The 53,474-nt window shown below is 40.5% G+C and overlaps 1 protein-coding gene across 1 annotated transcript; it reads right to left on the reverse strand.

Moving 5' to 3' along the window:
• Positions 1-5,557: 5,557 nt before the first annotated feature.
• LOC106594407 (tuberin) lies at positions 5,558-52,767 on the reverse strand (the record flags this gene model as incomplete). The annotated part of the gene is given in 35 exon segments (XM_045711412.1): positions 5,558-6,009; positions 6,449-6,653; positions 14,781-15,035; positions 16,487-16,599; positions 16,695-16,851; positions 16,854-16,876; positions 17,069-17,230; positions 21,787-21,954; positions 24,513-24,610; positions 24,779-24,881; positions 26,631-26,724; positions 27,055-27,244; positions 30,931-31,065; positions 32,632-32,754; positions 33,374-33,539; positions 35,731-35,780; positions 35,782-35,838; positions 36,189-36,311; positions 36,490-36,609; positions 42,231-42,386; positions 42,486-42,567; positions 42,777-42,880; positions 43,380-43,517; positions 43,734-43,877; positions 43,975-44,037; positions 44,039-44,102; positions 44,486-44,559; positions 45,012-45,137; positions 45,585-45,633; positions 46,016-46,133; positions 46,575-46,722; positions 46,842-46,952; positions 47,349-47,435; positions 49,784-49,984; positions 52,604-52,767. Coding segments are annotated over 34 exon segments (4,393 nt in total), but the record flags the coding sequence as incomplete, so codon positions are not given.
• Between the last annotated feature and the right edge of the window lie 707 nt (positions 52,768-53,474).

The raw sequence follows: 53,474 nt of genomic DNA on the forward strand, positions 1-53,474 counted from the left end.
TAAATATTGTATATATAATATATATATATATATATATTATATATATAAAAATTCTAACATATATTAATAATGCTATTCTACATAGTTATTATTCTAATATATTGGTTTCTGCACATATGTTAATAGATATGTCACATATGTGTATATATATGTTAAACACATATTCAAAAACATAACATAAAATTCACGCTATTCCGTTATATATATTCCACGTTAATAGTTATTCGTTATTATTACATATTCGTTGCTGCTCCACATAATCTAATATTATTGTATTATTGGTCATGGTTTACTACATGGTTATTGATATAATATATTCGTACATATTACGTATTGCATAGTTAATATTAGTATATTAAATATTACATATATACTCCGCTATTACTAACATGTATTCACATATTGGTCTACATATACATGCTTTCATATTTCCACATATATCAAACATATTCAAGTTTCATATTAAGTATATACATGTACGCATATATTCGATTATTACTGTATTCCGCACATATTCCCAGTTCACATATTATTCCGTTCGTTATTAATTATTATATATACTGTACATATTAATTCCGTTATTAATTATATAAACTATTACAATATTATATAAAGTTAAAACATATTACATATTCCGATTATCAAAGATATATAAAAAGGTCGATAATAGAAATATATATAATTATATATATATAAAATATAATACGATATTAGTTATTATTTTTTTACATATAGTTATAATATTTCTACATATATTATTTCGTTAATTAATATTAAACATATATATATTTAATATAATATATATATAAGTATATATATGCTAAACTATATATATATACATATATATACTAAGCTGTTTATATATATATTAAACATATATATTTTGTGTATATTCTTAAGTATAATGCTTATTCTACATATATAATAATCTGCTCGTATTGTTTTGCTCAAGTTATATATATTGTTGTTATGTTTCAAGAAAAACATATATATATTTCGTTATATATATAAGTTAGTATAATATATACCCAAGTTATAAACTGCTGGGTATATAATTATGTTATATATATTTTTGTTGGTTAATATATGTGCACAAATAAAAATATATATATTTAAAATAATAATGTTCATGTTTACATATATATATCTGCCATATATATATTTTAAAAAAATTACAAATTTATAATTTAAGATTAATCATAATATTCTACATATATATATATATTCCGCATATATACTACATAAAATTTCAGCATATATAATCTATACATATATGGTTTCATATATAATCATATATATATATAATCCTACATATATATATCCCATATATGTTTCACATATAAGGTTTACATAAGGTTTCACATATACATTTACATATATAGTTTCACAGGGTATATATGAATTGGTATATATATATATATATTGGGGAATGTTTCGTTATTATTCCACATATTAATTCATATATATGGGTCTAATATTCTGCTATATATATATTATATATACATATTATTCACATACATAAAATGGTTTTATTATTAATATAAGATATATTATATTTATTATTATAATATTGTTGGCTCCGTTATTATCTCACATACATAATACATATTCAGCATATTGCTTACATATATTCGACAAGATCCGTTATATTCCGTTATATATATATATATTATTCAAAAACATATTAACTTATTATTCGGCTATTATTATATTATATATTCGATTATTATTCATTATTATTCGCTATTCACATATTCGCGCAATATTCACATATCTAAGGTCTGCATTCAAGTTATATATTGGTTGTTATTACATAGTTCGTTGGTTATATATTCAAAACATTATTTTTGCTCGTTATTGGCTCGCCAGTTCATATTCGTATAAATTCCGTTACATGGTTATATATTATTCTGCTGTCTTCCGCTGTCATTAGTTCCGTTGTCATTGGCCCTGCGTTATTATTCAAGCCATATATTAAGTTCCGCTATTATTATTCTGTTATGTTCTTACATAATATTCACATATATATACATATAGTCTACATATTGGCTCTGCTAATCTACATATATTATATTCATATATTATTCACAATATTCCAAGTATACATATATACATATTCCACACATATACAAAAACATGTATTCACATATTCTAGCATATTAATTATTATTATTGTATTGTATTCATATTCAATATTCGTTAAACATATCTTTGTTCAAATATTGTCTACATATTATTATTATTCACAATATTCAAGGTTATTACTCCGGACATATTCGTCGTCTTTACGGTTAAGTCATATTGGGTTCCGCCGTCATATTCCGCTCACATATTGTTGTTCGGTTGGTTTCGTCTAGACATATTATTCGTTCATACACATGGTCTGCTCCGGTTATTATATTGGTTATTCACATATTGGTTATTGTTCACATATTATTCTGTCTTATTATTACATATTGTTGGCGACATAGATATATCTTGTCTAATATTGTTACCTACATAATAATATATTATTGGTTACATATTATTCAAGTTATTAAGGCTCCGTCACATACATTATCTAGGCTTCACATATATATTCTGAAAAATATTATTCAACGTTACATATTCACATATATATTAATTACATAAGGTTAATAGGTTAATATTATCTACATATTATTATCTACATATATATATATGCTCATATATATATATATTTATAATATAATATATATAATATGTATATATATATTAAAAAAAAAATAATAATATAAATAATATAAATATTACATATATTCAATAAATATTGAAAATCAAATATATTCAATATGGGTACATATAACAAAATATAAAACAATATATTAATATATATATTGAAAAAAAAAAAAAATAAAAAAAATGTAAATTATTAAAAAAAAATAAAATGAAAAAAAATTATATATATATTAATATATATGATTTATATAAGTTAGTTTCAAAAAATCAATATAATAAATTAATATATAATATATATAAGTGTAATATATCACATATATGTTATTTGAATATACATATTTCTGCTATAGATATAATCTACATAATTACCTGCTACATATTCTCATATTTTACAAATAAAAAATATAAATGACGAAAAATAATAAATATTTTAAATAATTATTAAAAAAATAATTAAATATAAAAAAAATATATAAAAATATTAAAAATAAAAAAAAAAAATAATAAATAAATATAAAATATTATATATATATAATATATATATATATATATTATATATTATTTATATATATATAAATATATATATTTATATAATTAAATATATAAATATATAATAAAAAATAAAATAAATATAATAAGAAAAAAAAAAAAAAAAAAAATAAAATATATATGTAAATCTAATATACATTTATAATAAAATATAATTTATATAATATTTACATATAGAAATAATATTCGTTAATATATTCGCTAGTTTAATAATAAATTACATATTATATTAATATAATATTTCAATAATAATATATTTTTATTAAGAATATATATTTAAAAATATAAAAAATCCGAGAGAGAGAGCCGAGAGAGAGCAGAGAGAGAGCAGAGAGAGAGAGAGAGTGAGAGAGAGAGGAGAGAGCGAGAGAGAGCCGGAGCGAAGAGGAGAGAGAGAGAGAGAGCGCGAGAAAGAGAGGAGAAGAGAGAGAGAGAGCAAGAAAGAGATTTGTATATGAGGTTCGAGAAAGCGAGAATTGAAAGAGAAATAAAAAACATATTAGTTATTAGTCAATAAATTAAAAATTGTAATATATTAATATCAATATAACATATTAAATTGCAATAATTAAATAATTAAATATTTACAGATAGTCATATTCATATATTATTATATATATATAAAAAAAAAAATTATGTAAGAATGCAAAATTTTGCTATGCTTCGATATTCGGAAATATCGCATTCGGATATTGTGATTATTCCGATATTACATATAATAATGTGTTGTATTATAGATGCGCTGTGTGGGTATAGTGTTATTGGCTGTATACTGATCAAAAATAATTTATGCCGTTTTAAATAATCAATATATTATATATTATAATAAAAAATGATATTATTATTTATAAATATTATATTATACGATGTTATTGCATTACAATTATTATACAAACGAATATACATACCAGTACATCTTATGCACATAATATTTTCTCAAGAAATATATAATGGAAATTAATAAACGCAAACGTCAAGTTAACTTTAATATATATATATTCGTCAATTAATTAAATATATTGGTAGTGGGATATGACCATATAAATTATTTATATGTACTCCATTATTAGTCCTGTATGTTCTTGTACATATATATATACATCTAAGAACATATATACAATTTTTACATATATTAATAATTGAATATTTAAATGTAATAATTCCATATTACATATTAAAAAGGCATAAGCCATAAATATAATAGGTATATACAATTAATATTAGTACATATAAATATATTCCATATAATATATATAATATATAAATATATTCCACATATATTATTATATATTTAAACCATAATATAAAACATATATATTACACAATAAAAAAATACAATAAATCAACATTATGGTACATATTATATTAGATAATATTAATAAATAAACATATAGTAAATATTTATAAATATATATAAAAGATATATAGTCCAAACATATAAATAATTAATATCAAAGTATATAATAAAACATATAATACTAAAAAAAAGATAAAAACATAAACGCTATTATATATATATACATATATATATTCTAATATATACTACACAATATCATATAAACATAAAAAAAAATAAATCACGCAATAAAAAATAAATATAATATATAAACAGTCAATTATACATTAAAATAAAAAATAAATCAAAAGTTAATGTTTACATATATTCAATTCAATATAGTCATTCAACTCAAATTTCCAAATAAATAAAAACATAAAAAAAATACATCAATTAAAAAAAATAATTAAAAAATACATATATAATATGAATAAAAAATGAATATAAAAGAAGAATAATAATATGAACAAAAGCAATAATATATAATAATGCCATATATATATTATATATAGATTATATATATATACATAAAATAATAAAATAATAAAGGTATATATATATATATATATATATATATATATATATATACAAAAATATATATATAATATATATATATAATAATTAATATATATACATATATATATACATATATATATAACAAATATATATTAAAAAATAAAATAATATAAATTAAAATAATAAAAAAAATTAAAAAAAAAAATTTTATATATATTAAAATTAATATATAAAATATAAAAAGAAAAGCAATAAATAAAAAATAAATAAAACATATACATATATATAATATAGATATATATAATTACATATGAAATATAGAGAGAGAGCCGAAAGAGAGAGAAAGAGAGAGAGCCGAGAGAGAGAGAGCCGAGCAGACTGCAGGGAGGTTCATTCATGTTCAGTGAAGTACAGCAGGAGTTCTTAACAACCTGGTGGTGACTGGGGGAGCTGCTGTACCGGTGGTGGTGACTGGGGGAGCTGCTGTACCGGTGGTGGTGACTGGGGGAGCTGCTGTACCGGTGGTGGTGACTGGGGGAGCTGCTGTACCGGTGGTGGTGACTGGGGGAGCTGCTGTACCGGTGGTGGTGACTGGGGGAGCTGCTGTACCGGTGGTGGTGACTGGGGGGAGCTGCTGTACCGGTGGTGGTGACTGGGGGGAGCTGCTGTACCGGTGGTGGTGACTGGGGGAGCTGCTGTACCGGTGGTGGTGACTGGGGGAGCTGCTGTACCGGTGGTGGTGACTGGGGGGAGCTGCTGTACCGGTGGTGGTGACTGGGGGGAGCTGCTGTACCGGTGGTGGTGACTGGGGGGAGCTGCTGTACCGGTGGTGACTGGGGGGAGCTGCTGTACCGGTGGTGACTGGGGGAGCTGCTGTACCGGTGGTGACTGGGTGGGGGAGCTGTACTGGGCTGTCAGGAAAACACGTTTTTTACCTGCTACACATGAGACACTTTATCAAATGTTCTCAGTTGTGTCTCAGTCTTGAAAATAGAACCAGAGGGGAGATTTCCCACCTAGGTTTCATTCAGATGAAGAGTGTTTCACGCTGGACAACAGTTCTGTGTCCAGTTTATCAGACCTGTAACACTGATCCAACTATACCACTTCTACCACAATACAATATTAACCATGAAGTCCATTCAATTAGGACCACTACCACAGGCATTCCACACTGGAGCCACCTGTGGAAAGGTAGACCACCAACACACACTATCCCCTCCCACCAACACACACTTACAATACCCAACACACACTACCCCCCCCACCAATAAACACTTACAATACCCAACACACCCCTTCCCTCTGCCTCCTCACCCGTGTTAGAGCGCTGGATGGGTCCAGGCTTGCCCCCTTGGATGGGTCCAGGGGTTAAGGGCTACGGGGTCGGTGCAGGGGTGGCTGTGCTGGCGGGGGCGCTGGCGGTCTGGGTGGGGGCTCCTTGACCCCTCCATGGCCATGAGGACAGAGGACAGCTCCTGGAGAGGCATGTTACCCAGCTCAGAGGAGAAGGGACTGGGAGGATTCTCCAGACACATCAACCAGCTGGTGTTACCTGGACATGGAGAGAAGTCAATTATCCCCCTGTGTCAATCTAAGTTACATCACAAAACCCCCATCAAAATCCATCCGTTTAAGCTAAAAGGGGTCTTTTCACGTAAACGTCTGGAAAAGCAGAACGGTTTGACCTACAAACCACTCTGTGGAAAGGGGAATCTCGTCTGAAGTAGGTACCACGATGTGCTAACTTCTGTTCTGTAGCGTCCAAACCGTTTGGGCTACAAACTACTGGGCCTCCACTGTGGAAAGGGGAGATTCTCACCAACACAATGATGTTCTCCGTTTTGCTGTAGGACCTCACAAGTGTCACGGGACTCATCTGAAGGTAACCCGTACCAGTTGTTTTTTAAACGAATGGAAGTATGAAGGTAGATTTGTGCCTAACCAAAAAAACGGGTTAAATATGTCAAAAAATAATATGTATTTCCAGATTTGTTTTTATATCTCCTAGATTTAGGACAGACACTTAAAAACCTTGTTTCTTACGATTTATTTTTTGACGGTGCGTTTATCTGCACGTGTTATTCAACGTGTTTCTATGGGCTTGAGTAGTAAAGACCGCAATCAACATTTATCAAATAGTATTATTTTAAACCTAAAGGGGTCCTAACATTTATCAAATAGTATTATTTTAAACCTAAAGGGTCCTAACATTTATCAAATAGTATTATTGTTTTAAACCTAAAGGGGTCCTAACATTTATCAAATAGTATTATTTTAAACATAAAGGGTCCTAACATTTATCAAATAGTATTATTGTTTTAAACCTAAAGGGTCCTAACATTTATCAAATAGTATTATTGTTTTAAACCTAAAGGGTCCTAACATTTATCAAATAGTATTATTGTTTTAAACCTAAAGGGTCCTAACATTTATCAAATAGTATTATTGTTTTAAACCTAAAGGGTCCTAACATTTATCAAATAGTATTATTGTTTTAAACCTAAAGGGTCCTAACATTTATCAAATAGTAGTATTGTTTTAAACCTAAAGGGTCCTAACATTTATCAAATAGTATTATTGTTTTAAACCTAAAGGGTCCTAACATTTATCAAATAGTATTATTGTTTTAAACCTAAAGGGTCCTAACATTTATCAAATAGTATTGTTTTAAACATAAAGGGTCCTAACATTTATCAAATAGTATTATTGTTTTAAACCTAAAGGGTCCTAACATTTATCAAATAGTATTATTGTTTTAAACCTAAAGGGTCCTAACATTTATCAAATAGTAGTATTGTTTTAAACCTAAAGGGTCCTAACATTTATCAAATAGTATTATTGTTTTAAACATAAAGGGTCCTAACATTTATCAAATAGTATTATTGTTTTAAACCTAAAGGGTCCTAACATTTATCAAATAGTAGTATTGTTTTAAACATAAAGGGTCCTAACATTTATCAAATAGTATTATTTTAAACCTAAAGGGTCCTAACATTTATCAAATAGTATTGTTTTAAACCTAAAGGGTCATAACATTTATCAAATAGTATTATTGTTTTAAACCTAAAGGGTCCTAACATTTATCAAATAGTATTATTGTTTTAAACCTAAAGGGTCCTAACATTTATCAAATAGTATTGTTTTAAACCTAAAGGGTCCTAACATTTATCAAATAGTATTATTGTTTTAAACCTAAAGGGTCCTAACATTTATCAAATAGTATTATTGTTTTAAACCTAAAGGGTCCTAACATTTATCAAATAGTATTGTTTTAAACATAAAGGGTCCTAACATTTATCAAATAGTATTATTGTTTTAAACCTAAAGGGTCCTAACATTTATCAAATAGTATTATTGTTTTAAACCTAAAGGGTCCTAACATTTATCAAATAGTAGTATTGTTTTAAACCTAAAGGGTCCTAACATTTATCAAATAGTATTATTGTTTTAAACATAAAGGGTCCTAACATTTATCAAATAGTATTATTGTTTTAAACCTAAAGGGTCCTAACATTTATCAAATAGTATTATTGTTTTAAACATAAAGGGTCCTAACATTTATCAAATAGTATTATTTTAAACCTAAAGGGTCCTAACATTTATCAAATAGTATTGTTTTAAACCTAAAGGGTCCTAACATTTATCAAATAGTATTATTGTTTTAAACCTAAAGGGTCCTAACATTTATCAAATAGTATTATTGTTTTAAACCTAAAGGGTCCTAACATTTATCAAATAGTATTATTGTTTTAAACCTAAAGGGTCCTAACATTTATCAAATAGTATTGTTTTAAACATAAAGGGTCCTAACATTTATCAAATAGTATTGTTTTAAACCTAAAGGGTCCTAACATTTATCAAATAGTATTATTGTTTTAAACCTAAAGGGTCCTAACATTTATCAAATAGTATTATTGTTTTAAACATAAAGGGTCCTAACATTTATCAAATAGTATTATTGTTTTAAACCTAAAGGGTCCTAACATTTATCAAATAGTAGTATTGTTTTAAACCTAAAGGGGTCCTAACATTTATCAAATAGTATTGTTTTAAACATAAAGGGGTCCTAACATTTATCAAATAGTATTGTTTTAAACATAAAGGATCCTAACATTTATCAAATAGTATTATTGTTTTAAACCTAAAGGGTCCTAACATTTATCAAATAGTATTATTGTTTTAAACCTAAAGGGGTCCTAACATTTATCAAATAGTATTATTGTTTTAAACCTAAAGGGGTCTAACATTTATCAAATAGTAGTATTGTTTTAAACCTAAAGGGGTCCTAACATTTATCAAATAGTATTATTGTTTTAAACCTAAAGGGTCCTAACATTTATCAAATAGTATTATTGTTTTAAACCTAAAGGGTCCTAACATTTATCAAATAGTATTATTGTTTTAAACCTAAAGGGTCCTAACATTTATCAAATAGTATTGTTTTAAACCTAAAGGGTCCTAACATTTATAAAATAGTATTATTATTTTAAACCTAAAGGGTCCTAACATTTATCAAATAGTATTATTATTTTAAACCTAAAGGGTCCTAACATTTATCAAATAGTATTGTTTTAAACCTAAAGGGTCCTAACATTTATCAAATAGTATTATTGTTTTAAACCTAAAGGGGTCCTAACATTTATCAAATAGTATTATTTTAAACCTAAAGGGTCCTAACATTTATCAAATAGTATTATTGTTTTAAACCTAAAGGGTCCTAACATTTATCAAATAGTATTATTTTAAACCTAAAGGGTCCTAACATTTATCAAATAGTATTATTGTTTTAAACCTAAAGGGTCCTAACATTTATCAAATAGTATTATTGTTTTAAACCTAAAGGGTCCTAACATTTATCAAATAGTATTATTGTTTTAAACCTAAAGGGTCCTAACATTTATCAAATAGTATTGTTTTAAACATAAAGGGTCCTAACATTTATCAAATAGTATTATTGTTTTAAACCTAAAGGGTCCTAACATTTATCAAATAGTATTATTGTTTTAAACATAAAGGGTCCTAACATTTATCAAATAGTATTATTGTTTTAAACCTAAAGGGTCCTAACATTTATCAAATAGTAGTATTGTTTTAAACCTAAAGGGGTCCTAACATTTATCAAATAGTATTGTTTTAAACATAAAGGGTCCTAACATTTATCAAATAGTATTATTGTTTTAAACCTAAAGGGTACTAACATTTATCCAATAGTATTATTGTTTTAAACCTAAAGGGGTCCTAACATTTATCAAATAGTAGTATTGTTTTAAACCTAAAGGGTCCTAACATTTATCAAATAGTATTATTGTTTTAAACCTAAAGGGGTCCTAACATTTATCAAATATTATTGTTTTAAACCTAAAGGGTCCTAACATTTATCAAATAGTATTATTGTTTTAAACCTAAAGGGTCCTAACATTTATCAAATAGTATTATTGTTTTAAACCTAAAGGGGTCCTAACATTTATCAAATAGTATTATTTTAAACCTAAAGGGTCCTAACATTTATCAAATAGTATTATTGTTTTAAACCTAAAGGGTCCTAACATTTATCAAATAGTATTATTGTTTTAAACCTAAAGGGGTCCTAACATTTATCAAATAGTATTATTTTAAACCTAAAGGGTCCTAACATTTATCAAATAGTATTATTTTAAACCTAAAGGGTCCTAACATTTATCAAATAGTATTATTGTTTTAAACCTAAAGGGTCCTAACATTTATCAAATAGTATTATTGTTTTAAACCTAAAGGGTCCTAACATTTATCAAATAGTATTGTTTTAAACCTAAAGGGTCCTAACATTTATCAAATAGTATTGTTTTAAACCTAAAGGGTCCTAACATTTATCAAATAGTATTATTGTTTTAAACCTAAAGGGTCCTAACATTTGTCAAATAGTATTATTGTTTTAAACCTAAAGGGTCCTAACATTTATCAAATAGTATTATTGTTTTAAACCTAAAGGGTCCTAACATTTATCAAATAGTATTATTGTTTTAAACCTAAAGGGTCCTAACATTTATCAAATAGTATTGTTTTAAACCTAAAGGGTCCTAACATTTATCAAATAGTATTATTATTTTAAACCTAAAGGGTCCTAACATTTATCAAATAGTATTATTATTTTAAACCTAAAGGGTCCTAACATTTATCAAATAGTATTGTTATAAACCTAAAGGGTCCTAACATTTATCAAATAGTATTATTGTTTTAAACCTAAAGGGGTCCTAACATTTATCAAATAGTATTATTTTAAACCTAAAGGGTCCTAACATTTATCAAATAGTATTATTGTTTTAAACCTAAAGGGGTCCTAACATTTATCAAATAGTATTATTTTAAACCTAAAGGGTCCTAACATTTATCAAATAGTATTATTGTTTTAAACCTAAAGGGTCCTAACATTTATCAAATAGTATTATTGTTTTAAACCTAAAGGGTCCTAACATTTATCAAATAGTATTATTGTTTTAAACCTAAAGGGTCCTAACATTTATCAAATAGTATTGTTTTAAACATAAAGGGTCCTAACATTTATCAAATAGTATTATTGTTTTAAACCTAAAGGGTCCTAACATTTATCAAATAGTATTATTGTTTTAAACATAAAGGGTCCTAACATTTATCAAATAGTATTATTGTTTTAAACCTAAAGGGTCCTAACATTTATCAAATAGTAGTATTGTTTTAAACCTAAAGGGGTCCTAACATTTATCAAATAGTATTGTTTTAAACATAAAGGGTCCTAACATTTATCAAATAGTATTATTGTTTTAAACCTAAAGGGTCCTAACATTTATCAAATAGTATTATTGTTTTAAACCTAAAGGGGTCCTAACATTTATCAAATAGTAGTATTGTTTTAAACCTAAAGGGTCCTAACATTTATCAAATAGTATTATTGTTTTAAACCTAAAGGGGTCCTAACATTTATCAAATATTATTGTTTTAAACCTTAAGGGTCCTAACATTTATCAAATAGTATTATTGTTTTAAACCTAAAGGGTCCTAACATTTATCAAATAGTATTATTGTTTTAAACCTAAAGGGGTCCTAACATTTATCAAATAGTATTATTTTAAACCTAAAGGGTCCTAACATTTATCAAATAGTATTATTTTAAACCTAAAGGGTCCTAACATTTATCAAATAGTATTATTGTTTTAAACCTAAAGGGTCCTAACATTTATCAAATAGTATTATTGTTTTAAACCTAAAGGGGTCCTAACATTTATCAAATAGTATTATTGTTTTAAACATAAAGGGTCCTAACATTTATCAAATAGTATTATTGTTTTAAACCTAAAGGGTCCTAACATTTATCAAATAGTATTATTGTTTTAAACCTAAAGGGTCCTAACATTTATCAAATAGTATTGTTTTAAACCTAAAGGGTCCTAACATTTATCAAATAGTATTGTTTTAAACCTAAAGGGTCCTAACATTTATCAAATAGTATTATTGTTTTAAACCTAAAGGGTCCTAACATTTATCAAATAGTATTATTGTTTTAAACCTAAAGGGTCCTAACATTTGTCAAATAGTATTATTGTTTTAAACCTAAAGGGTCCTAACATTTATCAAATAGTATTATTGTTTTAAACCTAAAGGGTCCTAACATTTATCAAATAGTATTATTGTTTTAAACCTAAAGGGTCCTAACATTTATCAAATAGTATTATTGTTTTAAACCTAAAGGGTCCTAACATTTATCAAATAGTATTATTGTTTTAAACCTAAAGGGTCCTAACATTTATCAAATAGTATTATTGTTTTAAACCTAAAGGGTCCTAACATTTATCAAATAGTATTGTTTTAAACCTAAAGGGTCCTAACATTTATCAAATAGTATTGTTTTAAACCTAAAGGGTCCTAACATTTATCAAATAGTATTATTGTTTTAAACCTAAAGGGTCCTAACATTTGTCAAATAGTATTATTGTTTTAAACCTAAAGGGTCCTAACATTTATCAAATAGTATTATTGTTTTAAACCTAAAGGGTCCTAACATTTATCAAATAGTATTATTGTTTTAAACCTAAAGGGTCCTAACATTTATCAAATAGTATTATTGTTTTAAACCTAAAGGGTCCTAACATTTATCAAATAGTATTATTGTTTTAAACCTAAAGGGTCCTAACATTTATCAAATAGTATTATTGTTTTAAACCTAAAGGGTCCTAACATTTATCAAATAGTATTATTGTTTTAAACCTAAAGGGTCCTAACATTTATCAAATAGTATTATTGTTTTAAACCTAAAGGGTCCTAACATTTATCAAATAGTATTATTGTTTTAAACCTAAAGGGTCCTAACATTTATCAAATAGTATTATTGTTTTAAACCTAAAGGGTCCTAACATTTATCAAATAGTATTATTGTTTTAAACCTAAAGGGTCCTAACATTTATCAAATAGTATTATTGTTTTAAACCTAAAGGGGTCCTAACATTTATCAAATATTATTGTTTTAAACCTAAAGGGGTCCTAACATTTATCAAATAGTATTATTGTTTTAAACCTAAAGGGTCCTAACATTTATCAAATAGTATTATTGTTTTAAACCTAAAGGGTCCTAACATTTATCAAATAGTATTATTGTTTTAAACCTAAAGGGTCCTAACATTTATCAAATAGTATTATTTTAAACCTAAAGGGTCCTAACATTTATCAAATAGTATTATTGTTTTAAACCTAAAGGGTCCTAACATTTATCAAATAGTATTATTGTTTTAAACCTAAAGGGTCCTAACATTTATCAAATAGTATTATTGTTTTAAACATAAAGGGGTCCTAACATTTATCAAATAGTATTATTGTTTTAAACCTAAAGGGTCCTAACATTTATCAAATAGTATTATTGTTTTAAACCTAAAGGGTCCTAACATTTATCAAATAGTATTATTGTTTTAAACCTAAAGGGTCCTAACATTTGTCAAATAGTATTATTGTTTTAAACCTAAAGGGTCCTAACATTTATCAAATAGTATTATTGTTTTAAACCTAAAGGGTCCTAACATTTGTCAAATAGTATTATTGTTTTAAACCTAAAGGGTCCTAACATTTATCAAATAGTATTATTGTTTTAAACCTAAAGGGTCCTAACATTTATCAAATAGTATTATTGTTTTAAACCTAAAGGGTCCTAACATTTATCAAATAGTATTATTGTTTTAAACCTAAAGGGTCCTAACATTTATCAAATAGTATTATTGTTTTAAACCTAAAGGGTCCTAACATTTATCAAATAGTATTATTGTTTTAAACCTAAAGGGTCCTAACATTTATCAAATAGTATTATTGTTTTAAACCTAAAGGGTCCTAACATTTATCAAATAGTATTATTTTAAACCTAAAGGGTCCTAACATTTATCAAATAGTATTATTGTTTTAAACCTAAAGGGTCCTAACATTTATCAAATAGTATTATTGTTTTAAACCTAAAGGGTCCTAACATTTATCAAATAGTATTGTTTTAAACCTAAAGGGTCCTAACATTTATCAAATAGCTAAATGATCCATATTATGAACATCTTAAACCATTCCATATGTCAGCTCAGAATCCCCCCCTTGAATCAATCAATTAGTCAGGTCAGAGAAAATGATCTAAAATGGTCTGTATCTTCCGCGTGTAAACAGATGAAGAGGAAGTTATTCAACAGGTGTGTGTGTTTACCTGAGGGTCTGCGTATGAAGATTTCGGCCCATCCCTGGGTCAGAACGGGCAGGAACTCTGCCAGGCTGGGCTTGTCTTTGAGGGGGTCCTTAGGGGGGGCACAGGGAGAGGGAGAGGGGGGCCCCAGGCCATCCAGACAGGGTCCGGAGGAGGAGGAAGGGGGAGAGAGGGGGACACCACACAGCTCTCCCCCCTCAGAGGGTGAGACCAGGGGGCTGAGGCTCTGGGCTGGACCTGCACGGAGAGCATGACCACCTGGGGGGGGGTGCAAAGGAGAAGGAACGGGCGGAGAGAAGGAGAATGAGTGACATATCACCATCCCTACCTTACATGGACCGAAGGAGAGATAGAGACACCCCTTCAAATTAGTGGATTCAGCTATTTCAGCCACACCGTTGCTGACAGGTGTATAAAAATCGAGCACACCGCCATGCAATCTCCATAGACAAACATTGGCAGTAGAATGGCCTTACTGAAAAGCTTAGTGTATTACGTGGCACTGTCATAGGATGCCACCTTTCCAACATGTCAGTTCGTCAGATTTCTGCCCTGCTGAGCTGCACCGGTCAACTGTATTGTGAAGGAGCAATAGGAGCAATAACGTCTCAGAAGCGAAGTGGTAGGCCACACAAGCTCACAGAACGGGACCACAGAGTGCTGTCCTCAGATGCAACACTCATTTCTGAGTTCCAAACTGCCTCAAGGTCAGCACAAGAACTGTTCGTCGGGAGCTTCATGAAATGGGTTTCCATGGCCGAGCAGCCGCACACAAGTCTAAGATCACTATGCGCAATGCCAAGCATTGGCTGGAGTGGTGTCAAACTCTCCACCATTGTACTCTGGAGCAGTGGAAACGCATTCTCTGATGAATCACGCTTCACAATCTGGCAGTCCGACAGACGAATCTGGGTTTGGTGGATGCCAGGAAAACGCTACCTTCCCCAATGCATAGTGCCAACTGTAAAGTTTGGTGGAGGAAAAATAAATGTTCTGGGGCTGTTTTTCATGGATCAGGCTAGGCCCCTTAGTTCCAGTGAAGGGAAATCTTAACGCTACAGCATACAATGACATTCTAGACGATTCTGTGCTTCCAACACTGTGGTAATAGTATGGGGAAGGCTCTTTCCTGTTTCAGCATTACAATTTCCCTGTGCACAAAGCAAGGTCCATAGAGAAATTGTTTGTCAAGATCAGCGTAGAAGAACTTGACTGGCCTGCACAAAGCCCTGACCTCAACTCCATCAAACACCTTTGGGATGAATTAGACCGCCGACTGTGAGCCAGGCCTAAATCGCCCAACATCAGTGTCCGACCTCACTAATGCTCGTGGCTGATTGGAAGCAAGTCCCTGCAGCAATGTTCCAACATCTAGTGGAAAGCCTTCCCAGAAGAGTGGAGGCTGTTATAGCAGCAAAGGGGGACCAACTCCATATTAATGCCCGTGAATGTGGAATGAGATGTTCGACGAGCAGGTGTCCACATACTTTAGATCGTGTAGTGTATAGATTAGATAGCTAGATAGAATGTCCTCTTCCTACCTGACATGGATCGGACTCTGATGACAGTAGAGAGAGAGAGAAGGATAGACAGAGAGAGAAAGAGAGAGTTCCTCATCTTCCTACCTGACATGGATCGGACTCTGATGACAGTAGAGAGAGAGAGAAGGATAGACAGAGAGACAAAGAGAGAGTTCCTCATCTTCCTACCTGACATGGATCGGACTCTGATGCGTGAGGCTCTGTTGAGCTGTTGACTGGACTGGGACTCCAGTTTGGCCGGAGCCTCTTTGGTCTGACGGGTGTGAAGGGAGGGGTCTGACCTACAGGGGGCAGGAGAGAGACCGGATATTACTGACAGTGTGTGTGTGTGTATGCATATATTATATATATGGGTTACCGTGTGTGTATGGGTTACCGTGTGTGTGTGTGGGGGTGGTTACCTGGTCATCTCTCCCCTCCTCCCAGCCTCTCAGCCATGTCCATTCCCAGTAGGGCCTGGCTCCTGACCCCACCGCTGGTCGTTATGGTGATCAGCTTGTTACCCACCAGCCAGGTCATACTGCGACCCCCGCCAGAAGGAACTCTGCTATAGGAGACCTGGCAAAGGTTAAGGGTCAGGGGTCAAGGCGACTTAGTTCTGAAGGCTTATGGCAGTTGATAATCATGGAAGACAACCTTGTGTCCTTTTCCCGTTGTGATTGTGTCAATAATGAAGACTAGAGTGAAGACCCACGAGTTCCCTAATGAAAGCAGAAAAGCTCCCGTGGTCAACACCCTGTCCATCCGTACCTCTTGGGCAGGGCTGAGAAGTTGGAGAAGACGTATCTAGCCATCATGTCCAGACAGGTCTCAGTTAACTCCAGGTGGACAGTCTTTAACCCATCGTCTGCCTGGCTCACGGGGTTCTCATCAGAAGAACCCAGACTACACGTGGTGCTGGAGGTGTGCATCCTACAGCCAGGGGGTGCCAGAGAGGGTGTCAGAGAGACAAGGGAGAGGGAGACACATACATACACCAGTGGAGGCTGCTGAGGGGAGGACGGCTCAATGACGGCTGGAATGGAGTGAATGGAATCAAACAGGAAGAAAAAAATGATACCATGATAACCACTCCGTCCCGGTCATTATTATGAGCTGTCCTCCCCTCACCAGCCTCCACTGACACACACAGTTTGCAAGATCCAAACAAAACACACACACGCAGCATTGCATTCTCACACACATAGCCTGGCTCGTCTCTCTCTCAGGTGTACACCGCTGATGTACGCCAACACAGATAAGCAAATCTGTCTCTCCCACACACACACACAAACGAGCTGGGACTTGGTATAAGTAACTGAAGCGGAAGCCTGGGCGCTTGAAATGATCTGTCATCCGTTCCCTCTGTGAATGTGAAGTGCTATGCTTACTGCTGACAGGGTGTCCCTTCTACAAAGGCCCAGGAACCACAGCCGGTGTCAGAGATAGAGGAAGACCAGGAGCTTTTATGTTGAAGGAGAGAGAACACTAGAACAACATGCTGTCAGAACTGAGGGTCGGGGGAACTGTGACCTGTCTACCGTGATATCCCAGTCACCTGATCTACATCTCCCTTCAGCATTCCTCCTGGAGACCCCCATGGCATCCCGGTAACCATGGTAACCCCTGCCAGGGGGAAACAGAACACACAGCTACTGTTCTGTAGGTCAATGAGACAAGTTATACCCGTCTTCAGGAATGACCTTACTACAGGGAACGGGTTGGATGTAGGAACCAAGAGTTCAGACAAACACCGTCCAGACTACAACAGAATGTAGTTAGGAAGTCATCTTTTGGATTAAACACAGATACTTTCAGCTTCTATGTCCACACATCTACATGATATACTAGATACTGAGAAGACTCTGCGTTTTAAACTAATGTAAATCATTCAAACTGCCTGTCTTCCTCCCTGTCTGTTTAAATCCCCAAGACTTTAAACATGTCATCCGTCAAGCCCACACACTGAGACAGTAGCAGGGATGAAAAGAAAGGGGGGATGATAGGTTGTCATCCTAAGCCCTTTAGAGGAAGGAACAAGTGTGAGTGACGCAGGAGACGAGAGAAGACGACGAGAGAGGACGAGGAACATTCCCTCTTTCTTGTTCCTCTAAGTGGCTCATGCCTCTAGAAGTTATTTTCCCTCTACCTGCGTCAGTTCTGTCCGTCTTGTGTAACAGAATATAAAAAAACGTCTTGTCTGTGTGCCAAATGGCATCCTATTCCCTATATAGAGCACTACTTTAGACCAAGGCCCATTGAACACCGCTGGACAAAAGCATATAGACACTGCAGCTCGCTCTCCCAAGAGGTTATGGCTGATGCTATCGCTATTGCTAACACCAATCGCTAACACTATCACTACTGCCAACACTATCGCTACTGCTAATGCTATTGCTATTGCTAACGCTAACTCAGACCAAGTCCCAGCTTGTGACCAGCACAACCCAGCAGCACAGTGGGTTGTGCTGCAAAGTGTTCAACCCTTAATTGACCCTTGACCTGGTGGCACTGACCCAGCTGCTCTGGTGGACACCCATTCAGACCGCCATGACTACAAAACGATCAAGAATATCTTTCTCTTATGTCACCAGATCGGTACCGTCCTTATGCTACTCGTTTGGGAGCACATGACGGCGCAATTATCACCTTAACCTGGTCATATTGAACATTAAGTACATGGTTTAGTGTTAAGATCAAGTCTGGAGACCTAGTCCCTAAATAGGGCTCCGCTTTTGACCAGGGATGAGAAATAGGGTTCCATTTGGGACGTGGTGATTTCCAGTACCCTAAAACCCTTGAAGCATAAATCCATACAGTCTGAGGGGAAGGTATCCACCATTCAGTAGGGTTCTGTGTCAGTCTCTTATCTGTTATTACTGGGCTGTGCCTCAATCCATAAGGACACTGCCTATTGAGGCAGGGAGAGAGAGGCAGCGAGCCTTTTGGAATGAGACACGGCCGTAGTGTTAATCTATCATCCGTTTATCCAGCCAGCCATCACATCAACAGCTCTTTCAACATAGTTCTGCATTGCAGCAGTGGCTGTGTCCGATAGTGTTTTTCCACATCTCTCTCCTCCCCCCCTCTCTCTCTCTCTCTCTCTCTGTGTTCAAACAAATAAAGAAGAAATGTTATGTTGTATTGAAGTGAAACTAAAACAGGTGTTCCATTGAAGGACAGAACCTGGCATGATACCTGGAGCCAAAAGCATTTAGGCCTTTACCTTTATTAGCTAAAAGCACGTTGCTTTGAATATTTTCAACAACAACAACAAGCTGTCTGCCTGTTGCTTTGGAGAGGTACGGACTAAACGAGAGGGAGATTTCAAATGAAATGAAAGATTACTTGAATTGCAGTTAAAGCAAAGTTAAAAAGAGTTGACTCTCTGATGCTAGCAGGTGTGTGTGTGTGTGTGTGTGTGTGTGTGTGTGTGTGTGTGTGTGTGTGTGTGTGTGTGTGTGTGTAAGAAAGCTGACCACCAGTGGTAGGTAGGCAGAACACCTGTAGCTAGTAGGAGTCGGCTGAGGCACTAAGTCTGTTGTCGCGTTCCAAATGGCAACCCATTCCCTATGTAGTGCACTACTTTTGACCAGGACCCATAGGCAACCCCATAGGGCTCTGGTCAAAGGTAGTGCACTATGAAGGGAACAGTGTGCCATGTGAGACATTGCCATAGTTGCACACTGAGGCGAGTCTGTTAGACCTTCTGTTTGAGGAATCCCAAATACTGTACTTTCTTATAGGCACAGATCTAGGATCAGCTCAACTGGCCCCAATCCTATCCCTAACCATTAGAGGGGAAACACAAAACTGGTCTTGGATCAGTGGGAAGGGGAAGCTCCTCAGGCTATCTAGTGATAGTCTCCTGCACCCTGCTGGTCAGGAGGGGGACTGACAGTTATACAGATTGTAACAGGGCCTTGAAAACTACGTACTTCTTCCTCCGTCTCCTGAGCTTACTTTTGTAGCCTGGGCCAAATTTTTCCCTTTCTTGGATGTATTGTAGCCTGGTCCCAGATCTGTTCTTCCCTCTCATTGGGACAATTTAGATTAGAACTAGTACTTTAGTAGCCTGGTCCCAGATCTGTTCTTCCCTCTCATTGGGACAATTTAGATTAGAACTAGTACTTTAGTAGCCTGGTCCCAGATCTGTTCTTCCCTCTCCTTTGGACAATTTAGATTAGAACTAGTACTTTAGTAGCCTGGTCCCAGATGTGTTTGTGCTCTTGCCAACTCCATAGAGGTCATTGTCAAGACAAATTGTTTGGCATGGCGATGAGTTACCATGATAGCACAAACAGACTGGCTAGTGTTTGAGAGCTGACTAGTTGAGTGTCAGCTGAGCTAATTCCCTATCTGACAGACCGCTCAATCACAACCTATGGACTCCTATGGGTTTGAGATACACAGATGAAGAGAGAGAAATGCTAAACATTATCTAACCACCACCAACTGCAATGTCTCATTCACTAGTCACACAGCCAGTCACTCTCACACAGCCAGTCACTCTCACACAGTCAGTCAGTCAAGCTGGTAGGTAAGTGTGTGTAGTGATTGGTGCATGGCAGGAGTCATTGAGTCAGTTGGAGACAGACACCACAAAAACCCCAACTCAGTCAGTCACTCTCAGCCAGTCACTCTCAGTCATCAATAGGGGTAGCATAATTCTGGTAACTTTCCCCAAAATTCCCAGAAATACAAATTGGAATATTCCTTGAATCTGGAAGGAATGATCGGGAAATCCAGGAATTTTGGGAAAGTTAGCGTGATTTTGTAACTCAGATAATCAACGAATCCCAACATCCCACAAACAGACAGATGGTTGTAAATCAGCAGAGGTAGCTGAACACTGTTCGAGCGTCTGTGGGCCAAACAAATGGAACGCAACAGAAAACTACACAGGCAGCATTCAAAGCATGTGTGTTGTGTTGTGTGTAAGCCTGGCTTCTCATTGGCCCATAACGCAATAGTCCCCTCCCACAGGGAAGAGGAAAAGCCAATCATTGGTAGCGGTGGCTGTCAGTCTTGTCGTCTCAGTACACTGCTTGGAGCCTAGGGCCATGTTTTCCTCCAGCCATTCAGTCAGTCGGGTAAATTAAATCCAGTCAGCACAGCAGAACCCAGCAAACACCACAACCAAAAATAACTATTCATAACAAACTAAAGCATCAGAGAAATAAGAGAAGCCAAAACGGGGTTAACAGAAAAACATTGACAGAAGTCTAGATGTTTTCCAAAGCACAAACCGCATGCAACAAAATCAGTCAAATGTAGTAAAACATTTTTTTTTTTTAAGATTACAATTGCAGCCCAAAAACACATCCTCCTCCAGCATGCCACCACCACCCAACCCAGGTTTCCCTGGCAACCGCCCACCGGTCCTTATGACGACGGCTCCCGCCCCCCACCAAGCCCCACCCCCCCAACGGAAGCAAGAAATGTTATTTTCTGGGTTTTATTTCCTGGTTACCCAGAGTGCTCTCTACCTGCGCACCGCGTGCTCGGAGACGCTGATGCTTCGGGAGCGGAAGGCGTCCATGGCCGACAGATCTCTCAGCTCTTTAACGGGAGAGCCGGTACTCGCCGCTACGCCCGCTGCCATTGACGCCTGCTGCTGCTGGAGGTGGGCCTTCGCCATTTTGGCTGCCCGTAGACTGGGACCATGGCAATGTGGCAGGAGTGGAGGGTGGAAGGTGTGGGGGGGTTGGGGGCAGGTTGGCGTGTGTGGGAAAGGGGGTGGGTGGGATTGTGTGTTGGCAAGAGGGACAGAGTAGGGGTGGGCGAGGGAGGAGAGGGCGGGGGGGAGAGAGGTAACGGCCAACAGGAAACGGAAATCAGGATATGTCGCCCGTCACGTCAGAAACGGCCCCGAACGACCACCAGGTGACCAACGGAGACACGTCACATGTGCGAGGGGCAAGGGGGGTGGGACACGAAGGTCAAAGGGTCAGGGGATGAGCAGAAGAGAGTGTGCCAATAGCAATGGAGGGATCCAGGGTGTCACCGACCCCACCCCGAAACCACACCCACAACGCAGCACCCAGTCAGAGGAGGGGATGGGGGTCAAATCAACCAAAGAGTAAACAAAAACAAGTTGAGAAAATTAACAGCAGTGAACACTATGAACAGAAAAATCAGAAAGGAACAACTATAAAAAGCAATAGGATAATAAACCGCTTTTTCACAACCAACACAAAAACAAAGTATTCCTGAAAGAAAATGAGACATCATCACATTGAGCAGCAAGAGGAGAAGCCGACGTTGCCATGACTGAGGATGCGTCCCAAAATGACAACCTATTCCCTCTACAGTGCACTACCCTATTGGTCAAAGGTAGTGCACTATAAAGGGAATAGGGTGCCATTTGGGACACAGAGATGTGTCATAGAGGAGGGACTCAGAGCAGGAGGGGTTAAAATCAACACAACTGAAGAGATCACCACGGTCTGAGGGTTAATATAAACCAACAGTGAACACAACAAGGTGGAAGGAAGAGGTTAAAAACCAAATCAACAACAAATGATAGAACCAACTGAAAGGAATGTGTAGGATGAAGTGGGTGTCGGAGTAGAGCATGAAAACATCATCTAGTGTCTAACTACAAACGGAGGTCTTATATACTAGGACACATTGTCCATCTGAGTCTAAGACGTAGTTGGATTCTGTAACCACTAGAGAGAAGTTACAGGAGAACCCATCTTTAATGTGAGAATACTCTAATGATGCCCTACCTGCTGTGTTTTTTAAACGTTACTTTATGGAAGTAGCCACAAGCTGAAGAGGGACCCTGGTAAAAGGATCAGGTTATTATTATACAGCTATCTTAGATCTGTTTTTAGACCTTACATGCATCTCTCCAACTCCTACAGAGGTACAGTAGATAGAGTAAGTATACACAGGAGCAGGACAGGGTTAGGTCTGGGAGGGTGGGGTCATACAGGGTTAGGGGTCTGGGAGGGTGGGGGTCAGTACAGGGTTAGGGGTCTGGGGACATGGTTAGGGCTGAAGGGTTAGGGGTCTGGGAGGGGTTGGGGGGTGGGGGTCAGACAGGGTGGGTGGGGGTCGGGGGTCGGGGAGGGGGGGGGGGGGGGTTGGGAGGGTGGGGGTCAGGACAGGGTTAGGGGTCTGGGTCGGAGGGGTGGGGGTCAGTACATGGTTAGGGGTCTGGTACAGTAGGATGGGGTCAGTACAGGCTATTAATAGAATGTTGTTATTATGTGTTGCTATTGAGAGTTAACATGGGAGTGTGTGTGTTACTATGGCGCGTTACTATGGGAGCATGGGCGTTGCCATGGAGGGCATAAAGAAATCAGGAAGTGACATTTTGGGCGCCAACAAAAGAGGAGAGAGAAAGCAGGAGAGGAGAAAGAAGGAGAGAGAATCTACTCTTCTCCCCAGTCACCACAGAAAAAGCAAGGGAAGCGATTGGGAGTAGAGGAGATTTTCTGTTAAAGTTAAATCTCCTCAGAATGGAGGAAAAGGGAGAGGGGGGGGGGGGGGTTGGGCCCCAAGTCCATGGTCAACATTGGTGGATAAGTCGACTTGCTCACAGAATTAAAAAGAGCGATTGTAGACGATGTCAGTATGACAGAATTCCAAGCTGGGGATTTTGATTAACACTCCAAGGGACCATTAGGGTGGCCTGGTTATGGCTAGGGGGTAGGATTTAGGTGGGACGGGGTTCAGGAAGTCACTTTTGTGACTGATTTAATTATTAGCTGTTATTATAAGATTTTATAATGTGATTTTAATGGGGATTATTTCTCTGAGCATCTCTTTAATAGGTTGCAGTCAAACAGCTGCCCTGATATATATATATATAAATAAGAGAGAGAGAGAGAGAGACAGAGACAGAGACAGAGAGAGAGAGAGAGACAGAGAGAGAGACAGAGAGACAGAGAGAGAGAGAGAAAAGGGAAGACCCACACTCCTCTCTCTCCATCTCTTTGTGTATCTTGTGGTAATAATGTGCGTGAGTTGAGACAACAACCAACAGAAAATATTTACCAACAAAAAACAAATGACCAAAACAGAAATGACCACCATAGCAACCTGTGGGAAAGCAAAACAACCATCACACCACAACAACGACAGTCATGCTGAGTCCTGTGTTACCTTGACAACACCAACCTCCTGTACGGGCATGCGGTCACAAGATCTTCAATGAGCAGTCATGTGACCCGGCCGTGTGTGTGTGTGTGTGTGTGTGTACCTCTTGGGCCTCTCATTGAGGCTGGTGCTGCGAGCACGGAAGCTGCTCTGAGTGTCCTGGGTGTCATCAAACGGCATCAGAGCATTAGAGCGCAGACCCTGGATAGAGAGAGGAGAGGAGAGGGCGAGGCGAGAGGGCGAGGAGAGAGGGCGAGGAGAGAGGGCGAGGAGAGAGAGTAGAAAGGAGGAGAGAGTGGTTACAAGGAAAATGACTCAGGAAACAGGTAGACTATTACACACGTGTAAACACAGAGAACACACACCTACCTTGGTGATGTACTGCACAAAATCCTTTCTGAAGGTGAGTCTGCAGCGGATAAACCACATGGAGATGACATGGTGAGCCAACGACACAATGTACTGGTTAAACCTGGAGAGAGACACACAATGTACTGGTTAAACCTGGAGAGAGACACACAATGTACTGGTTAAACCTGGAGAGAGAGACACACAATGTACTGGTTAAACCTGGAGAGAGAGACACACAATGTACTGGTTAAACCTGGAGAGAGAGACACACAATGTACTGGTTAAACCTGGAGAGAGAGACACACAATGTACTGGTTAAACCTGGAGAGAGAGAGACACAATGTACTGGTTAAACCTGGAGAGAGAGAGACACAATGTAGTGGTTAAACCTGGAGAGAGAGAGACACAATGTAGTGGTTAAACCTGGAGAGAGAGAGACACAATGTAGTGGTTAAACCTGGAGAGAGAGACACAATGTACTGGTTAAACCTGGAGAGAGAGACACACAATGTACTGGTTAAACCTGGAGAGAGAGACACACAATGTACTGGTTAAACCTGGAGAGAGAGAGACACACAATGTACTGGTTAAACCTGGAGAGAGAGACACAATGTACTGGTTAAACCTGGAGAGAGACAGACACAATGTACTGGTTAAACCTGGAGAGAGAGAGACACAATGTACTGGTTAAACCTGGAGAGAGAGAGACACAATGTAGTGGTTAAACCTGGAGAGAGAGAGACACAATGTAGTGGTTAAACCTGGAGAGAGAGAGACACAATGTAGTGGTTAAACCTGGAGAGAGAGAGACACAATGTAGTGGTTAAACCTGGAGAGAGAGAGACACAATGTAGTGGTTAAACCTGGAGAGAGAGAGACAATGTACTGGTTAAACCTGGAGAGAGAGACACACAATGTACTGGTTAAACCTGGAGAGAGAGACACACAATGTACTGGTTAAACCTGGAGAGAGAGACACACAATGTACTGGTTAAACCTGGAGAGAGAGACACACAATGTACTGGTTAAACCTGGAGAGAGAGAGACACAATGTACTGGTTAAACCTGGAGAGAGAGAGACACAATGTACTGGTTAAACCTGGAGAGAGAGAGAGACACAATGTACTGGTTAAACCTGGAGAGAGAGAGACACAATGTACTGGTTAAACCTGGAGAGAGAGAGACACAATGTACTGGTTAAACCTGGAGAGAGAGACACACAATGTACTGGTTAAACCTGGAGAGAGAGACACACAATGTACTGGTTAAACCTGGAGAGAGAGACACACAATGTACTGGTTAAACCTGGAGAGAGAGACACACAATGTACTGGTTAAACCTGGAGAGAGAGACACACAATGTACTGGTTAAACCTGGAGAGAGAGACACACAATGTACTGGTTAAACCTGGAGAGAGACACACAATGTACTGGTTAAACCTGGAGAGAGACACACAATGTACTGGTTAAACCTGGAGAGAGAGACACACAATGTACTGGTTAAACCTGGAGAGAGAGACACAATGTACTGGTTAAACCTGGAGAGAGAGACACAATGTACTGGTTAAACCTGGAGAGAGAGACACAATGTACTGGTTAAACCTGGAGAGAGAGACACAATGTACTGGTTAAACCTGGAGAGAGAGACACACAATGTACTGGTTAAACCTGGAGAGAGAGACACACAATGTACTGGTTAAACCTGGAGAGACACAATGTACTGGGAGGGAGTTAGAGAAGGGTAGAGAGAGAAAAAAGGGAGGGAGAGAGAGGAGGGAGGTTGAGAGAGAAACAGAGTGAGAGAGCGTGTGTGTGTGTGAGCGTGCGTGCGTGCACGTATGTGTTACACGTGCGTGTGCGCGTGTACTCACTTGGAGGGGTTGGTGTAGGGCAGGGAGATGGCGAACACACTGACGTACTGCTCTGCTACAAAGTAAGCATAGAGATGTGGCAGCCGCACCAGAGCTACAACACACACACACACACACAGTTAGCATGACATTATCTAACCTTGCCATGTGGCACCATCATCAACAGGTAAGGATGTAATAGGGTCACTGATTCTACAACTGAACAAGTTATCTTCCCTGTAAACACACTAAAGTTTATAACATGACTGTGTGATGTATATTAGGGGTGTTTCCCATATGTAAACATTATCTAACATGAACTAGGAAGTGAAATACAAAGAATCCTTCACACAATCATTGGCTGATCTAACTTCCTGTATATACAGATCCTGTTCTCTGATTGGCTTCCATCTATCAGGGTGTGTAAACTAGGGTGTGTTCTCACTGGACAGGAATTCCAGCATGGGCGACGCCATGGCGACGGTTGCCGAGATGTGCGTCAGCTTGACGATGAGGGCGGGGAGGAGTTTAACCATGATGTCAGGCATCTCCACGGTGCACATTGTCAGGGCAACCACACACTGCTTAGCACAGCGGTATATCAGCCCTGCCTCCAGACACTGAACCAACTCCCTCTGAGAGATGAAGGGATGGCAAGAGAGAAGAGAACAACGATGTTATTTATGAGCAGATATTGAGATGAAGGGATGGCAAGAGAGAAGAGAACAACGATGATGTTATTAATGAGCAGATATCGAGATGAAGCTCTCAAAAAGGCACGAGTCGTTTTTACCTGCCCGAGGATTATGGTCACTTGCCCAAATGTTTTATTTTCTATTTAGGCCTACACTCACAGAATCCATTAACGGAATTGTCTTTCACTCAAACATGGGGTCATGGCATTTACCAGCCATAGTTTCCAGTGATTTAAATTCAGCAGCCAATCAAGACTTTTTACCAGCCTAAAAAAACAGCTACATTGAATAGACCAAGAAAATGTGTCCATCACAGAAACGTGATGAACAGGCTGTGCTCACGTCTCCAACCTGCTGAGATAAGAGACGTGTGGAGGATCACTACACTTCTAAACCTCTACAGTAGCCTAATAGGAGACAAGTGGACTACACTTCTAAACCTCTACAGTAGCCTAATAGTAGACAAGTGGACTACACTTCTAAACCTCTACAGTAGCCTAATAGTAGACAAGTGGACTACACTTCTAAACCTCTACAGTAGCCTAATAGTAGACAAGTGGACTACACTTCTAAACCTCTACAGTAGCCTAATAGTAGGACACGTGGACTACACTTCTAAACCTCCACAGTAGCCTAATAGACAAGTGGACTACACTTCTAAACCTCTACAGTAGCCTAATAGGAGACAAGTGGACTACACTTCTGAACCTCTACAGTAGCCTAATAGTAGACAAGTGGACTACACTTCTAAACCTCTACAGTAGCCTAATAGTAGACAAGTGGACTACACTTCTAAACCTCTACAGTAGCCTAATAGTAGACAAGTGGACTACACTTCTAAACCTCTACAGTAGCCTAATAGTAGACAAGTGGACTACACTTCTAAACCTCTACAGTAGCCTAATAGTAGACAAGTGGACTACACTTCTAAACCTCTACAGTAGCCTAATAGTAGACAAGTGGACTACACTTCTAAACCTCTACAGTAGCCTAATAGTAGACAAGTGGACTACACTTCTAAACCTCTACAGTAGCCTAATAGTAGACAAGTGGACTACACTTCTAAACCTCTACAGTAGCCTAATAGTAGACAAGTGGACTACACTTCTAAACCTCTACAGTAGCCTAATAGTAGACAAGTGGACTACACTTCTAAACCTCTACAGTAGCCTAATAGTAGACAAGTGGACTACACTTCTAAACCTCTACAGTAGCCTAATAGTAGACAAGTGGACTACACTTCTAAACCTCTACAGTAGCCTAATAGTAGACAAGTGGACTACACTTCTAAACCTCTACAGTAGCCTAATAGTAGACAAGTGGACTACACTTCTAAACCTCTACAGTAGCCTAATAGTAGACAAGTGGACTACACTTCTAAACCTCTACAGTAGCCTAATAGTAGACAAGTGGACTACACTTCTAAACCTCTACAGTAGCCTAATAGTAGACAAGTGGACTACACTTCTAAACCTCTACAGTAGCCTAATAGTAGACAAGTGGACTACACTTCTAAACCTCTACAGTAGCCTAATAGTAGACAAGTGGACTACACTTCTGAACCTCTACAGTAGCCTAATAGTAGACAAGTGGACTACACTTCTGAACCTCTACAGTAGCCTAATAGTAGACAAGTGGACTACACTTCTAAACCTCTACAGTAGCCTAATAGTAGACAAGTGGACTACACTTCTAAACCTCTACAGTAGCCTAATAGTAGACAAGTGGACTACACTTCTAAACCTCTACAGTAGCCTAATAGTAGACAAGTGGACTACACTTCTAAACCTCTACAGTAGCCTAATAGTAGACAAGTGGACTACACTTCTAAACCTCTACAGTAGCCTAATAGTAGACAAGTGGACTACACTTCTAAACCTCTACAGTAGCCTAATAGTAGACAAGTGGACTACACTTCTAAACCTCTACAGTAGCCTAATAGTAGACAAGTGGACTACACTTCTAAACCTCTACAGTAGCCTAATAGTAGACAAGTGGACTACACTTCTAAACCTCTACAGTAGCCTAATAGTAGACAAGTGGACTACACTTCTAAACCTCTACAGTAGCCTAATAGTAGACAAGTGGACTACACTTCTAAACCTCTACAGTAGCCTAATAGTAGACAAGTGGACTACACTTCTAAACCTCTACAGTAGCCTAATAGTAGACAAGTGGACTACACTTCTAAACCTCTACAGTAGCCTAATAGTAGACAAGTGGACTACACTTCTAAACCTCTACAGTAGCCTAATAGTAGACAAGTGGACTACACTTCTAAACCTCTACAGTAGCCTAATAGTAGACAAGTGGACTACACTTCTAAACCTCTACAGTAGCCTAATAGTAGACAAGTGGACTACACTTCTAAACCTCTACAGTAGCCTAATAGTAGACAAGTGGACTACACTTCTAAACCTCTACAGTAGCCTAATAGTAGACAAGTGGACTACACTTCTAAACCTCTACAGTAGCCTAATAGTAGACAAGTGGACTACACTTCTAAACCTCTACAGTAGCCTAATAGTAGACAAGTGGACTACACTTCTAAACCTCTACAGTAGCCTAATAGTAGACAAGTGGACTACACTTCTAAACCTCTACAGTAGCCTAATAGTAGACAAGTGGACTACACTTCTAAACCTCTACAGTAGCCTAATAGTAGACAAGTGGACTACACTTCTAAACCTCTACAGTAGCCTAATAGTAGACAAGTGGACTACACTTCTAAACCTCTACAGTAGCCTAATAGTAGACAAGTGGACTACACTTCTAAACCTCTACAGTAGCCTAATAGTAGACAAGTGGACTACACTTCTAAACCTCTACAGTAGCCTAATAGTAGACAAGTGGACTACACTTCTAAACCTCTACAGTAGCCTAATAGTAGACAAGTGGACTACACTTCTAAACCTCTACAGTAGCCTAATAGTAGACAAGTGGAAAAATAATGAAGTCCCATTTCATTTTAGTGAACTATGACTTTAACGATGAGTGCCGCAAGAGAGTTGCTTTTTCCACAAGCCTTTTTCCTCATGGATAATTCATGAAAATGTAAACACACTGGCTAGCTAGCACACTGGACAACTAAAAATGTATAATATAACTAAATTAAATCGTTACATCCTCTGTCTAAAGTGGAAAAACAGTTACATCCTCTGTCTAAAGTGGAAAAACAGTTACATCCTCTGTCTAAAGTGGAAAAACAGTTACATCCTCTGTCTAAAGTGGAAAAACAGTTACATCCTCTGTCTAAAGTGGAAAAACAGTTACATCCTCTGTCTAAAGTGGAAAAACATTTGCGAGGTGTTGACTAAATGAACGACTGCTAACGACATTTATTCCCTCAATATTGGGAGTTGAGACATGCAGTTAACAGCAGGAGAAAGCTGACATTCTTCCCCTTTTAACCAACAGGCAGGTGTTCATGTGTTCATGTGTGAATGTGTTCATGTCTGTTTGTCAACTTAAACTTGGTGGGCAGGCTTTTGTTAGTAGACTAATGCTTCTAATGAAAATACGCTCTTCACCTTAATCAAAACAATGTTTTCATTGCATATTTCTGTGTGTGTGTGTGTGTGTGTGTGTGTGTGTGTGTGTGTGTGTGTGTGTGTGTGTGTGTATACCTGTCTGGCCTGTTCTAGGTAGTTGTGGTATGATGTGATAGCAGTGAGAACAGGTACTACAGCCAGCTGGACATCAGTACGACTGAAACCATCTGGAGTCTTCTTCAGACGCTCTGAGATAAGACGGTCTGTCACCTACACAGACAGAGAGACAGAGAGACAGACAGACGAAGCGAGACAGACAGACAGGCAGAGAGCAAGACAGAGAAAAAACATATGGGCACAAATCCACAGTGTCAGTGATGGACCAGAGAAAGATCAAAGTGACAATCGTGTGTGTGTTGTTACATTCCCCAGCAAGAAAACTGAAATAATGTCTCTCAAACAGAAGGGGGGAACTAACACCGACAACCAAACCAGAACAGGAGGGGTTGTGAAAGACAGTCCTGGGGGTGTCCACATCCGAGTTGACTAGCAACAACGACTGGAACCTACAAGACAGCCACCATCAGCACCCACTAAACCAGATCAGATGAAGGATGGTTTGTCTAGAGAATCTAAATAGAGAGCGCCGACTAAACCAGATCAGATGAAGGATGGTTTGTCTAGAGAATCTAAATAGAGAGGGCCCACTAAACCAGATCAGATGAAGGATGGTTTGTCTAGAGAATCTAAATAGAGAGCGCCCACTAAACCAGATCAGATGAAGGATGGTTTGTCTAGAGAATCTAAATAGGGAGGGCCCACTAAACCAGATCAGATGAAGGATGGTTTGTCTAGAGAACCTAAATAGAGAGGGCCCACTAAACCAGATCAGATGAAGGATGGTTTGTCTAGAGAATCTAAATAGAGAGGGCCCACTAAACCAGATCAGATGAAGGATGGTTTGTCTAGAGAACCTAAATAGAGAGGGCCCACTAAACCAGATCAGATGAAGGATTTTAGATTCTCTAGACAAACCATCCTTCATCTGATCTGGTTTAGTGGGCCCTCCCTATTTAGATTCTCTAGACAAACATAGGGAGGGCCCACTAAACCAGATCAGATGAAGGATTGTTTGTCTAGAGAATCTAAATAGAGAGCGCCGACTAAAGGCGCTCCCACCTCTCAAGACTACTGGAGCACTGGGACAGACACTGTTAAATAGCACCTGGGCCAACACAGGTGAAACCCCTTCCCTCTAATGAGACAGAAACCAGCACAGGTGAAACCTCTTCCCTCTAACGAGAGAAACCAGCACAGGTGAAACCTCTTCCCTCTAACGAGACGGCAACCAGCACAGGTGAAACCCCTTCCCTCTAACGAGAGAAACCAGCACAGGTGAAACCTCTTCCCTCTAACGAGAGAAACCAGCACAGGTGAAACCTCTTCCCTCTAACGAGAGAAACCAGCACAGGTGAAACCTCTTCCCTCTAACGAGACGGCAACCAACACAGGTGAAACCCCTTCCCTCTAACGAGACAGAAACCAGCACAGGTGAAACCTCTTCCCTCTAACGAGACAGAAACCAACACAGGTGAAACCCCTTCCCTCTAACGAGACAGAAACCAGCACAGGTGAAACCTCTTCCCTCTAACGAGACAGAAACCAACACAGGTGAAACCCCTTCCCTCTAACGAGACAGAAACCAGCACAGGTGAAACACATACTGACTTAAGGAGGTGACACCAATCGGTGCGCCCTACGTGCTAAAGAGCTATACTCCTAACAGCCAACCTCAAAAACATCAATGGAAAACCCAAACGCTGTAACAGTGTGTACCATAGAACAGAGTGTAGAACAGAGCTGGTCTATGCTGCAGGGAGAGGACAGCAGCAGGACTTTATACTGCAGGGTCCAGGACATCTTCTCTAGTACCAGCTTCAACACCTTCCAATCTGTCTCCTGGAACACAGAGACAGAGACAGACAGAGAGACAGAGAGAAACAGAGTTAGGGAGGGAGACAGCAAGTGGTACCGGAGCCCCAAGTCTAGGTCCAAGAGGCTTCTAAACAGCTTCCACCCCCAAACCATAAGACTCCTGAACACCTAATCAAATGGCAACCCAAACTATTTGCACCCCCCCCCCCTCTTTTACACTGCTGCTACTCTCTGTCATCTATGCATAGTCACTTTAATAACTCTACATTACCTCACTACCTGGACTAACTGGTGCCCCGCACACTGACTCTGTACTCCTGTATATAGTCTATTGTTATTTTACTGCTGATCTTTAATTACTTGTTACTTTCATTTCTTATTCTTATTCATATTTTTTCAACTGCGTTGTTGGTTAGGGGCGTGTCAGTAAGCATTTCACTGTAAGGTATGATCTACCACACACACACACACACCTACCTACCTACCTGTTGTATTCAGCGCATGTGACAACAAAAATTGATTTGATTTTGTGTGTCTGTAGGTAGGTAGGTGTGTGTGTGTGTGTGTCTGTGGGTAGGTGTGTGTGTGTGTGTCTGTGGGTAGGTGTGTGTGTGTCTGTAGGTAGGTAGGTGTGTGTGTGTACCATCTTCAGGCACTGTAGCAGCACATTAAAGGCAGGTGAGTAGGGCAGGCAGGCTGTACGGATGGAGGAGGAGGAGGGAGTGGTGGTGGAGGAGGGGGCAGGACTGCCAGCAGGGGGAGACACTGAGCCTGCAGGCTTCTTCTCACTCCCTCGTTTCTCTGGCTCCCTGGAAACACACAGAGAGAGAGAGAGAGAGAGACAGAGACAGAGACAGAGAGAGAGAGAGAGAGAGAGAGAGAGAGAGAGAGAGAGCACACACACACACAGAGAGAGAGAGAGAGAGAGAGAGAGAGAGAGAGAGAGAGCACACACAGACAGAGAGAGAAGAGAGAGAGAGAGAGAGAGAGAGAGAGAGAGAGAGAGAGCACACACACAAGAGAGAGAGAGAGAGAGAGAGAGAGCACACACAGAGAGAGAGAGAGAGAGAGAGAGAGAGAGAGAGAGAGAGAGAGAGAGAGAGAGAGAGAGAGGAGAGAGAGAGAGAGAGAGAGAGAGAGAGAGCACACACACAGAGAGAGAGAGAGAGAGAGAGAGAGAGAGAGAGAGAGAGAGAGAGAGAGAGAGAGAGAGAGAGAGCACACACACAGAGAGAGAGAGAGCACACACACACACAGAGAGAGAGAGCACACACACACACACACAGAGAGAGAGAGAGAGAGAGCACACACAGAGAGAGAGAGAGAGAGAGAGAGAACACACAGAGAGAAAGAGCACACACGAGAGAGAGAGAGAGAGCACACAGAGAGAGAGAGAGAGAGCACACAGAGAGAGAGCACACAGAGAGAGAGAGAGAGCACACAGAGAGAGAGAGAACAGGTTAGATAGTCTTCCTGGGGTCCGACACAGAACTAAAAAGGTGTTACAGACAAAACTTTACATTACAGACAGTGGTAGACAATACACAATACAGACAGTGGTAGACAATACAGACAGTGGTAGACAATACACAATACAGACAGTGGTAGACAATACAGACAGTGGTAGACAATACAGACAGTGGTAGACAATACACAATACAGACAGTGGTAGACAATACACAATACAGACAGTGGTAGACAATACACAATACAGACAGTGGTAGACAATACAGACAGTGGTAGACAATACAGACAGTGGTAGACAATACAGACAGTGGTAGACAATACAGACAGTGGTAGACAATACAGACAGTGGTAGACAATACACAATACAGACAGTGGTAGACAATACACAATACAGACAGTGGTAGACAATACACAATACAGACAGTGGTAGACAATACAGACAGTGGTAGACATTACACAATACAGACAGTGGTAGACAATACAGACAGTGGTAGACATTACACAATACAGACAGTGGTAGACAATACACAATACAGACAGTGGTAGACAATACACAATACAGACAGTGGTAGACAATACACAATACAGACAGTGGTAGACAATACACAATACAGACAGTGGTAGACAATACACAATACAGACAGTGGTAGACAATACAGACAGTGGTAGACAATACAGACAGTGGTAGACAATACACAATACAGACAGTGGTAGACAATACACAATACAGACAGTGGTAGACAATACACAATACAGACAGTGGTAGACATTACAGTTAAAATGGCTGGAAAGGTAACACATTAACATTCTGTAGCAGCCATTTATCATGTTTTACGCTCAATTCATTTCATCCCTATACCTCCCTATGATTGGGTGGGAACTAGCGTGGCCCTGATTGGGTGGGAACTAGCGTGGCCCTGATTGGGTGGGAACTAGCGTGGCCCTGATTGGGTGGGAACTAGCGTGGCCCTGATTGGGTGGGAACTAGCGTGGCCCTGATTGGGTGGGAACTAGCGTGCCTGGACTCACCGTCAATTTCCAACCGTATCGTACCTTATTGTTTGCAATAAAGACTAATGAAAAGAAGGGAAATGAATGGACTCAACAGGTTGTTGGATTCCTGTCTTGTATTGTTGGTCAGGCTCGCGACTGGCGCGGCATCTCAGTGCTAGAGGTGTCACTACAGACCCTGGTTCGATCACAACCGGCCGTGATTGGGAGTCCCATAGGGCAGCGCACAATTGGCCCAACGTCGTCCGGGTTTGGCCGGTGTAGGTCGTCATTGTAAATAATAAATTTGTTCTTGACTGACTTGTCTAGTTAAATAAATGTTAAATTAAAAACTAGTAAGTGGCATCAACAACTGTTTTGGTATTTGTCACTATACATTCAATAGGTCCTTTTGGTATCTGGCCAGTCATCTGTCCAGTGTCCTGTCCAGTGTCCTGTCCATTTAATATTGTCTTGAAGGTGAATTTACTGTTTGCCGGGGGAAATGTGAGTTCAGAGTGGACAGAGTGAAGGTGAACCCACCCCATGTCACAGTGGCAGTACGGACTGAACCTCAGCACCCCGTCTTTACTGAAGAACCCCCAGACGATGGAGGGAGTCTGTTCTCATCATCAGGAGGAAGTCAAACACCTGAGACAGACAGACAGACAGACAGACAGACAGACAGACAGACAGACAGACAGACAGACAGACAGACAGACAGACAGACAGACAGACAGACAGACAGACAGACAGACAGACAGACAGACAGACAGACAGACAGACAGAGGGTAAGTCTGCTGTGTCACTTTGGACAACATCCTTCCTTGTTGACGGTTTCTGATTGGCACCAATGAAAAGGCCTTTTGAAACTTCTTGATAAACAAAAAAAGGAACATTTCCAAACCTGCAGGTGACTGGTGTCCTACCTGCTGGAGGCCACAGCGGAGCAGTAACATTTCAACCCTATTTGACCTCTGTGTGACCCCTGTGTATGCTACCTGTAGTCGTATGCTGCAGGCCACAGCGGAGCTGTACTTGTTCTTGTAGTGCAGCTGCAGGTGTCCGATCAGCAGCTCGTACACTCGACTAGCGTGGCTGGCTGGCAGGCTGTACAGCTTACTCTGAGAGTGGAGAGCAACAGAGCACTGATACACTACCAATTCACCAGTCCATCAATCACATGAGAGAATGTTAATATGTAACACTGCATTGACCCTGTGTGTGTGTGTGTGTGTGTCCCAGTGTGTGTGTGTCTACAGTATCTCCAGTGTGTGTGTGTGTGTGTGTGTGTGTGTGTACCTGCAGTATCTCCAGTAGGCCTCGTATAGCAGTCCTGACGTCCTCCATGGAGGATTCTGCCGTGGGGTCTCTCTCCGACACCTCCAGGGGCCCTGGGCACACCAGCGAACGACTCGCCACCTGCACAAAGAGAGAGCACACACACACTCTAGTCAAATCACCACCAGGTGGTGGGAAACATCTCCACCCCGCTGATCCTCAACACTGGGGCCCCACAAGGGTGTGTTCTCAGCCCTCTCCTGTACTCCCTGTTCACCCATGACTGCGTGGCCATTCACGCCTCCAACTCAATCATCAAGTTTGCAGACGACACTACATTGGTAGGCTTGATTACCAACAACCACAAGAGACGGCCTACAGGGAGGAGGTGAGGGCCCTCGGAGTGTGGTGTCAAGAAAACAATCTCTCACTCAATGTCAACAAAACAAAGGAGATGATCGTGGACTTCAGGAAACAGCAGAGGGAGCAGCCTCCTATCCACATCGACGGGACAGTAGTGGAGAAGGTGGAAAAGTTAAGTTCCTCGGTGTACACATCACGGACAAACTGAAATGGACCACCCACACAGACAGCATGGTGAAGAAGGTGCAACAGTGCCTCTTCAACCTCAGGAGGCTGAAGAAATTTGGCTTGTCACCAAAAACCCTCACAAACTTTTACAGATGCACAATCGGAGAGCATCCTGTCGGGGCTGTATCACCGCCTGGTACGGCAGCTGCTCCGCCCATAACCGGAAGGCTCTCCAGAGGGTAGTGAGGTCTGCACAACGCATCACCGGGTGCAAACTACCTGCCCTCCAGGACACCTACACCACCCGATGTCACAGGAAGGCCAAAAAGATCATCAAGGACAACAACCACCCGAGCCACTGCCTGTTCACCCCGCTAACATCCAGAAGGTGAGGTCAGTACAGGTGCATCAAAGCTGGGACCGAGAGACTGAAAAACAGCTTCTATCTCAAGGCCATCAGACTGTTAAACAGCCATCACTAACATTGAGTGGCTGCTGCCTACATACAGACTCAACTCCAGCCACTTTAATAATGGAAAAATGGATGTAATAAATTTATCACTAGTCACTTTATATTATATAATGTTTACATACCCTACATTACTCATCTCATATGTATATACTGTACTCTATAACATCTATTACATCTTGCCTATGCCGTTCGGCCATCACTCATTTATATATTTTTATGTACAAATTCTTATTCATTCCTTTACACTTGTGTGTATAAGGTAGTTGTTGTGGAATTGGTAGATTACTTGTTAGATATTACTGCACTGTCGGAACTAGAAGCACAAGCATTTCACTACACTCACGTTAACATCTGCTAACCATGTGTATATGTGACCAATAACACCTGCTAACCATGTGTATGTGACCAATAACATCTGCTAACCATGTGTATGTGACCAATAACATCTGCTAAGCATGTGTATATGTGACCAATAACATCTGCTAAGCATGTGTATATGTGACCAATAACATCTGCTAAGCATGTGTATATGTGACCAATAACACCTGCTAAGCATGTGTATATGTGACCAATAACACCTGCTAAGCATGTGTATATGTGACCAATAACACCTGCTAAGCATGTGTATATGTGACCAATAACACCTGCTAAGCATGTGTATATGTGACCAATAACACCTGCTAAGCATGTGTATATGTGACCAATAACACCTGCTAAGCATGTGTATATGTGACCAATAACACCTGCTAAGCATGTGTATATGTGACCAATAACACCTGCTAAGCATGTGTATATGTGACCAATAACACCTGCTAACCATGTGTATATGTGACCAATAACACCTGCTAACCATGTGTATATGTGACCAATAACACCTGCTAAGCATGTGTATATGTGACCAACAACATCTGCTAAGCATGTGTATATGTGACCAATAACATCTGCTAAGCATGTGTATATGTGACCAATAACATCTGCTAAGCATGTGTATATGTGACCAATAACATCTGCTAAGCATGTGTATATGTGACCAATAACATCTGCTAAGCATGTGTATATGTGACCAATAACATCTGCTAAGCATGTGTATATGTGACCAATAACATCTGCTAAGCATGTGTATATGTGACCAATAACATCTGCTAAGCATGTGTATATGTGACCAATAACATCTGCTAAGCATGTGTATATGTGACCAATAACACCTGCTAACCATGTGTATATGCGACCAATAACACCTGCTAACCATGTGTATATGTGACCAATAACACCTGCTAACCATGTGTTATGTGACCAATAACACCTGCTAACCATGTGTATGTGACCAATAACACCTGCTAACCATGTGTATGTGACCAATAACACCTGCTAACCATGTGTATGTGACCAATAACACCTGCTAACCATGTGTATGTGACCAATAACACCTGCTAACCATGTGTATGTGACCAATAACACCTGCTAACCATGTGTATGTGACCAATAACACCTGCTAACCATGTGTATGTGACCAATAACACCTGCTAACCATGTGTATGTGACCAATAACACCTGCTAACCATGTGTATGTGACCAATAACACCTGCTAACCATGTGTATGTGACCAATAACATCTGCTAACCATGTGTATGTGACCAATAACACCTGCTAACCATGTGTATGTGACCAATAACACCTGCTAACCATGTGTATGTGACCAATAACACCTGCTAACCATGTGTATGTGACCAATAACACCTGCTAACCATGTGTATGTGACCAATAACATCTGCTAACCATGTGTATGTGACCAATAACATCTGCTAACCATGTGTATGTGACCAATAACATCTGCTAACCATGTGTATGTGACCAATAACATCTGCTAACCATGTGTATGTGACCAATAACATCTGCTAAGCATGTGTATATGTGACCAATAACATCTGCTAAGCATGTGTATATGTGACCAATAACATCTGCTAAGCATGTGTATATGTGACCAATAACATCTGCTAAGCATGTGTATATGTGACCAATAACATCTGCTAAGCATGTGTATATGTGACCAATAACATCTGCTAAGCATGTGTATATGTGACCAATAACACCTGCTAAGCATGTGTATATGTGACCAATAACACCTGCTAAGCATGTGTATATGTGACCAATAACACCTGCTAAGCATGTGTGTATGTGACCAATAACACCTGCTAAGCATGTGTATATGTGACCAATAACACCTGCTAAGCATGTGTATATGTGACCAATAACACCTGCTAAGCATGTGTATATGTGACCAATAACACCTGCTAACCAGTGTATGTGACCAATAACACCTGCTAACCATGTGTATGTGACCTATCAACATTCCGCTAACCAGTGTATGTGACCAATAACATCTGCAAACCATGTGTATGTGACCAATAACATCTGCTAACCATGTGTATGCGACCAATAACATCTGCTAACCATGTGTATATGTGACCAATAACATCTGCTAAGACATGTGTATATGTGACCAATAACATCTGCTAAGCATGTGTATATGTGACCAATAACATCTGCTAAGCATGTGTATATGTGACCAATAACATCTGCTAAGCATGTGTATATGTGACCAATAACATCTGCTAAGCATGTGTATATGTGACCAATAACATCTGCTAAGCATGTGTATATGTGACCAATAACACCTGCTAAGCATGTGTATATGTGACCAATAACACCTGCTAAGCATGATGTGTATATGTGACCAATAACACCTGCTAAGCATGTGTATATGTGACCAATAACACCTGCTAACCATGTGTATATGTGACCAATAACACCTGCTAAGCATGTGTATATGTGACCAATAACACCTGCTAAGCATGTGTATATGTGACCAATAACACCTGCTAAGCATGTGTATATGTGACCAATAACACCTGCTAAGCATGTGTATATGTGACCAATAACACCTGCTAACCATGTATATGTGACCAATAACACCTGCTAAGCATGTGTATATGTGACCAATAACACCTGCTAAGCATGTGTATATGTGACCAATAACACCTGCTAACCATGTGTATATGTGACCAATAACACCTGCTAACCATGTGTATATGTGACCAATAACACCTGCTAACCATGTGTATATGTGACCAATAACACCTGCTAACCATGTGTATATGTGACCAATAACACCTGCTAACCATGTGTATGTGACCAATAACACCTGCTAACCATGTGTATATGTGACCAATAACACCTGCTAACCATGTGTATGTGACCAATAACACCTGCTAACCATGTGTATGTGACCAATAACACCTGCTAACCATGTGTATGTGACCAATAACACCTGCTAACCATGTGTATGTGACCAATAACACCTGCTAACCATGTGTATGTGACCAATAACACCTGCTAACCATGTGTATGTGACCAATAACATCTGCTAACCATGTGTATGTGACCAATAACACCTGCTAACCATGTGTATGTGACCAATAACATCTGCTAACCATGTGTATGTGACCAATAACATCTGCTAACCATGTGTATGTGACCAATAACACCTGCTAACCATGTGTATGTGACCAATAACACCTGCTAACCATGTGTATGTGACCAATAACACCTGCTAACCATGTGTATGTGACCAATAACACCTGCTAACCATGTGTATGTGACCAATAACACCTGCTAACCATGTGTATGTGACCAATAACACCTGCTAACCATGTGTATGTGACCAATAACACCTGCTAACCATGTGTATGTGACCAATAACATCTGCTAACCATGTGTATGTGACCAATAACACCTGCTAACCATGTGTATGTGACCAATAACATCTGCTAACCATGTGTATGTGACCAATAACATCTGCTAACCATGTGTATGTGACCAATAACATCTGCTAACCATGTGTATGTGACCAATAACATCTGCTAACCATGTGTATGTGACCAATAACATATGATGTGATGCATTTATAAAGCCCCTTTTCCATTGTACAGAAACCCAGCCTAAAACCCCAAACAACAAGCGATGCAGGTGTAGAAGCAGGGATCTGAGCTGGAGAGAGAAACGACCTCTCACAAACAAACACCTTTAAAGAGACAATCTGCAGTTCCTACATCCTTTACTGGACTTCTATCAAATGATTGATATGTAGCCGTTGAATCTTGAAGAATATAACTCTGATATTCTGAGTTTACTTGTCTTTATGGTTCATCCTTGCATCCACAGCTGTCTATGAACTTCAGAGCGGTTACCTTTCTCCTGCCTCATCCCTCAGTGGCGGGGTAACCACTTTGCTATCGTGATTGGTCCTTTAACTTTACACACAATCTGAATAACACTCTCTCCTACCCTCCAGGAGGCTGCTGAAGTGGTGTGTGGAACCAGTGTGTCTCTCCTACCCTCCAGGAGGCTGGTGAAGTGGTGTGTGTGTGTCTCCTACCCTCTGGATGATGTCCAGGAGGCTGGTGAAGTGGTGTGTGTCTCCTACCCTCTGGATGATGTCCAGGAGGCTGGTGAAGTGGTGTGTGTGTGTGTCTCCTACCCTCTGGATGATGTCCAGGAGGCTGGTGAAGTGGTGTGTGTGTGTCTCCTACCCTCTGGATGATGTCCAGGAGGCTGGTGAAGTGGTGTGTGTGTGTCTCCTACCCTCTGGATGATGTCCAGGAGGCTGGTGAAGTGGTGTGTGTGTGTCTCCTACCCTCTGGATGATGTCCAGGAGGCTGGTGAAGTGGTGTGTGTGTGTGTGTGTGTGTGTGTCTCCTACCCTCTGGATGATGTCCAGGAGGCTGGTGAAGTGGTGTGTAGTACAGCTTTCAGCCAGATCCACCAGTAGCTGGGTAGCCTGTCTCCTCACAGCCAGGTCTCTGTCCTCTGCTATCCCACTGAGCTGAGGAACCACCACCACCTCTATCAGCTCCTCCTGGGAAGGACAAGGATGACAGAATCAACACGCAGGGAGAGATGGACAGAACGGGAGAGGGAGTGAGAGAATAGTTATGGTGAGTGAGTGGGTCAGTACCTCGTAGAGCTGGCGGTTGGTGCTGAGGACAAAGGAGAGGATGTGAAGCACTTTGATCCTGATCACACTACGACTCTCATTCCTGAGAGAGAGAGAGAGAGAGAGAGAGAGAGAGACACAGAGAGACAAAGAGACACAGAGAAGCAGTTTAACAAACTTTCTTTCCCTAAATACTGTTCAACATAAGACAGGAATGACAATCACTCAACAGGCACCTATAACAACTTTTAGTTTGGTTTTTGTTTCCATGGTGACTGCCTGTTTTGGTATCCGTGGCGACCATACAGTTACCTGAAGAACTTCTCCATGAGGCGGTGTAGACTCTGGATCCACCCGTCTTTAGCTGGCTGGATGGACTGGGCCCGGTACGATATCAGAGTCAGCACCGACGCATCCTGATGACATCACAATAACAACTCTTCACAAGAACAATGGAAGACAAAGTGAAGGCAAATAACAGACATCACACAAAGACTGTCAGACGCAGGGAAAAAAGAGAGAGAAGGAAGGACCGAGAAAGAAGAGGAGGAAAGGAGAAGAGGGGGGAAGAGGAGGAAAGGAGAAGAGGGGGGAAGAGGAGGAAAGGAGAAGAGGGGGGAAGAGGAGGAAAGGAGAAGAGGGGGGAAGAGGAGGAAAGGAGAAGAGGGGGGAAGAGGGGGAAAGGAGAAGAGGGGGGAAGAGGGGGAAAGGAGAAGAGGGGGGAAGAGGGGGAAAGGAGAAGAGGGGGGGAAGAGGGGGAAAGGAGAAGAGGGGGAAGAGGGGGAAAGGAGAAGAGGGGGAAGAGGAGGGCCTATGAGAGGAGGAAAGGAGAAGAGGAGGAAAGGAGAAGAGGAGAGGAGGAAAGGAGAAGAGGAGGGCCTATGAGAGGAGGAAAGGAGAAGAGGAGTGACTTACAGGTCTTTTGTCAGCACACTTCTCCACCAGACTGAAGAACTTGTCAGATGATCCATGGAAGCCGTTCTGCTCATAGAGCTCCTCCACTGTAGTCAGCAACTCATACACTATGGACTTCAGCTCTGCACTGCCTATCGACTAGAGAGAGATACAATTACATACATTTTCTCTCTGTGCGTGCGCGTACCTCTGTGCGTGCGCGTACCTCTGTGCGTGCGCGTACCTCTGTGCGTGCGTGCGCGTACCCCGTGCGTGCGTCGCGCGCACCCCGTGCGTGCGTGCGTGCGCGCGACCCGCGTGCGTGCGCGTACCCCTGTGCGTGCGTGCGTGCAGCGTACCCCTGTGCGTGCGTACCTGAATCTGCTGTAGTAACCTCTCTATGATCCCCAGCAGTATGTCCCATGTGACCACCTGGAGCTCCTTGCCATACTTCTTTATCAGTCTGGTGATGGACAGAACGATCTCATACGACACCATCTCGTTGGCACACCACATCGCCTGGGGGTTAAAGGTCAGGGGATGGTCAGAGGTCAAAGAAAAACTCCTCTGATGCACCTTTAAAATGCTGAATCTCCCCTCCCTCTCTGGATCCTACCTTATAGAATGATGGGAGGACCAGGGTAGGGGTGTTCTTTAAGGCTGGGAGACGGTGCGCTCCCCCATAGAGCCATCCCTACGAAGAACACTGCTCCTCTCAGCAGCAGAGAATCCTCCATATACGCCCTGACACACAGAGAGGACAGGTTAGACACACACACACAGACAGAGGACAGGTTAGACACACACACACAGAGAGAGGACAGGTTAGACACACACACAGAGAGAGGACAGGTTAGACACACACACACAGAGAGAGGACAGGTTAGACACACACACAGAGAGAGGACAGGTTAGACACACACACAGAGAGAGGACAGGTTAGACACACACACAGAGAGAGGACAGGTTAGACACACACAGAGAGAGGACAGGTTAGACACACACACAGAGAGGACAGGTTAGACACACACAGAGAGAGAGGACAGGTTAGACACACACACAGAGAGAGGACAGGTTAGACACACACAGAGAGAGAGGACAGGTTAGACACACACAGGGTTTGTTACCTCTCCTCCATGATACGGCACATGGTGTATATGGCACTATGGCCCAGATGAGTCCCCAACACCTTCCTCATCAACTGGAGAGATGGAGGAGAGAGGAGAGGAGGAGAGGGGAGATGAGAGAGGAGGAGAGGGGAGATGAGAGAGGAGATGAGAGAGGAGGAGAGATGAGAGAAGAGGAGAGATGAGAGAAGAGGAGAGGGGAGAGGAGAGAGGAGGAGCAATAGTATTATCTGTTGATCATTTCTAATGGTTAGATATTAGAATATTAATCATTACTATTATTATTGTTTAGTCAGATTAATTAACATGACAAGTAGATCAGACACACACTCCCTCACACCTCTCCCACACACCTCTCCAACACACACACACTCACACCTCTCCCACACACCTCTCCAACACACACACACTCACACCTCTCCCACACACCTCTCCAACACACACACACACTCCCTCACACCTCTCCAACACACCCTCACCAACACACCCTCACCAACACACCCTCACCAACACCAACGTTGCTCACCTTCCAGCAGGACTCACAGAACTCCTTGACGTTGACGGTGCGACAGAGAGTGATGATGAAGACGGTGAGGGAGTCAGAGGGGAGGCAGTTATAACACACCACCGCATCCAGCACCTGTAGAGACACCTGGACACACACACACACACACACACACACACCGAGACGACACACACACACCGAGACGACACACACACACACCGAGACGACACACACACACACACACACACACACACACACACACACACACCGAGACGACAAACACACACACACCGACACACCGACACACACACACCGAGACCACACACACACCGAGACGACACACACACACACCGAGACGAACACACACACACACACCGAGACGACACACACACACACACACCGAGACGACACACACACACACACACCGAGACGACACACACACACACACACGAGACGACACACACACACAGAGCGACACACACACACACACACACAAAGACGACACACACACACAGAGACGACACAGACACGTTAATGACTTCAAAGAAAAAGCCCAGTTATAAAACCTTGACATCAGAGTAAATGAAATACTACCTCTATGTCTGTAGAAGCTGTTGTCCTGTTACACAGCAGACAGATCTTCCTGTTGGACAAAACCACACACACTGAGACCTAGCATGTGTGGGTGTGTGACTAATCAGAAGACCCCACAAAAATATTATACTAACAACAATTTGACCAACTGTGGACATTTTGTTAGTCCCCACAAGGTCACATGCTATTTGTAGGGGGTTTAGGGTTAAGGTTAGAATGAGTGTTAGAGTTAGGTTAAGGGTTAGGAGCTAGGGTTTAGGGTTAAGGTTAGGGAAAATAGTATTTTGAATGGGACCGAATTGTGCGTCCCCACAAGGTTAGTTGTACAAGACTGTGTGTGTGTGTGTGTGTGTGTGTGTGTGTGTGTGTGTGTGTGTGTGTGTGTGTGTGTGTGTGTGTGTGTGTGTGTGTGTGTGTGTGTGTGTTCTTACTGGACCATGACAGATATGTTCTGGTCGAGGTAGCAGCTGTTGAACTTGACCAGGTTGACCAGGACGTGGAGGAAGTCAGCGGTCAGACCAATGTCCATCCACAGCAGGACAAACCCAGCTGCAGGTGATCAATAAATTAAAATCAAGCAATCAGTCAAAATATTGTGACCAATCAGTCAATATCTTAATCAAGGGTCCCAGTTGGGCTATTCATTGGGCAAGTGAATATCTGGTGGACAGACTCCGTAACATAAATGGTATTGTAACGTCTGTCAAAAGACTGTGGGATGGAACGGTCTACATCAAATGTCAAAGTTATATTATTATTATTAATTTTTTTTAACTAGGCGCGTCAGTTAAAAACAAATTCTTATTTTCAATGACGGCCTAGGAACAGTGGGTTAACTGCCTTGTTCAGAGGCAGAACGACAGATTTTTTCCTTGTCAGCTCAGGGATTCGATCTTGCAACCTTCCGGTTACTAGTCCAACGCTCTAACCACTAGGCTACCTGCCACCCCAAGTGCAAAAAGGGTTGATGTTGGAAGGTGTGCGTCTCACCTATGTCCTCCTCCAGGTAAGTGATGTCCTTCCCGTTCTCCGTCAGGGCCTTGAACACCTCCAGCCTGTCAGACAGGTCCTCATTGGACGGCTGGTAGTCTCTGATCACCTTGAAGAAGAAGGCCCGCAGAGGACCCAGACGCTCACCCTGGTAGACACACACACACACACAGAGAGGGAGGCAACATACACAGGATGTCAACATACCTTCAGGGAACAAGAAAGTATCTGTGGTGCCTCCTTTAGTGTGTGTGTGTGTGTGTGTACCTGTCCCTGTATGATAGCTCTGAGGAGCAGCAGGACAGCATGTCTAGCTTCAGGTGGCTGTTCTGGAGTCAGCATATCCTCCACCGCCTTCCATACTGCTTCCACTGCATGCTGTCTCACACACACGGTTGGTTGTTTAGCAACAATAGCGACGCGTGCTCAGAAACAGACGGGGTCGACTTAGATTGTTGGCAACATGGAAACTATACATTTCATCTCCAAATGTTTATTGAAAACAAATACATTTGCACAGTGAGCACTTCTCTTAAATACATCATTACAGTTGTTGGTTAGCTAGCTAGCTAACCATACAGTATTGGCAAAGACGTGACCTCAGTCAAAACAAGACATGGTATGAGGAACAAGATAAACAACGAGCTGAGAAGGAGCCACCTACGATTCCCCACACAGCAGCTTCTTGTCGCTGTCGCTGTCTGGCCACGTAGAATCACAACACACTGACTTCTACCACACACACAAACACACACACGGTGTGCTCTCTCTCACCTCCTCAAACTTCTTGGCCTTGGCCAGGTCACAGACATGGTTAGCAACCCGGATTCTGTTGCTAAGGCCACAGTCAGGGTGCAGCTCCTGAAGAGAAAAACAGCAAGATGGTCAGAGACAGAAAACGGATTGTATGTACAGTATGTGTGTGCGCACAGTATGCGTGTTTTTTTTATTTATTTTACCTTTATTTAACCAGGAAAGTCAGGTTAATAAGAATACATTCTTATTTTCAATGACGGCCTAGGAACAGTGGGTTAACTGCCTTGTTTAGGGGCAGAACGACACATTTGTACCTTGTCAGCTCGGGGATTCGATCCAACTACCTTTCATTTACTGGCCTAATGCTCTAACCACTAGGCTACCTGCTGCCCCATACCACACACTGTGTACAGTATGTGTGTGTACAGTGTGTGGTGTGTATGGTATGTGTGTACAGTGTGTGTGTGTGGTATATGTTGTCATGACTGTCCTGATCAGGTCAGGGTACAGGAGACCACCACCCTACAGATTATCTCCCAAAACCCCAACAGAGGAGGAGAGATCTAGGGGTCTGAAGATGTGGGGGTTTTATGACCCCTCACGCCATAATAAACCTTAGGCCACAGAGAAATTCCTTTGTCCTCACAATGGAATTCTGGCCTCAGAACATTAAACATGCAATAAAGGGACTTTGGAACAATGGTTTCCGTCAGCCACAACGGTGGTCATGACGAGAGGTGGAATATGAAAACGTATGTAACTTTTGTATTGTTATTAAAGGTTAAGAGATTACGTTATTATGAAAACATTGTACCTTTAAGAGTTTTCCCAGTATATGCCTGATGTTTATACATTGTACGTTGTGTGGAAAATATCCAAATCAAAGAGAATGTTTTGGTAAAGATGAGATGTGAAGGTAGTGTCTAAAATAGGATTTTAGTCAAATCTAGGCCTTGCCCCTTAACTTGGTCCGCCCAGAGAATTGCCCTAAAGGCGGTTACGCCCACTTCTGACCCTAGGGTATAAGACAGGAGAGTGAAGAATTAACATAGGAGACTAAGTGACCCCAAGCTGCAGCTAAGGTCCAACAAAGTCAACGAACCCCAAAACGAAACACAAGGTTGAAGACAAAGAAATCTTTTTCTACACGAGCTACGGACGAGTAGCTGTGTCTAAGCGGGTGAATTCAAGCCGAACCACACCCTCCATTGAATCGTGGTATATACACCGTTCGAGTCCGAAGCTGTGAGCTCTGAGCTACAGAGCTGTCTGTCCTCAGAAGACCCCTTTCAGATCAAGGGCGAGGGATCAGACCACTTAGCCAAGAAGGACACTGACATCGTGAGGACAACCAGAGAGTTGCGCCGGAGAAGTGCGTCATTGAGAAGCCTAAACGACACACGCGGAGCTTCCCACCTGAGACCTCCAACACGTAATTACATCATTATATTCTGACCCATAAGAGCGGCAGTTCGGGGCAAGGCTAGGTTTAAATAAGCATGGCTGACAAATGAACCCAAATGTATATTTCTCTCGTGTACTTTCTTGATTTCTCTCTCTTTTAAATCCCCATTTTGGGTAACACGTGCCGTAGTGTGTTGGCCCGTTATACTAAGTCCTAATCAATAGCCTAGACTGTGTTTTGTGTATGTGTATTTTTATCATCATTTTAGCTTGCTAGTAAATAAATAATCAACTAAGATTGGTGTGGTAAACTCATTGGTGAAGCCCGGGTCCGTGCAGATTCCCGGATTATGCGACGTTCAGACATGAGACAAGAGGTTGATTAATTTAGCGACTGTTGTAAAATCGATATTCTGATATCCTTTGAGTTAATTTGGGAAATAGAAACTCAATCAAAATAATGTTCCCATGGTGCCCCAGGTTGATGAGTTAATAATTGCTTGATTCATTGCTTAATTCATTTAATCACGCAATTATAAACCGTTAATCATTCGATGAGCAACAGTCGTCACATTAACTAATACAACGTCACGACAATGTGTACAGTGTGTGTACAGTGTGTGTGTGGTATGTGGTATGTATGTGGTGTGTGGAATGTGTGGCGTGTGTGTACATTGCGTGTGTGGTATGTGTGTGTGTGGTATGTGTGTACAGTGTGTGTGTGGTATGTATGTGGTGTGTGGAATGTGTACAGTGTGTGTGTGGTATGTATGTACAGTGTGTGCGTGTGTGTGTGGTATGTATGTGGTGTGTGGAATTGTGTGTGGTATGTGTGGGTGGTATGCATGTGTGTGTGTGGTATGCGTGTACAGTATGTGTGTGGTATGTATGTGGTGTGTGGAATGTGTGTGTGTGTGTGTGTATATGTATTGTGTGTGTGGTATGTGTGTACAGTGTGTGGTATATATGTGGTGTGTGTACAGTATGTATGTGGTGTGTGTAGGTGTATACAGTATGTGTGTGTGGAGTTGCATCACACTCTTACATACCTTAAGTATATCTAGCGTGATGATGAACTCTGAGGGCTTGCTGTCTGTCTGCTTGCTGGGGGGTCGAGGGGATCCCAAACCAAATATCCCCTTGACCTTGTCCTTCAGACTCTCTTTACTGGGCTGCTTGTTCATGGCTGGGGGTCCAGGAGGGGTCCTGTGGGGAGGGACCAGGCAGTTTACACTGGCTCTACTGGGCCTCTGGTGGAAACAGACGGAGGAAAACCAGCAGGGTCAGGGGGAGAGAGAGAACATGAATAGTATTGGGTGGTAGAGAGAGAACATGAATAGTATTGGGTGGTAGAGAGAGAACATGAATAGTATTGGGTGGTAGAGAGAGAACATGAATAGTATTGGGTGGTAGAGAGAGAACATGAATAGTATTGGGTGGTAGGGAGAGAACATGAATAGTATTGGGTGGTAGGGAGAGAGAGAACATGAATAGTATTGGGTGGTAGGGAGAGAGAGAACATGAATAGTATTGGGTGGTAGGGAGAGAGAGAACATGAATAGTATTGGGTGGTAGAGAGAGAGAACATGAATAGTATTGGGTGGTAGAGAGAGAACATGAATAGTATTGGGTGGTAGGGAGAGAGAACATGAATAGTATTGGGTGGTAGGGAGAGAGAACATGAATAGTATTGGGTGGTAGGGAGAGAGAACATGAATAGTATTGGGTGGTAGGGAGAGAGAACATGAATAGTATTGGGTGGTAGGGAGAGAGAACATGAATAGTATTGGGTGGTAGGGAGAGAGAACATGAATAGTATTGGGTGGTAGGGAGAGAGAACATGAATAGTATTGGGTGGTAGGGAGAGAGAACATGAATAGTATTGGGTGGTAGGGAGAGAGAACATGAATAGTATTGGGTGGTAGGGAGAGAGAACATGAATAGTATTGGGTGGTAGGGAGAGAACATGAATAGTATTGGGTGGTAGGGAGAGAACATGAATAGTATTGGGTGGTAGAGAGAGAACATGAATAGTATTGGGTGGTAGAGAGAGAACATGAATAGTATTGGGTGGTAGGGAGAGGGAACATGAATAGTATTGGGTGGTAGGGAGAGAACATGAATAGTATTGGGTGGTAGAGAGAGAACATGAATAGTATTGGGTGGTAGAGAGAGAACATGAATAGTATTGGGTGGTAGAGAGAGAACATGAATAGTATTGGGTGGTAGAGAGAGAACATGAATAGTATTGGGTGGTAGAGAGAGAACATGAATAGTATTGGGTGGTAGGGAGAGAACATGAATAGTATTGGGTGGTAGGGAGAGAACATGAATAGTATTGGGTGGTAGAGAGAGAACATGAATAGTATTGGGTGGTAGAGAGAGAACATGAATAGTATTGGGTGGTAGAGAGAGAACATGAATAGTATTGGGTGGTAGGGAGAGAGAACATGAATAGTATTGGGTGGTAGGGAGAGAACATGAATAGTATTGGGTGGTAGAGAGAGAACATGAATAGTATTGGGTGGGAGAGAGAGAACATGAATAGTATTGGGTGGTAGAGAGAGAACATGAATAGTATTGGGTGGTAGAGAGAGAACATGAATAGTATTGGGTGGTAGAGAGAGAACATGAATAGTATTGGGTGGTAGAGAGAGAACATGAATAGTATTGGGTGGTAGAGAGAGAACATGAATAGTATTGGTGGTAGAGAGAGAACATGAATAGTATTGGGTGGTAGAGAGAGAACATGAATAGTATTGGGTGGTAGGGAGAGAACATGAATAGTATTGGGTGGTCCATTATTCCACTCATCTTTAGGAACTTTGTATCATTTAGAAAAGCCATCGAGAGTTGTCTTGGTGTCTCGGGACAGTTGGTTATCAATGTACAGTTTATTGACTATGTTTCCTCACGTCCTACCTACTCGCCTCCTTTTAACCAACAAGGTTGCTTCTCCTCAGACTTCCAATGTTAAAAAAAAAAATTATACAAGAAATAAAATTAAATTCAATGTGTTTTGAGTACAAGGAATCAGGTAAAGATCAATTGAGAGAGCCCTGGCCCAACTTTTTGCATTACATGACTGCTGTTAGTTTCTGTCAAACAGATAAATGACAGAGACATGCCCCAACATCACACCCCTTCTCGACATGTTGTTGTCCTCTGCATCTGTGGTACTCAGAAATTAGTGCACGTCCACGCTGCGTGCACACGCTCACACACCACATGCATGCGAAGCGAGCACATCAGACAGCAAACAATTGCCCAAGAAGTATTACATTCCTCTGCACATACTAAAATGGCCTTTGATACGATATCCATAACGTTGTTGTTACATAATGTTGTTACATAATAACCGCTTGTAAAGAAAGCAGCTAGGAGGACTCTGTTGTGGTCACGGGGAAGTGGTAGTTTGTGTGTCCGTGCTAATATAGAATACGTCCCAAATGGCACATTTACTACATATAGAATATAGTGCCATTTGGGACGCAATTCGGCTTATACTTCAGTAGCTAGTCGGTATTACCTACAACCCCGGGATCAGTGGCAATCAGCTATTGAGTTCTAGCTGGGGAGAGAGAGTGTACCACGAAACAAGCCAGGGGAATGTTGAAAGAATTCTCCCTGTCAAGCAAAGAGACAACCGAGTGAACAACGATATAGCTAGTTCTGTTTTAGATGTATCAACAGTACCCGGTCAGGTGCCCATTCGTGCGTTCAACATCCGTCCGGAACAGCTGACGAAATAGCGGACAGGGAGAGAGAAAGAGCGACACAAACAAGCACTAATAAATACATATTGTTGACTAGCTATCTGCTTGTTTGCGTTCCAGACGTAGGGCTTTAAAAACAACGGAAACTCATACCTTCTATCGATCTAGATGCGTTTCTGGCGTCATTCACGTGAGGCTGGCAGGTGGACAAACTACCGAGCAAGCCAAATTCATGCATTTAGAATTTTTATCCACATTTTTCAAAAGCTTTCCCCAAGTCAGATCAGTCCCCCTACTCGACAACCGGATGGACTGTCGAGCACTTCTGTAAAAAACACGTTTGTCGCGGGAGCTGACGGGAGATGTAATTCCTACTGAAAAAATTGCTCGAAAAAGCAATAGATGTTGAGTTAAATGTAACATTTGTTTAATGAGCTAGTCTTAACGTGCCTGTCGTTTGAAAATGAAATCATCAACCAGAGTAGGTCACGTTTCAATATCCATCAATAGTACTTGGAAAATGTTAAACCCTTGTATAGCTTTGTTTTAGCTTAGCTAACAAGCTAATGTTGTTAGCCACGGTCCGTCCTACTTGCAGCACAACGGTCTCCCTATGCTTTCCACTGTTTCAAAATGACCTCGCCTTATTTCGTTGAGAGAGTACCGCGGTCATCACTCGGAGCCGTAACAACACCGTGCCCCATGCCGGTTTAGCCACGACGTTAAAAACTAGGATGGAGAGGGAGAGTGTTGAGCGCCACTGCTTCGAGGCGCACGTGAAACTGGAGGAAGAGGATTCCAGCGTATCAAATCAGAGTTTGGGACGAGACGCTTCGGTGTGCGTTTTTATCACAATGTTGCCCTTCTGACATCTACACACTGGGGGCCAATATCTTGCTGCATTATTGAGGGATTTTCAGAGATGGGATAAGTTGTAGCCTAAAACAACAACTAAGAGTTGACTACTGTCTTCAGAAAAAGAGCCTGCGGCCTGGCTATATGCACACAGTCTGAACACACCCCT

Source organism: Salmo salar, unplaced genomic scaffold (assembly GCF_905237065.1).
Source record: "Salmo salar unplaced genomic scaffold, Ssal_v3.1, whole genome shotgun sequence".
Lineage (NCBI taxonomy): Eukaryota > Metazoa > Chordata > Actinopteri > Salmoniformes > Salmonidae > Salmo > Salmo salar.